Source organism: Convolutriloba macropyga, chromosome 6 (assembly GCF_964194025.1).
Source record: "Convolutriloba macropyga chromosome 6, txConMacr16.3, whole genome shotgun sequence".
Classification (NCBI taxonomy): domain Eukaryota; kingdom Metazoa; phylum Xenacoelomorpha; order Acoela; family Convolutidae; genus Convolutriloba; species Convolutriloba macropyga.
In genome coordinates this window covers 907781-979869 of record NC_134473.1, presented here as the reverse complement: position 1 = coordinate 979869, position 72089 = coordinate 907781, and the positions used below count along the sequence as shown (strand labels likewise).

Genomic DNA, 72089 nt, shown 5'->3' with positions numbered 1-72089 from the left:
GCTTCTTGTGACAATAACAGCTTTTATAGGGGATAGCTGCCCAACTCCACCCCGGTTGGGGTCTCAAGAAGTATTGACGAGGAGATACAACAACCTGCGACTGCTCCGCGCAGGAGCTTCTTGTGACAATAACAGCTTTTATAGGGGATAGCTGCCCAACTCCACCCCGGTTGGGGTCTCAAGAAGTATTGACGAGGAGATACAACAACCTGCGACTGCTCCGCGCAGGAACTTCTTGTGACAATAACAGCTCTAACAGGGGATTACAATGACTTCTTTTTCTAATCGTGCATTTCTATTTTTAATATCCAGATGTCCAGACAACACAAGTAGATGCTGAAGAAGGTGCTGACGGAGAAGCAGTTTTAAACGGGTACATATATATAACTTTAAACAATGACTTAAAACAGAATGTTGTGTCTTATATTTTTTATTAGATGTTTGTTAATAATAATTTACTGTTTGTTCTTAACCTTGCTTCATTAATTCAATATCCTTTTGTACTCCTCTCTTACAAGAAATAAGAAATTCAAAAGTTCTAATCCGTCCTTCATTAAATATGTTAGTTTCATATCCTCTGATTCTTAAAATAACCATCAAGAGACATGATAACTGTCAAGCCGCGGAGTTTGAGTAAATATCCCTTATAAACTTATAAACCTACCACGTTCAAAATCGATTTAAGGTAAGTCTTTTACAATTTCAGGCAACAATCCTAAACTAAAAGGGAATAATTGCCAAGAACTTTCCATCCGCGCGCATGATCGAACATGTTTGGGTAAAAAGAGCCAAAAAGTGAGTTCAGGTGTATAGGTTTGTTACTACTTATATATATATATATATATATATATATATATTTACATATATATATATATATATATATATATATATATATACATATATATATATATATATATATATATATATATATATATATATATTTAGGTAAAATGAGACGATTGATATTCTAAAACTCTTTCTACACCAATGTGGTTAAAAATCGAGAGTGTGGTTGCCAATTTTCTATGGGGTTAGTAAAAAAGAGTCTTCTTTTTGAACCTACATGACGCTGCTGATAGAGGGTATAGATTGGTTTTTTAATTTGAAAAAATTTTAGGTGATAAGTAGAAAAACTTCTGTATGAATAATTGACAACAGGAGACTCAGCTATGTTCTTTTATTTTGACTTTCCGTATTAACGGATTTCATTTGTCCATATATCTTTTTTTCTACTTTTAAAGATTCCGTATTAAAAATAATCAGGAAAATTTTTTTGCTAATGGGAATGAGCAAAATAGTTTTATTTCAATTTAAAAAATTTAACTGTCCTGCAAAAAATTTTTCAGTGTTTTCTGTCCCGTAACAAAATCCGGATTAGGGTTACGAATGGGAGCTAAAATTAGTGACCGCCCTCTGTTTTATTGCAATTTGGGCTAGGGAAGATTCCTCAAAAGTCATCTCATTCCTGCCTATTGCAGCCCCTTCTTACATCGCAATTTCGACGATGACGTAATTCCTCAGCTACGGGAGACTCAGCTATGTTCTTTTATTTTGACTTTCCGTATTAACGGATTTCATTTCTCCATTTATCTTTTTTTCTTTTTTTAAAGATTCCGTATTAAAAATAATCAGGAAAATTTTTCTGGTAATCGGAATGAGCAAAATATTAAGTTTCATTTCAATTTAAAGTTTTATCTGTCCTGCAAAAATCTTGTCAGTGTTTGCTGTCCCGTAAAAAAAAATCAGGATTAGGGTTACGAATGGGGGCGAAAATTAGCGACATCAAGCAAATTTAACTGAAATTTGTTTCAAGGGTTGATGTCCCAGGTAGACCTCATAAATCAACAATTTCTTTAAAAAAGGCAACCTCTTATTATTGTGTCTATGAAAAGCATTAATACTAAAACTTTTAAAAAAAAGGTTTTGCGAAAAACTAATGTTGAATCAAAACAAAAAAAATCTTTGAAAAAGAGAGAAAAAATTCAAAAATGTTTTTTTTGGTGATTCAGATTTTATAAAAAAATGTAGTTTATAAAAAAATGGAAAACAGCTATTCTGCAGTCAATTGGAACCTGAGCTTCAGGCGATAGTTTTCATCATTGTTTTATGAAAAACTTGTACTAACAAAACTTCATAAACAAAAATCATTTTAATTGCTTATTATCACTCAGCTTTTAATAGTGCGAAAATTGATGTTCCGGAGCTAGCCTGGTCCAGACCATTTCGAGTTTAAACCTGACCTCAAGTGCGCTCGAAATTACAGGGTCTGGAAAGTGGAATGAGCGCACTTGAGTCTGATCGTAGGCGGATTCAAGCGCACATCAGTCTTATAGGCGGATTCGAGCGCACTACGAGCGCATAAAGACTGTCGGGTGCGCTTGAGTCTGGATCAGGGCAATTTAGAACTGGGACGGTCTGGACCAGCACGGTTTTGGTCTGGGTCGGTCTGTACCAGGACGATTTCCAGCGCACACCTCAGCCTGGGGCTCCTTACCTAAAATATGAATTCTATATATGACAAAACATTGTCCGCCGACTCCTTCATTAGTTGACAACTAACAAAATTTTATGGAGTTGAACTGTCCATAAGTTTTTCCCAAATTATCATTACACCGAATGAGCCCAGGGAGGACCGTTTTGCGATAAAATAAACAACAATTGACAAATGTTGTTGAATGTTTTGATACAAGCTGCTGTCCTAAGTTTTTGTATAATAAACACATGCATCTCTCGTACAAATTGTTTATATTTTAGGTGGAATGAAAAGGAAAGGAAACCATTTCACGGAATTCAAAGGATACTTGTTGTCCTCAAAATCAGAAAGAAAAAAGCACCCCTGAAAATTTTGAACAACTCAAATCAATCATTGATTTTATTTATGTCTGGAATTTTTAATCTTTTTCGGTTCACTCATGCTAATAATAAAGAAGACACAATTTTTCAGCACGAGAACTTTATTAATACTTTACAATGAAAAGTACGTTCCTCACACTAAAATGAAAGTCAAAGTACAACTACATAGGAAAACCATTTAAAATTATTATCCATTCCTAGCTATCAGGTTGTAAATTTATCAGAACATCTGATCAAACTTAAATGGAAAAGGTTTAACCTATCAACAAAACGTACGAGAGATTTTGTCAACAATTGCCTCTTTATTACCTAGTAAATAATTGTGTTTCACCTTCTAGACTATAATCAGTGTTATACTAAACAATACTGTAAATATTTGCTCAGTAGCCAAAAGGTGAAATAAGTTCCGATTGGTTAACAATTGCTCGCTTAAAATCTATTGAAAAATTTTCTGCCCTTTTGAAATAAGGGATGCGATTGGTCAGAATACCTTGAACTGTCTGGACTATACGAACAAGCTGCGGAAATTAAGAATCAATTGGGCCAATTTCTCTCAAACTCGGTTGAAAACAAAGTCGAGTTATTTTTTAAGGTCAGATATATGAGTTTTAACTGAATCAACCAAAATAATGAGAAGTTGGGTTTTGAGGACGTGAAAAATAAACCAATAACGGCAAAAAATTCTTGTTGTCTGCAAAGTATCATAGAAAAAATTTTATTGAGTTCCCAGATCAAAATTTGCTATGTCCAGAGCAAAATAAATGTCATAACAGGGCCGAGGTATACCCAAATCTTCACGGGCAATCCTTCCCGATCTGTGTATCTCTAAAATCTTACAATAAATAGATACTTAAGCAAAATCGGCCAAAATTGTAGGGAATTGCGCAACCCGTGTTCGCAAGTGTCCAAATTTAAACCGCGGAATTGAGATACCCACTGTGTACCCTTTTTGCGCGCTAAAAATAAAAACTCTGCTCAATTTGGGTATCTCTTTTCCGCACTCAGCGTAACTCGATACCGTTTTGAATTTACTGAATTTTTGCAATGAATGTATCTATAATCCGAAATGATGCCTAACTTTTAAACTGGTTCACAGTTTTATCAATTGATAGCATTTAAGTTGTTTAAAGGTTAATGATATACCATATAAAACTCAAATTTAAAAGAATGTTTTAATTCGTTTTGAATTGTAGGTCGGGAATCCCCACATACTCCCAAAATCTTTTTTCTAAGAGATTTTTCTGAGAAACTCAATTATTTTGTCTAAAACTTGATAATATTTTGATACGAAAAAAGAGTAATGTTGTTTTAAAACTGTGTGTTTTGCAAGCTGTTCCGGTCATTTGCCGACATAGTTAAAAGAAGGAAACAGAGCCATAAATTGAGTTTTAATAATCTGTATTCTAAAAAGAAAACAAATTCTTTAAACTGGAAATAAGCAGCTTAAAATATACAGACCCGGTTTGTTACCAATGGTTCTGTTTTAGCTGAGAGATTAGCTATTTGAATGGTATCCACGCTGCGAATACGCTGACTAATGTATACAGTGGAATCGCGGGGCGAATCTGTTTTAAAGTGAACTTTGCTGAATTTACTGAATGGAATTGCTAAGCGAATCCAGGCTAAGTTTAGCTTTTGAATTTGAAGAGCGTTTACAAAGGCAACTTGAATTCAGCAGATTAAGAAAGATTATGATTAGTGAAATATTAGTAGTGTGAAAAATCTATGAAATAATTTAGTAGACTAGCGGGAATATCTATATATGTGAATTAAAAAAAGTCATCATAACCTTAGTTATAAAATGTATGATATAATTATTAAATTTAGAGGATTATTTGAATGTTGAAATAAACAAATTAAATTCTATAATTTTATGGATTTGAAACGCGAATGCATTTTGATAAGTTTAAACACAAAGAGGTTAGATTTCCATATGGATAATGTGAACTGGAACTGAGAAACGAATACAACAAATAAATTATGAAACACAAACTAATTTTGGATTCGCAGGGTGAATATATGAATGAATTCAAACTTAAACATTTACTGACAGTTTGCAAAGTTTTACTAGTTTTTTTCTAAATTTCATTTTCAGCATCCTATACTGACATTTCCCTTTCTTGTTCATGCTTATAATAACGAATTCGAGGGTCAGGTCCGATCTGTATATCTGGTTGTGGTGGAGATGGGATGCGATCTTGTTCTGCATTCTGGAATAATGCCAACACGGATTCTCCGGTTGTCGATTTTTGTTATTCTTGCTTTTTGGTTTTTCGTTTCTTTGTTCTTGAGGAACTTGTTGATGCCAATGAGCTTGTTTGGGAAATGTCCGCCTCCAAGAAACCATAAAATTCAGGCCGTTTACGTTTGCGACCTTCGCTTTGTATTTGTGAGGCGGGTACTGTTGAGGGGCCAGGCTGTTCTTGTGGTGCTTGTTCACTTTCATTGAAAGAGGTTGAAATGCGGCGGCGTTTAAGATGAGGCTTGGAGGGTTTTCGAACTGTCAGAGCTCCAGTTACATTTGAGTTTACGGAGGAAACTACTGACGTTGTATCGCGTTGTCGATGGCGAATTTTGATTTCCCCCCGCTTATGCTTCTTTAAGTCATTAATGTGTTTCGCTATTTTTGTCTCCGTGGTTTGCTCATAAGGGGCTGGCCGACGTTGTGCATATGTCAATAAATTCGTTGCCCGTTATGCTTTAGTTCCAAATTTTTCAAGATCACTATATCGAACTTTGACAGGCGATCGTCCAGGCTCAGTTATTTTGTTGTTTTCGGCGAGGAATGATTGACGTATGATCCGAGTTTGAGGACTTCATACAATCCGGCCAGTTGTTTCTTGGCCCTTTTCTTATGAGGAAGTTTTCGGGCAAGTTTGATTTTCAGAGATGCCTCAGTCCTAGGGATGGGATTAGTTATTTTCGGGTGGATAATGAAGCGCGATTCCATGTCAGTAGAATTGCGATAACGGCGACCTCATCTTGTTGTGCCTGGCACATGGTCTTTTCAATTTCCAGATCACCTCTATCTGGATTGATCCACCCTGCATCATCAAGGAAGTCTTCCCCAGGAACGGTATCAGCATCTAAATAGTATTTAGTAATTTTTACATAAGTTGAATTTAGACTTGAGGGATCAGTAATAATATTCTTTAAAGGAGTATTTGCAGGACGAACAAAGTGAGCTTCAAATGGGGTTATCTTTGTAGTTTTCTGTTTTGTTAAACGTAGGTCAGAAATAAATAATTTTATTGCAGCAGAAGTAGAATATGTTTCTTTGCGTTCAGCTTGCATACAATATAACGGCCTTTTTATTGTTTGGATCATTCGCTCCACAAATCCAATAGCTCTATGATCGCCTACAGGAGCATCAAGAATGTTAATATTGTTTTCATTGCAATAATTTGTGACTTGTTTTCCTACTGGACAGGTTGCTTGGTCTAAGCGTATCGTTCGTGGAATAAATTGATTATATGCATATTCACGGAGAAATTTAAGTACAATAGCACCATTAGCTTTTTCGAAGATTTCAGCTGTAGGATATTTTGAATAGCAGTCAATACATGTGAGAAATTAAATTTCTTTATCTTTTTCAATCAGTTTCGGACCCCCAAAGTCAATTTGAATCTCCTCATTAGGTTCTTGACATACTTTATTTGGATGCCATTTAGATTTAGGGATAACAGGTTTGAGATTCTTACCAATTTCTGTACAGGGAACACAATCAGGTTTTTTAGCTAGAATTTCTCTTTGCATGTATGGCCACCATGCATATTGGGATAAGAGATCATCCCCCAGCTACCGGGGTGTGTCATGTGAATCGATTTGATTACGGCGTTTTAATTGAGTTAGGGATTGCGACTCGTTCGTCAACACAAATACAACCTGACTTCACATGAAGATCCTTTCAGAAAGAATGGATGTACTGGCTGTTTTCCTTACATCTGGCCTCATCGTCTTGTGTCACACAGTCCCGGATTTCTTTGAGGACTGCGTCCTTGCCTTTAAGGACCGCGAGAAAGGACTCCGTGAAGAGCTGGTTGAGGTTATTTTCAAAAATTTCTTCCAGGGGAAGCTCAATGTCCCTAGTTTCCGGCGATGAGGAAGTCTGGGTGTTGTTGAAACTCGAACACGTATTCATATTTGGTGTTGAGTGGGTTTGAATTGTCACTCGGGGAGTTTGAGGAGATGTAGGAGGGTGGGTTCGAGGGGACTCATTTGCGGACATTATGATGTGATTGATTTTGTTATCGGAATTAATTAGTGAATTCAGTTTGAAGTTTGTGATCTGGATTCGCGGAGTGGATACAGTATTGATTTTGAGCATGATTTGCGTGACAATTGAAACTTGAAATGAATTTTGAGTTATAATTATTTACTTTTGCTTTAGTAGTGAATGAATTATTTGAGGAATGTGGAATATGTGCGTCGTGTTTGGGGAAATTGTGAGAGTGGACGCGCGTCATGTTTACAAGTAATTTGCGTTTGGAGTTATTGTGCTGTTTTTGGAATGGAGTTTGATTTGAGTTCCTGAATAAGGTGGTAATTGCGTCGTGAATGCGGGAAATTGTAGCAACCATAAATTCCTCATCATATTGAGTGATGATTTTTGCCTTCTGATTTGGTTGGCGCGAAATATAATCAACTAATTCCATAGTAGTGCCAGGGATATGTTCTATATTAAAATCAAAAGGTAACAAACGATCAATCCACCTTGTTAATCGACTATTATAAGATTTATTTGAACAATGAGATTTCAAAATTGAAAGGAGTGCTCTATGATCTGTCAAGACTGTAAACTCTTTTCCAAAAAGATAATATTTAAAATAATCGATGACCCAAACCACACTAAGTAATTCTAATTCATTAATGCTGTAGCGTTCTTCGTTGCTATTAAGAAAACGAGATGCAAAAACCACAGTTCTACCCTTCACAATCCAAACTTTCTAATGCGGCGCCTAGACCTTTTCTAGATGCATCGCATTTGACTGCCGTTTCCAGTGTTGGAATAAAATGAATATTTTTCGTAGCATTTGCAATTGTAGTTTTAATGTGTTCAAAGTGAGTTTGATGATTTTCAGTTCAAATAAATTTTTTATTTTTCGTTAACAAAGGTCGAAGAGGGTGACAAAATTTTGGCAGATTGGGAATAAATTTGCCTAAATGATGAACACTACCTAGAAATGACCTTAGTTGTTTCAGTGTTTTTGGAGCCTTGATTTCTGCTATAGTTGCTGTTTCTGATTCTATGGGCTTAACACCACTTCGGGAGAAGGTAAAACCAAGCCATTCTGATGTTTTCCAAAATGACATTCGCTCAGGTTTATTGTAAGGTCTGCATCAAGTTTTCGTAAGCAATTGTGAACGTAATTGATGTGCGATTCCTTGCTACCTTTACTGACTACAATTATATCATCAATAAAACAATATGTATTGGTTAAGCCAACTAATGTGTAATCCATAGCTTTTTGAAACTCCGCCGGCATATCTGTAAGACCGTAAAAACCAGTTTCAAAGCGATACGTACCAGTAGAGTCACCACAAATGATATTAAAATTAGAGTGACGAGAAGTATCCGGATGTAACTTTAGTTGGCTATATGCATATTTCAAGTCAATAGTCGAAAATTAAACATTGTCAACGTGATTGGAATGGTTGATGTGTTGTGAAATAGAATCGATAAGAATATCTATATTCGGCTTTTGATACTTATTTTTATGAATTGCTTTATGAAAACTTTTGAATCGAGAGCTAAATTAACAGATTTGTCTTTCTTAAGTGTGATGACGATCGGAGAACTAAAATTTTTATCTGAGCATTCGTTAAGCTTTTCAATCTGTCCTTGATCTGATAGTTTTTTCAATTCATCAGATACTTTGTCTAACCAGATTATAAGGACACAAAGACTTTTTTGATGTGTTGGAGTATAGTTTTCATGAAATTTTGAACGAACTGTTTGTAAATTAGACTTACCAATTCTGGAGATTAAGTCCGGAAAATCAGTTGCAATCTGTTTTTTGATTGGACAGTGTTCGTGTTCTACCTGATTAACTGTCTTTGGACTATGAGATTGTTGAATTGAATGTGCGAGGGCAGGGAACAAATCGCTACCCATCACTTAACGGTGACCATCCGTCACTACTTGAACTTCAATTGGATTCGCGTACCAATTGTTACTTCGGATTGGAATATTCCAAGGGTTTGAATGAGTTCGTTGGAGAAAATCTTCAATTGTTTGGGAGCCGCCTCGCGTATCCATTTTGAATTTGGGTCTTGGGAAATAATAGAGCTTTCCAGGGTTTCAATTATTATCGTGCAAAAGCTGCCCAAATCCATTAAAACATTTGTTGCTGTATTTCCAAATACCACAGGAAGGTTAATTGATCCTATAGAAGTTGTAGAATCCGCTGAAGATACTGATGCAACACAGTTGTCTTCATCCGATGAATAGTTAGATTATAGATCAGGATCAAGATTGGACTAAATTTTTTTAACATCATCAGTTTGATCATCTTCTTTTTCAACGTTATTGACACGCGGTTTGGGTTTTGGGCAGGAATTAGGATCCTTAGGTTATCGACAAACCTTCGCAAAGTGATTTTCGATACCACAATTATTGCATTTCTTTCCACGTGCAGGGCATTTGTTACGATGTTCCGAAGTTCAACTAAGTCCACAAATGTGGCATGTTGTAGGCTTCTTCCGGGCAGTGGAATTCATGTTTGAGTAGGGAGTAGCATTTGCGATGCGCATCCGTTGAACTTGATTGACTGTGGAATTGAGTTCGGATTTACTAGCGTTCATTTTAAGTTGTTTAGGAGTGCCCATTTCAATGTTTATTGCGATTGTCAAAGCTTTATCGGGTTCCACCGTCTCTTTAGGAGCTCTTTTTGAAGATCCTTATTTTGCATGTTTGAAATAAAGACATCTCTGATGATGGTATCTCCCTTTTCTCCCAGATCACAGTTTTTGGAAAGTTCTTTATGATGACCCTAGAATTTTTCAATTGGTTCACCTTTTTGTTGTTTTCGCGTTAAGAAGAGATATCGATCGAATGTTATATTGTGAATTCGTATGAAAGTTTCGTTTAAGATATCCCAGAGATTTTTAGTTGAAATTTCATCCTGATTAACAGCCGAATTTTTTGAATTGAAAACTCGTCGTCCTTCTGTTCCGAGGCTCAAATACATCAAAGATGATGCTTTTAGATCACATTTTTTCCAAGATTTGTCTCCGCATAACACGCCTACAGTTCCAAAACGTAAACAGTGATTCTTTCGTGCCGTCTTTGCTTGTTCATTTCGAATGAGCCTTTCTCGTTCCAATTTTGCTGTAGGGTTGTCAACAGCGTCTACATAGGCGGGTTCGGGAGGTAGAACAACATGCACCGGAGGGTCGGCAAAGAGGAGATCCACTACAATCCCTTCGCGAGCAAGAATCGCCAAATTGAGCTGTGTCCTCCAGTTTTCCATCGGAGAGGGGGCTCTAGAGTTGCTTTCTCCCAAATGGGTTGAATTCCGGGTGGAGATTTGCGGCTGTCTTTTAGTGCTGACTGCGCCATGTTATAGCTGAGAGATTAGCTATTTGAATGGTATCCGCGCTGCGAATACGTTGACTAATTTATACAGTGGAATCACGGGGCGAATCCGTTTTAAAATGAATTTTGCTAAATTTACTGAATGGAATCGCTAAGTTTAGCTTTTGAATTTGAAGAGCGTTTAAAACGGCAACTTGAATTCAGCATATTAAGAAAGATTATGATTAGTACAGTATAAGTAGTGTGAACAATCTATGAAATAGTTTAGTAGACTAGCGGGAATACCTATATGTGTGAATAATAAAAAGTCATCATATCCTTAGTTATAAAATGTATGATATAATTATTAAAATTAGAGTGTAATTTGTAATTTAGTACACATATGAGTTTCGATATATAATTATGTATCCATAGGTATCACAGGTTCAAACAACAATTAACGTTTGAATTTCTAGGTTGGCACGGAGTTAACACAAGTCTGCATATAGATAGCTTTGAAAGCACAAAATCTGAAAACGAAATCTTGAGCGAACGAAAAATTTAAGAATTTAAGACTCACGTCAAAAACTCATTGCTGATTCAGCACTTTTCCCTGCTCATTTCATTATGCAGCCTTGAGTGGAACTTATAAGTTTTTATCGATGAAAATAATTTTTATTTAAAGTCAAGTGAAAAACTTTAAGATCTTTTTTCATTTGCTATTTTTACTCAAAGTTTATACAATTTGGCCTGCAGCTAAGCTAGCATTTTGTCTTTTTGTGGGAATATTTTATCAGAATGCTTCCATTTTGTGTTCCAATTTTATATCAGAGAAGTAAATTCAGCTTTTATAATGCAATTTAAACGTATTTTTAAATCCCAAAATCATGCAGAGGGTACGAAACGGTGGAAGTTGCGAGAATTTTTGAAAACTGTCTATGATTTTAGTGAAAACCGAAACTTTGAAAACATCATTTAAGCAATGATTCAATTTTTCAGGAGCTTTTAAACGAAAACATTTTTGTATCAGGCCGCGAAAGAACTCAATCATCCAGAATAGACAGCAACGAATGTGGGAAACTGGGGCGCTAGAATTTTCCCTACCAAAAAAGGATATGGATTGTTTATACAAAAATTTGACTTGAATGCATTAATCAATTTGTTATTTTGAATTTACCTAAACATAAATCTAGGTTTGCAATTTTTATCTTCCTAATTTTTTAAGGTTTTATTTTCTGTTAGGCATCTTTGGTGCATTTTTATAAATATTTGAATCATAAATCAGCTTTTGTTGTCCATGAGAGCTTGATTCCGCTAATTTATATCTGCTATTTAATTCAATAATATTACGCAAAATCTGTACCGTTCGTAATTTTTAAATTAAACTGATAACAAATGACGTAACTGATAAAACTGATGAAAAATAAACAATTTCCTGCATTTATTTCGTTGTTTGAAGAAACAATTTCCTGATCGGATTAATTAGATCCAATTTTTGAAAAAGATTAAAGAACTTTTTGAATGTGCCTGAAGAAATGTGAGTAATGTTTGAACAATTGGTCTTTTAATCTAAGCAGCATTTACTGAGTTACATTTACAGCATTTATTTAAGTTACATTTTCACGCGTTAATATTTTTCGTTTCAGTTGATTATTTTCAGCTTTTTGGTCTTCTGCTACAGAATGTCGGCCTCAAAACCTCCAACTGAAGAGAACACGCAAATGTGGAGTGAGGCAGTTAAAGAGCCAAATGTTATTACGAAGTCTAAGCAGACTTATTTCATTTCGGGAACCGAGCCTCCGATCGGCAAATCACAATCAACACGTGTGTAGATGTTGACCCGGGTCAAAATAGAGTATTTTTTGTCCACGTTCTAGACCATGCCCTGTTATCAGATCATCTTTTCTGACTATTACCACCTGGACCATTTTTCACTAGGACCGACAAAAATTTTTTATCAGAGGAGTTTCATATCACGAACCATCGATCTCATCCATACACATTTAAAAAGAGAACCCATACGAAATTGTTAGAACTACCGCTTTGACATAAATGACCACAATTTACAAGAGACGCTGTAATGGGCAGTTCTAAGTTAAAACTTTATGATTTATAACAGCAACCCGGGAAAATTATGATCAGACTGTCAAACAAGGCTTTGCCCTATGATCAGTTAAGCGCCAGATTTTTCCTTACTACAGGACTCTTCTTTAGACCATTAATTATATTCTGTCTTTCCAGGCTACATATTTTGGGTCGCTCAACCCCACATGCGTGACCTAAATTGATTTCATATATGGGAAAAATCTGGGAAGCCTCAACCTGGCAGAGATTCCCATACTGAGAGGAACTGATACAAAATTAACCAATTACTGAATTTTTTTGAAAAAAATTGTCCATTTCGTGAGAGTTTTTTAGTTTCTTTTTGTTTCTTTTTTCTTCTTCTTTCCACGAAAGTGACTGTTTTTGTCGCTTTTGCTATTTATATTTTTTTTGAAAAAAAATAAAGTTCACGAAGAGTTTTACAGGAGCTCGACAACCAACTACAGTAAATTTCATTGCTCTTAAGAACCGTTTATCACCCCCCCAGTGATTCTAGAATTATCATCGGGTAAAATCTGCAAAATGTCAAGTTTTTAAAGTCGTCTCATCAGCCTTTATTAAAATGCGAATCATGTGATTAAGAGATTGTGAGATCCTTCTTACAGCCGCTTACGATGTGAACCATTTTTGATATGTCCAACATAATAATAATTCAGGCTTTACACTATAGAAATTAACGAAATCATTAGAGAAAAATAGAAAAGTAATTGGTTGCCTTGAGCAGAGGCAATTTATGCTGCCTGTAGCTTTTGATACAAACTATGTCTTCATTTTTTGTACAGAAATCACATAAGTCTAAGTTTTTGATCCGATTTGACTTGGACAGGGATCACAAAAAAGCTCAAAATCAGAATCATTTGTGGTGCAATTGGTGTTGCAGCAGTGTTGGTCCTTACTATTGCAGCCGCTGTTTCGTTTATCATCGCTCAATCATATTCGTCCTCCAATCAGAGAACAGGTAATCTCACTTTTTGATTTGTTTTTCAATGAACTGATTTTTTTCCGAAAATTTATCTGAAGAGTTTTTCCTGCTCAACTATCGATGATTCATATACTACCCTTTTTTCGTTTGTTCCTTTTTCATTAATGCCCGGGTCGAGGAAAAAAAGGAAAAATATGGGAGATGAAAATTTTTTTTTGCATTGAAATGCGGTGCAATTATGCATAATTTTGCAGTGAATTTTGCAGTGAAATGCGGTGCAATTATGTGGTTTCACCGCTGGAGAAAGAGATGAGCTTAAAGAAATACACCAAATTTGACCACCTACTACAAATTATCGGCCTTACACGGGTTCGAACCTTATAACTTTCGTATGTCAGCCACTTCTTCTTCCACTGCCCCAGCTCTCAATAACTTCTAGGATATTTGTTTTGAATTAAATCAAATTCACTCTACATTCTGTAAAACAGGAGCGTTAAAAACATGTAAGAGTTGCGGTTTTTATCGTTAAATTACATATTTTAGCGACAAAATGTTGTGATTTTTTTTTCAAGTTCACCGCATAATCTCGTGAAGAAATTAACCGCTTAAAAAATTGTCAAAAAGATGTAAGATTAGGGGATTATTTTAGTGGCATCAAATTCAACTTTCGTCTCAATTCCTCCCTTACAGCCCGATACTCCCTTATCTTGCATTATTTTACCCCTAAATATAACACCTAATCTTACATCTTTTGGACAATTTTCTCTAAACGTTGAATTTATGTAATTTCAACACCAATTTATGCGGCGATTTCATGTAATTTCCCCGCATTCACGGCTCATCTCACAAAAATTGGACACTTTTTTAATCGATAAGTTTATGTAAATTCACCGCTACCAGTAGATAAGTTTTTTCACGGCATTCACCGCCTAAATTTATGTAATTTCACTGCATTCTTTGCTTATCTTATGAAGTTTTCTGCATTCCCCGCTTAGCTTGCATGTTTTTTGCGTTAAAGCCAGGTGTTTTGCTTTATTTTCTGCGTGTTTAAGTTAGTTTTTGACATTTTTTGCCTATTACAGTATTCTGAACATCAAGGAGATTGTAATGAACAAATTAGAGACCAAAAGCTGTTTCACAAATTGCGTCTGATAATAGTCCGAGTTTTTGTTTCCCATTCAAAATAGCTGAGCAAATTACAGCAAACAGGAGATAAAAGAGATTAACATGTGGAACAGATTCAACGAAAGGCGGTGTTTGTGTTTTTCAAAAGCTTTGTTTGAAACAAAAGAGGAGACATTATTTGACCTTTGAGATCCAAAACAAGGATCTAAGCAAAAACTCAGAGTTGGCTTTAATTATTTTCAAACTTAGGATTGAATTCGATAACTATCACTAAAAATGTAAGAAATAACTTTTAGTGAAATAACTTGCAGTTTTTTTTGAATAACAAGAAAAAAACGAAAAAAAAATTTAAAAGAGAAAAAAATATTTGAACATTAATTTTAAAGTTTTCTGCATCACTGAGTTTTTGTCTTAAGTTCTTAACTTTGGGAAACAGCAAACTGAGAACTTTCAGAAGCTAAACTTATTAGATATATCGAGCTCAAAAAGCAGACACAATGTTTTTCGTTTCCTAACGAGTTCGTCGTCAATTCAGATGATATCTTTTTTTTTAAATTTTACGAAAGTTTCACAATCATTTTTGTCCAAGTTTACCAACTCTAGGGTTGACACCGTTTTTGAAAGCAAGGGGAAAAGTTCACGCAATCTTTGAGTTGAAAAACTGTTGTGAATTTATTAAATATCTGTTAAAGTCTTACATATTGTTAGGAGATACTGCGAAATCATTAAATTTAGAAGCCCAAATTAATATCCAGCCTCTTGTTTTGCTCAAGCAGAGAGAAGAAATGTAAACTGATATTCTATAATATTTTGAGTGAAAGACATCATTTCTGACTTTAGTTTAATTAATTAATTGTCATAAAAAAACAACGGCAAACTGTGAAGTCAAAATTTTTAAATTTTCGTTATTTATTTTCTCAAATCTGACAAGTGAACGCATATAAATTTGATAAACAAAACAGTTCATAAATTTTGAGCAATTGAGGAAACAGTAGTGCTCCTGCGTCGTTTGCAAAGTTCTCGACAAAAATTTTGTCTGCTGAAGAGTGTCTTATCTTCTAAGAACGAACCATCTCAGCGAAAAGTTGATGACAATCATTTTATTGCGGCTGCAAAATTGAAAAAGTCAAGGAAAGAAAAGACAAAGTTGTAACTACTTGATAAAAGCTGTAATATTCCATTGTTTCGATGTATTTTCCGGCAAATATATGTTAAATACCAATTGTACATATAAAAAATTTAACTTTATTTGCTGATTTTAGAAAATAGCATTAAATATAAAATTCATTAATAAAAAGCAGTTAATAGGTTTTCAATTATGCAAGAACACATCTTATTCAAAAGTAAAATTTTCAAATTAATTGAACCCAAAACTAATTTTGAAAAATAAAATTGTAAACACTGTGCAAAAATTTTGCATTTTCCAATTCATTTTTTTTAAAATAATGGTATGAAAACTTCTGCACAAGATAGATAACTAAAAATTGTGGTTTTTAAGCATTCAATTGTTACAAACTGTGTGAAAAAGTGCATTTTAAAAAAATTGTGATTACATAAAAATTATTTTACAAGGAAAAACCCTTGCTCTTGTGAATTCAGTTGTTCATCTTTCAGTTGTGAATTCGAAGTATGACTAATTAAAACTTTCACTTGACTCAATAGAATATTAACACCATTAACTATGGTTCATTTTAATGCATCAGTGTGAAATATTTGGGGGAAGCAGTGAGGTAGAGGAGGGGAGGTGGGGTGGGTGTAGAGTGGGGGGGTGTAGTTGGAGGTAGAGGTAAAGGGAGAGGGAGCGAGGGGAGGAGGGAGGTAGAGGTTGCGTCACTATTAGACTTCATGCTAAAATCATGTTTGTTAATTGCCCTTAGAGTAGAGTAGAAAAACCAGTAAGCCACGAAAAGAATAAGGTGGTTTTAATAAGGTGGTCAGACCAATGACAGACGGTATTTTTTGCTGCACAGATAGAGGTCATCCGGCAATTTGCCAAACACAGTTGCACAACAGTATGTCTAAAGTACATGAGCAGTATAAACAAAAGTAAATGACTCATAGGGCGCGAAAATGCAGACTATACATAGTAAAGTGGGACTTGATCAGAGTAGAGCTCCGCACAAAAAAACATGCTGTTTTTACTATTATTTAGGACTGTATTTCAATGTATGCTAGGTCCGGGTAGCGATTAGTTGATTTCTCTCCTTCGGCTAATGTTTCAGTTTTGTTCGAAATTATTGATAATTTTCAGTTTTTAGTGTGGGTTAGAAATTACAAGGGTTGAAATAACATGCATGTGCAGTTGCGCAATACCGTTCCTACGAACACGTAAGAAACTGCTCATATCGATCCGAATCCATTTATGTACAAATAATTACGGACCAAGTTTAAATTCAATTGCAATTCAGCAGTGAATCAGAGAGTTTTCTAAGTCATTTTCAGTTAGTTGGACTCCGATCAATTTGGAAGAATTTCCAGACTTGATATTACTCTTTTTCGGGGGCAAAAGTTAGGACGAAATCAAAAATTTAATTACGGGAGAAAACGCAACAAAACTGATGTTTTAATTAATTCATAAGTCAAAAGATTTTGAAAACTTGCACAGAGCCATGGCCGGTTTAGTCTGTATTATTGTAATCATCGCTAGCAAACCATTACAACTGAAGGTTGAGTTTACATTTATTGTTTCGGTTTCTGCGTAATGGCATTGAAACAACAATTGAACGCATCGCCTTATTTTCAGCTGCCTTTTAACTTATTTTATAAAACAAATTCAGACGGTTATTTTCATGAGAAGCATCGCTTTATTGGTTACATGGTTAGAATAGCGACTTTTCTGCCAACGAAGGTCTCACTTCTTATCATGATTGCGGCCGAAAGTGGCAAGGCTGTGGTCAAACCAAGTTATTGTTACGTGTCAGCCCGTTCTCACACAGAGCCCACAACCTAGTCCAGAAGATCAAACAAACACGATGGACAAAATGTTTGCTACGCTCAGTTTTCCACGGAAGAGATTTTTCCTTGCTCTGTATGTTTGCGTCAAACTTTAGGAATCGTTGGTTTGTTCGGTGTGAGTTGTAAGTAAGCTTCTGTACGCTTAGCTTCGGCATGTCCGGTTTGAAAGAAAAGAAAGCGTCGGTTTCAGCCATAGACAACTCTGAGCTTTTGTTTAAAATATAGTCTTATGTTATGATACCTTTCTCATAGCAGGAGTTTTGAACATACCTCTGGGTGGAAATTTCTTCTGCAAAAATGACAAAATGATTAAATTTTCTTCTATATCTCAATTATAGAACTAGATAAAAAATACGCGTTTTTTTGTTTCTTTTGCAAGTTGAAAAATTAAAATTTGTTAAACAATAATCAGGATTCTTTTCAATAATTCCAAACCGCCTATCTCATGATCATCAGAAATCAAATACAAAAGGGGGTGTCGTGCGTTCAAAATTTTCACAGGAAGGTTTCTGACATCGTAAACGGAACATATTGACATTATCTGGAACTAAATCAAGCATACTGGCGTTTTTTTGCTTCTCAAAGCGGAACAGCCCGACGATGCCAAAGAAAAGACGTTAGTGTTTTCGTTGTTTTTGTCTAACCAAGACCATACATACCAATGATTTTCTTAGGTTCAAAAACTACAGTTTCTGGTTTAAGGCAACAGAGGCAGGAGATTGAACTCTCGAATCAGAAGTTAACGGCTTGCTATCACGCCAGAAAACAAAGCAGCCAACAATCATAGAGAAAAGTTGAAGAAAAATTATTAAAGAAAAGATGAAGAAAAAGATAAGGAAAATAATAAAAATGAAAAAAGATGAAATAGATGAAAAAAGATGAAGAAGAAAAGATGAAGAAAAGAAAAGTTATGCTACAACCCAGGCTGAGATCTAGGACCGAAAATCGATATGTCCAGACAAAATGAACACACAATGGGGCTGTTGTGTGTTCAGAATTACAGGATCTGGAAACACGAATGAACGCACGATAGTCTGGACATAGGCAACTTAGAACGCACGATAATATGGACATAGGCATCCTTGAACGCAAGAAAGTCTGAAAATAGTGGCTCTGGAGCGCACGAAACTTTTTTTGAATGATTTGTTTTCAAAAATTTCACGCCTTAAATTATAAACCATTGCCGAAGATGCAAAACGAAAACGAGCTTTAATTCCTGGGTGGCTGGTACCCCCTTCAACCAATATTTTCATCAAGTGTCTATGAAGTTATTATTATTATTTTTTATTACCCTACACTACCATTGATAATGTTACCTCTTGACAATGTTTTTTGGATAAATAAAATGTTACTTTATTGTAGCACTTCATCACAACCATAACCCTAAGATATCTGTACTTGAAATTTATACATCAAGAACACGTTGTGTACAACTTACAATAATAAAACTGGGGATAGGTCTGGACATAAACGCACGAAAATCTGGACATACGCACTTTTGAACGCACGAAAAACGCACAAGTTTTTGACCACGCGAAAGTCTGGACATAGGTGTTTTGAACGCACGATAGTCTAGGCATGACAGCACAAATTTTCAAAATGTGAGCGCACAAATTTTTGCTTGGAGCGAACGAAAGTCTGAACATAGGATCTTTTGAACGCACAAAGAACGTAGGAAAATTTTTGAACGCACGAAAGTCTGGAGATAAGCACGTTCCGCCTGGAGCGGTTTGGACATATCCAAGTTTTGTCTGGGACGGTCTGGACATATGGATCTTCGGTCTGAGACCTCAACCTGGAAATTCTAGCCGCCATTTTTGGACCTGTTTCTTTCACATCAAGTAGTCGTTTTTCAATTTGAAACGAACTTATGTTGAGATAAAATTTTCAACTAACAGAACCACGGAACAGCAGTGTCAACTTTTCTGGAACATTCTAGCTGCAGCTGATACGGTCTACTGGCCCGACACTTTGCTGGCAACTGAGCAAAGAGGTTGCAGGAATTCTTCCGAAAATATGGATTTAAGCTTTCAATTGTTGGGAAGCACCCTTGGAGAGACGTCAGGTCAAGGTCAAGTCACGACTGGTGTGTGTGTTTACACTGCAGATAAAGATGACGATACTGGTCACTACTACATGGTAGAGTGGGGAGATGGAGTGACGTCATCAACTGACATATCACGCGACCATGGAAACAGAATTGTGGAAGTGTACACGAATGAAATGATATATAGAGTTTATGATATAAGGCGTAAGTGCGCTAGTGATTCCCTAATACAAGTTTTGCAAAAATTTGCAAAACATTTGCAAACTTTGTATAATTAATGTATTAATTTTTCAAAATTTTGCAAAACTTTTTGAAAGGTTTGCAAAAACTTAAAATTAACTTTCAAATTTTGCAAAAACCAATATTAATTGGAAATTCTAACACGCTCATGGGAGCATTATCATTTTCCTCCTCTCCAGCAGTTGGTTTAAGAATTGATAGCCCGTGAACCCCTGGAACCAACTCACAGAAAAAAAACCGATTGCATTTAAGTTATGCAATAAAAATTTGTTTGTCAAATTGCATGCGTCTTCTTTTAAATAATGTCTACAGAAAGCCCTTTCTTATATTATTCGTGGGTATTTTTCTGTTTGTTTTAGAAAACAACACTCAGTATTGCTTGATTGAAGAAGTTGATCAGGTCGTCAATGACAACATTTCAATAGTAGCTGAAGGGAGAATGCGTGAATTGAACGAGTTGATCACTCTGCTGAAATCATTTCAAAATCCGGAATTGTTACGCAATCGGATATCATACTTGGTAGATGAATACTTTGGCACAAATGATACACAGCAGCCATCTTTTACTGAGGACGAAATGAGTTCAGAAGGCGTCGCTGAGGAGAGTTCGGCAGGTATGTTGGGCAAATAAAAACCCTGCGCATCCCAGATGGTCTTTTCAAAATAACGTTCATTAACGGACATTTCTTAGGTTTAAAGAACGCCCAAAAATGTTATCTCCTCAAATGTAACAATTAAAAGGGTTATCTCCTAAAAGAACGGCCAGAGACGGTGATTTCTTAGTTTTAAAAACCGCTCAAAAACGATCGCTTCTTAGGTCAGAAAAACTATCGAAAAAGCTCAAGCAGTAAAAAAAAATAAGGTCTCTGACCGTTTTGCCTAAAATACCAATAAAATAAACGATCATTTCTAATGTTTTGTGGACAAAATTTCAACAGGGAATTGAGGCCTCTACGTTTGAAGGACCGTCAAAAAACTGTTCAACGTTGGTGATCCCAGCCTGAAGTTATTTATGATCAAACCATTGTAGACAGAAGTGATACCTGTTCACGCTTTCGTAGGTTCACGATTTTTTGTGCCCTCAACGTGCGCTCAAATTATCTGTGGCCAGACCATCCCAGACCAATGCGCCCGCTCATCAGACAAGCAAGAACTTGAACTAAAACGCAGCAGAAATTTTTAAAAACGATGCTTGAACAAATCGTTAAAAATAATTTTGTGCTCTTTTCCTAGACTCTGATCAGACGCCCGAAACCACCTCGGTAAAAAAAATAAGTGATCTCAATTTGATCTCTGTTCAGATTTTCGTGCACTCAAATTGATTTTCAGACCCTGTAATGTTGCTTTAAATATAGAACGTGTTCACTCGATTTAGGAACAATCAGAATTCCTTTTATTACTTTGGATGCTCATTCTGATAAGTTAACAGGGGGGGGGGGGGGTGAGTGCATTCAAAATTACATGGAAGAAGGGCTCTAGAGGGAGTTTAAGTCTATTCATGAGTCAAAAGAACGAGCTTTTTTTCAACAAAATGCTTTAAGAAACAATTGGCAATTCCTTTATTGTCAAACATGAGTTTCTCCTTTGAGCTGATTGTTGACAAATTTTTGAAACTACAACTAACTGCAAAAAGAGAACAGCACGTGGAAAACAACGAGTGTCACGGCCTGCACAATAAAACTTATACTCCATCTATAACAAGAAAGCTTGTTAATGCGCGTTTGCACATGATATTCCGACCCCCGCTCATCTACATTTTTGACTTAACTTTCTTTTGACAAACCCTAACCCTCACTCATATTTTTGACAAAGAGATAATCAAAAAAAGATGTTTGAGTTTTACCAAATCGTTAGACAACCAAGATGATAATTGAATTAAATAATGCCATGCCTCATTACAACAAAATCTGCCACTAAATAGTCAACGAGAAAAAAACAACAACAACAAAAGGCAACAAAAACAAAATTTCACGGCAAAAACTCAATATCTGAATTCAAAGGCAACTAGTAACAACGTCAAATTACAATCAGACGAAGTCCTAGCTACACAAATTTATTTTTCCTAACTACACAAAATATGGGAATAAGGAGACTAGGTAACAAGTCGACAAAAAGAACAAATAATGGGGCGAAACTCCAAAATCAATCAACATTTTTTAAACCGAATTTTTTCAAAAGTCTTAAAAAAATTTGGCCTAAATAAATATACTAAAAAGTGATTATGCAACCAACAGCACCTGTCTCTTATTGAGTTAAGCCATAGGAACGGACTAACTATGCAAAAAACTCAAAAAAACACGAACAAAAAACTACAATTATTTTAAAGACACAAATTAGTGGGGCCATTAAAATCATTAGCTTTTATTTGAATATTATGTATTTTCATATCAATTTCTATTACACTAATTCAGCTAACATTACATTGAATGAATTATTAAGTTCGATTGGGCCGCATCTGAAAATCTTTGGGATCTGTTATAACGCGATTGTGCTAAAGGAAGTGAAAATGAAACAAAAACACACCACTCAAAAAACAGCAAACACGAAAAAAATTGAGCGAGAATGTGTCAAAGCCATTTAAAAATGATGTTTTAGGCAGGATTTTTTCTTTTTTCGAATAATTTTTCAAAAGCAATGGGATTATTTTCTTTAACAATTTGGCTCCAAAAGATCAACAAACATTAACAAATACATTGAAACCACGAATTATTTGAGAAAACCCGTAGTATCAACGCCAATAAATTCAATAGCTTTCAACGGAAGCTAATAAATACGTTAAATTATGATGAGACAACCAGAACTTTTGTCATTAACTTGTCGTCACTATGACAGTACAATGAGTCATATATAATGAAAACAACAAGAAATACAGGTAAAAACCTAAAATTAAGTGGAAAAGTGCGAGAAGAAAGTGTCGAAAACATATAAACCATAATTTTTTCATATAAACTTTATATATGATCCGTTGAACGTTCTCTCTGAGACAAAGCGACTATCGATTTTAAGATAATGTGTTAAGATTCCAAAAGGAAACAAAATTACGAAAAAAATATCCAAATACTAAAAAAATTTGAAAAATCGAAGTCATAACACCAAGAGTTAGAAGTTCAAACCATTACATAGATTAATTTTGGTTGAATAAAGGAAGAAGGGCTGATCATTACTGAGACTGGCTGGCATATCATGGAAATAAATTTAAGATTAGTTGATTTTCAAAAAAATTTCCTAAATTTTTTTGAAGTCTTAACAGAGATTGAATTCAATAGCCTCCAACAGGAGTCACTAAACACGCTCAATTGGAGCGCATGCCTCAAATTGAGGACATGGACACTTGTCAAGCATATGTTATCAGAAAGACGTCACAATGAGTCTTAAGACTATGGAAACACGGACAAATATAGGCAAAAACCAGAAATCAGGTGAAAAGGAGAAGAAAGTGTCAAAGCCATTTAAACCCAAAGTTTTTCTCTGAAAATCTTATCCAACATCCAGTGAACGTCATCTCTAAGTCAATGGGAGATGTCAATTTTAGAGTAATGCGATGAGATTTCAAGAGGAACCAATAATAAGAAAACATCCAAAAAAATTTTTGAAATTTTTTGAAAAATTGTCGCATTGAAGTCATAAAACAAAGGTTTGGAAGATAAAACTGCTAACAAAATTATTTTTTGTTGCAGTAGAAAGGAAGGGGACCCTGTCTACTGAGATTGACTTACAATTCACGAAAAAAAATTTATGATCGGCTAATGTTAAAAAAAAGTTCTCGAAAAAATATTTTCGAAGGCTTAACAGCCATTAGCTGTCCACTGAAAGCTCAAGATAGACTCATTTAATGCTTATTGAGGAACTTATTACGCTTTTAATGAACGAGGCAGTGGCATTGGACTCCAATAATTTACTAAAACCTGAAAAAGAAAATCAAAATTTAATTTAAAATTACGAGAACTCAGAGCCGAAGCCATAAAAAAACACGAGCAAATACGTGAAAACGAATTTTTTGTTCATTGGGCTTCGTTTGACTGTAAATCAGGTTTGTCATTAACGGAAACTTGATATGAAAAGTGAATAGTTGCTAGGTGACCCAAGAAAAAAAAATTAAAAGTTTTCTAAAAAAAAGAGCTCTGAAATAGAATTCAACTTTCTTTACTGTAAACTTTTAGGAGACTAGAACTATTCTTTTTATCGCCTTTCGTCTATTAGGATCTCCAATTTGTTTCATTGAGTGGCCTGAAATGTAATTTTGAATTAACATTATAATAAAAATGGTCTTAATTTGATTAAAAATTACACTAAAAGTGAACAATCATGACAAATATCACGTGTTCATACAAAATTTCAATCCTCGATAACTCCTCGAAAAATCAAAGTTCAAAAAAATCTTTTTTGTTTCGAAATCTACGCTGGACTAGCTTTTTTTATGATACCACTCACTTTTCTCCACGAAGAATATATCGATCGGCCAAAATTGTCTGAACAAAGAAAAACCCATTTGAGTATATAGTTCCTCCCCCCACAAGTGGGGTCGGAATAACTAGTTAAAAAAAGAGGTTTGCAAAAAAGTAGAAATAAAGAAGAGATGAGAAGAAAAATTTGTGAGTTTTTCGAATCTCGCATTACGGTTGAAATGTGCACGAAAGCAAACTGAACCATAACTGTCAAAATTCAAATTATTTTACTTAAACTCATTTACCTAGATAGAGCATACCAAACAGTGAATAAGATAATCAATTATAGAAACGTAGGCACTAAAATTTGAAGAAGTTCAACCTTGAACTGAAAAAAAAATTCGCATGGAAAAATGTTACTCACTGCTATTATGTTTTTACCGTTTTTTGTTGCCCTTTTTCGCCCTCTTGAACTCAAAAATTCTCACTTTTGAATATTTCTCGAGTTTTGACAAAAAGTTTCATTTTTGGCTTTTTTCTCCAAATATTCCAACATTAATCTAGTTCCTTGTTCCTTGTGTCCGTCCACGGCCGCAAGAGCCTTCGTTTCTGGGCACTAATTCAGCTGGACGAAAAGGATTCTCGACATAAAATATTCCACCTGGAGTGCTCCTCCTAAAAATATCGAGTGAACGGTGCCCTAAATTATAACTTCTTGCTAGAAAAAACGATAATAGCTCTTACTAAAGAACGAAAAGTTGAAAAAACATTACTGTCTAGCGTCCAATCCTTACAAGCGTCCACCAGAAAAAAAACTTCTGCCAGATAATTTAAACCTTTTTTTGCAACAGCATTTCACTTTCCTTTCTTAATGCATTGTGAGTGTGAAGCGTACTTACAAATTTCGAGGATGAACAGACAGTGCTCTAAATTGAAATTTCAGTCAGTGAAAAATTGCAAAATGGAATCCAGTTTCTGCCGCAAAAAATTTACTAACGAAGCCAATTCCGCAGAATTGGCGTATTCATATTTCACTTAAGTTGAGAGCGAATATTACAGAATCCGATTTTGCTTTTCAATATACTGCCTCGAATTATTACTAGATTTCAACAAGGCGGCTCGGTAATGTGCGATTGCACATAAGGTTCCGACCCCAATCAACAACAATTTTGGCATAGTTGTCTACCAAATGAGGAACAGATAGAAAAACACAAAAAATTCAAGTTTTTTTTAAAAAGAAACTGGTGTATGAACAAAAAGATAGCTTCCAAAGCAAAAAAAACTCAGTGGAGTAAAAAATGATGCATTTGATTGATGAGACATGCCGGTGTTAAGAAAGCGAGCGAAGACGAACGGCAAAATCAAACAACAACAACAACAACAAACAATAATTGCATCAAAAAATTTATGTCCATTTAAAAAACAAAACTTTATAACAAAGTCAAAATAGCGTCAGATAAAACTGAAAATAAACAAAATAACTTGTAATCCACCAGACAAAAATGGTTATTCACCAGTTCATAATAAAGCTTGGTAACAATTAGACAAAAAAAAACAGAAACTTTAAAATTAGAAAAATCGCTGAAATTTTTTTTTAAAAGAACAAATAATTTTAAAGTAATGAAAACCATTAGGGATCATTTAAAATATCCCAGAGGTTTACAATTACCAATGCTTCTATAGAAGGGAATTAAGAACTCTTGCTATTTAATGAAAATAAGCAGCAATTAGACAAAAAAGAAAAAATGCAAAATTATGTAATACTTGTTTTCTTTCGAAAAAAATTTATTTCCAAAGACATGAAAGCCATTAATTACAAAATGAAAAAAATGAATAGGTTCGTACATTCTTCCAAAGGAAGCTCTTGAGACCTGCAATTATCCAGAATATGTCTTACGTCTACAAAAAGAACGTAAAATATGACAAATATCAAAATTTCATTTACTTTTTTTTGTGAAAAACCCGTGGAAGCCAGCAAAGTCATTACGAATTCTCTTGAAACATTAGACTTTGTGACACCAATCCCTTTTGACACCTTCCCTTGAAATGTATTATGTAACCTCTCATTAATGAAACTAGGTAACAATTAGACCAAAAAGAAAAAAGCAAGATTATGTAAAACTTGCTTTTATCGAAAAAAATTTATTTACAATGACATGAAAGCCATTATTTACAAAACGAAAAAATTGAATAGGTTCGTTTATTCTTTCAAAGGAAGCCATCGAGACCTGCAATTATCCAGAACATGTCTTACATTTACAAAAGAACGTCAAATATGACAAAAATCAAAATATAATTTACTTTTCTTTGTGAAAAACCCGTGTCGAAGCCAGTAAATTCATAACGAATTCTTTAAAACATTAGATTTTGAGATACCAATCCCTTTTGACACCTTCCATTAAAAAAATAATATCATCTTCAACCTTTAATTAACGAGACCAGGTAACAAACAGACAATAAAAGGAACAATCCCTTTTGACACCTTCCATTAACAAAAATAATTTCATCTTCAACCTTTAATTAACGAGACCAGGTTACAAACAGACAATAAAAGGAACAAAATTGCGAAGTTGAAATATTTTTTTTTCATTTTGGAAAACAATTGTTTTCAAAGTCATGAAAGCCATTATCTATCTTCTAATATCAGATTTTCGGCTCATCTACTCTTCCCGGAAAAGCCAATCAAACCGAGTCATTGTACATGAAATTAAATACGACTAAAAAGACAAAAGTAAAAACGACAGTTGAAGACAAAATTAAAAAATCCAATTAATCTCTTCGAGAAAGTTTTGTCGAAGCGGTAATGAACCACAATCTATATCTTTAAGGATTCAAATAAATTATCAATTTTGAGTTATTTTGAACGCGAAAAATGTGATATATGAGCTGACAATAACGTGATAATTAGACAAAATTAGAAAACATGAAAAATGAGCAAATACCTAAAAACTCAAATGAAATTGTGAAATATAGTAGTATCAAAGCCAGAACACCATAACATAAGGCGTAAAACCGCAATAAACACTAAATTTGATTCATCAGAAAGAGGGAGCACTCTTTAATTGCTGACACCAAGCTACAAGTTGATCAAATTATGAGAAAAATGGAAGCAAAGTTCAATAAGACATTTTTTTAAAAATCAAATATTTTAAAGTCAAAACGACCATAAGCTTTCAAGCATTCAACTAGATAAATTAATTTCGAGCTAAATAGGAGGCCAAAAGGACCTATCACTAGTGAGCTTTGATTTGAAATGTTCTGTTATTTAATTAAAACAAAAAAGATCGAATTTTTTAAAATAAAAAAACGACTGATGAAATTCTGAATTAATTTTGGATTGTAACGGTCCAAGATTTGGTACAGAACTAGTCCTGCTAATGTTGTTTGTCCGTTAGGAATATTTAATTTTTGGAACGTCATTGATATAGATATTTTGTTTAGTAAAAAATGAAAAGTAAATGCTGCGTTTTTGATAATCAACGAATAAAGTTAACAAAAAACAGCAAAGTTTTATTTACAGAGCACTCTCAACGGAATTTGAAGTGGAATTAGCACCCTTTTCAGTCTACAAAGATTGTCTTAGTGGTGTTTTAGCCGGAATTTGCGACAAAAAAAATCAATAAAAGTAGCCGACAATTTGCGACAAAAAAATGCCGGAATTCATAAATTTTTAGCCGGAATTTGCGACAAAAAAATCAATGAAAATAGCCGACAATGTATTTTGTCTTTGAACGTAAAATCAACAACATTTTCATGAAAATTTTTGTTAAATTTTATCAAAGTGAATGAAATCAACGGAATTCACTCTAATTTCTCGAAAGTTTTAACCTCGATATCTCCCTGTCAAAAACGAAAATAAAAAAAATCTTTTTAATTCCATATTCTACGCTGGACAAGCTTTCTAATGATACCAGTCTTAACTCTCTGCGATGAATATATCGATCGGCCAAAATTGACTGAACAAAAAAAACCCAGTTGAGTATATAGTTCATCCCCCCTCAAGAGGTGTTTGAACAAAAAGTAAGTTCTATTATAAATAACTAACAATTAGGGATAACATTGGAAGAATTATCCACAAAACATCAAAACGTTAAAGCTTAGGTTTAAAAAACGGAAATTTTTCTGTAATAAATGATAATTATTTAATTTGGATCAAAAATGAGGGATTTTGATACTGTTGGTGTGGAAGATTTATTATTGTTGTTTGTTTTGTTGCTTAGGAAACTGTACAACCAGCCCAAAAATTGTGTACTTGCTTTTGGGGTGCAATTACTTATGTTGATATTCAGATTGGAATTCGCGTCGCGTTTGACCAATTTAGCTTTGATTGAAAGTAGGGTTTTTTCTCAAGTGGCTATTGCGTCGTAACTGACGGTGCCTAAATCTAGTTAAGCAAATGCAGCGCAAGTTTAAACTATCAATTGAATTGTAGCCATCAAAATCACGGAATGAAACTAAATACATTAAATTAACAGGAAGCAGAATTTGATCATATTATGATCATGTATGATAGGAACTCAAAAGAAAAATAAATATTTGTTTGCGACATGAACAGACAATTCCTTCACAATATCCTTTTAGGAATAGGGATGTGCAAAAGGCGACGAAGTTTAAGAATAAATTGAACAAAATAAATTGCACTGGAAATCATGAGATTAAAGACTTGACATCTAGGAATGACTGTATGATAATGTTAATAAAGTTTATAAAGAAAAATAACGATGAAAGCGATCCAATTCGAGGCAAAATAATCCAAACAGTCCCGAATAGCAAATTTTTTACAGACAATATAACAGTTCCAAATAATAATAGAACCAATTGCAGATACATTTTTCGCTCAATAAAGAAACCATTAATTATATCACTGATTTTATTGCTCTAGTTCGTTATAAAGATTTTAATTTGACGAAAGAGTTTTGACTCAGACTATTTGACTGGGAATATTTTATTCGGGCACAATTTTTACAACAACAAACGGAAAAAATAAGTCTTTCCTAACGCTAATTGGATCAAACACAGCCCCCGTATGATTTTTTGGCCGAGCAAGGTCTTTCAAGAAGTCGAGACACAAACTAGGGTATATTTGTTGAAGAACTAACTACATACACGCCTTTTCAACTTGACAAAGTGTAAAATAAGCATCAAAAGGTATTTTACTCAATCGTTACAACATTAAACTTTATTTTACTTCTCATTGAAGATTAGTGTTTTTCAGGAAATGAAACAGAAATTGAACATTCTGGAAATCAACAAGGCATTGAGGCCATTTTATACCAACAATGGATCGATCAGGCTCAAGAGACGTTTGATAATTATGGCCACTACTTCTCCCAATACAACGAAGATCAGTTTTTGGCTAACTTTGTGAACAACAAAGTCCAGGAATACAATGACGCCCAACTTGCTAATCTTCCACCCAAAATTTGGCGGAATTATTCCTTTGAGGTGGAAGTGAGCGCCAAAGTGTATAACATCATTGAGGAAATTACGTTGGCAGAAGATTTTCATCAACTGAAAAACAATCACGTAAGTTAGATATTTGTTCCGACCCCTCTTGAGGGGGGGGGGGGGAGGAACTATGTACTCAACTGGGTTTTTTTTTGTTCAGTCAATTTTGGCCGATCGATATATTCATCGTAGAGAGTTGAGACTGGTATCATTAGAAAGCTTGTCCAGCGTAGAATATGGAATTAAAAAGATTTTTTTGATTTTCGTTTTTGACAGGGAGATATCGAGGTTTAAACTTTCGAGAAAATAGAGTGACTTCCGTTGATTTCATTCACCTTTTTCTCGGAATTTTTGACTAAAATTTCGCCAATTTTGATAAAATTTAACAAAATTTTTCATGAAAATGTTGTTGATTTTACTGTTCAAGGCAAAATACATTGTCGGCTACTTTCATTGAATTTTGTCCCAAATTCAGGCTAAAAAATTAACAAAATTCAAGACTTTTTCATCAAAAACAGCACCAAATAAGTTTCTTTAGTCCATTCTGATTAAATTTGCAGGAAGTGCACACCCAAACACCACTAACACAATCTTTGTAGACTTAAAAGGGGCTAATTCCACTTGTACTTCCGTTGAGAGTGCTCTGTAAATAAAACTTTGCCGTTTTTTGCTAACTTGATTGCCAAAAACGCAGCATTTACTTTTAATTTTTTAACAAACAAAATATCTAGATCAATGACCTTCCATAAATTAAACATTCCCAAGGGACAATCAACATTTACAGGACTAGTTCTGTACCAATCTTGGACCACTACACCAAAAAACAATTCGGATTGTCATCTGCCGGTTTTTCATTTAAAAAATTCAATCTACATTAACTAAGTAACAGAACATTTCAAATCAAAGCTCACTAGGGATAGATCCTATTGGCTTCCTAATTAGCTCAAAATTATTTTATCTAGTTGATTGCTCGAAATTTTATAGTCGTTTTGACTTTTAAAATATTTCATTTTTAAATAAAATTTGGCATATTGAACTTTGCCTCCATTTTTCTCTTACTTTGGTCAACTTATAGCTTAGTGTCAGCAATCAAGGAAAGCTCCTTCTTTAAGCTGAATTCGAACTTAGTGTTTATTGTGGTTTTACGCCTGAATCATGGTGTTCTGGCTTTGATACTACTAGATTTCACAATTTTTTTTAAAATTTCTAAGTATTTGCCCAATTTTCATGTTTTATAATTTTGTCAAATTATCACGTTATTGTCAGTTCATGTATCACGTTTTTCGCGTTCAAAATAACGCACAATTGATAATGTTTAAATCTTTAAAGATATAGATTGTGGTTCTTTACTGCTTCGACAATACTTTCTCGAAGAATTTAATTGAATTTTTTAACTTTGTCTTTAACTGTCGTTTATACTTTGTCTTTTTAGTCGTATGTAATTTCCTGTTTAATGACCCTATTTGATTGGCTTTTCCTGAAAAAGTAGATGAGCCGATATCCTTTTCAAAGAATAAACGAACCTATTCAATTTTTTCATTTTGTAATTAAGGGCTTTCATGTCTTTGGAAATAAATTTTTTTTCGATAAAAGCAAGTTTTACATAACCTTGCTTTTTTTCTTTTTGGTCTAATTGTTACCTAGTTTCTGTAATGGGAGTACATTTCAAGGGAAAGTGTCAAAAAGGATTGGTGTCACAAATCTAATGTTTTAAGAGAATTCGTTATGACTTTACTGGCTTCCACACGGGTTTTTCACAAAAAAAAGTAAATGAATTTTTGATTTTTGTCATATTTGACGTTCTTTAACGTAAGACATATTCTGGATAATTGCAGGTCTCATGGGTTTCTTTTGCACGAATGGACGAACCTATTTAACTTTTTCATATTGTAATTAATGGCTTTCATGTCTTTGGAAACGAACTTTTTAGGAAAAAAAAACAAGTATTACATAATTTTGCATTTTTTTTCTTTTTGTCTAATTGTTGCTTATTTTCATTAATGAGCGGCCACATAATACCTTATCGGTGTTTGACGAAGGCGCAATCGAACATATTTTGGCGCAATCGGCCAAAGTATGGCTTTACGGTTTCCAAAGCTTTTTCTGGCAAAATTTGATTGATTTTTAGTTTGTTGTCTATTTGTTGTTCTCGATACCAATTTTGTTGTAATTGAATACCAAGAGTTCTCAACTCCCTTCTATAAAAACATTGTCAATTGTAAACCTATGGGATTTTTTAGTTGATTCCTAATGGTTTTCATTACTTTGAAATAAATTTTTTTTTGAAAAAATTCAGCGAATTTTCTAACTTTAAAGTTTCTGTTCTCTTTTCTTGTCTAATTGTTGCCAAGCTTTATTATAAACTGGTGAATAATCATTTTTTTGGGGCGAATTACAAGTTATTTGTCTGTTCTCAGTTTTATCGGACGCTATTTTGACTTTGTTTTCAAGTTTTGTTTTTTAAAACGGACATAAATTTTTTGATGTAATTGATGTTTGTTGTTTTTGTTTGATTTTGCCGTTCGTCTTTGCTCGCTTTCTTAATATCGGCATATCTCATCAATCTATTGCATCATTTTTTACTCCACTGAGTTATTTGCTTTGGAGGCTATCTTTTCGTTCATACACCAGTTTTTTTTTTGAAAAATACTTAAATTTTTTGTGTTTTTCTATCTGTTCCTCATTTGGTAGACAATTATGCCAAAATTGTGGATGAGCGGGGTCGGAACCTTATGTGCGATCGCACATTACCGAGCCGCCTTGTTTAGATATCGATTGCAATTTTTTTCTTATTCTACTAGGCGTGGAATGTGTTAGCAACAAGGAGAATTGGTACATTAAATTCCGAATCATTGTATGTTATGTTTTATATATATTTCACAATAAAACTTTAAAGCTCTATATTCAAACACTAAACAAAATTCTAGAGATATAAAGCTGATCATAAGAACTTGTGAATTAGATTTGATCATGATCAGTGTCTCTTCAGACATCCGATTTTTATTCTGATTTTTTGTCTGCGCAAAGTAAAAAGTGACATGATCATAATATGGCCAGTGTTAAAATACAGAATTGAAATTCCATGATTCAGTACTGATTTACTCTGAAACCTTAGTCCGGGTTAGTCATCAACAGATTTTCTGTAATATCGAAAAATAAAATTTTGGTTATTCATTTGTTAAAAGACTTTAGATCTTCGCTAGATTTAATTGTTAAAACTATCTAAGAATTGCGCTGAAAGTCATCGCTGTTCATTCAGAAAAAACATTATTCACCTATTCCTCAGCTAAGTTCAGCAGTTTCAAAATTCATAATTCCAGCACCTCTGTCGCCTAACTTGCTTTTCATAAATTTAGGACTTCACAATTTCAGCACAGTTTTGGTTATTAAATTAGCACAAGTGAAAAAGTGGAAAGCTAAACGGTTTCAGCTTATTCAATAAAAAATTCAGCACATTAAAAAATCTTGCGTAACTTTGAAAAAAAAATCCTTTCATAAAATCATCACATTTAATTTTCGTTATAACTCTTACACAAATTCAGCAGTTCAAACAAACGGAGAAATTGGTTTAATTGGAATAGCGTAAATTGTCCTGACACCTAATTCAGGACATTCCATAAAAATTTTTAACAATCCCAAACTTCCTAATTTCAACGTTTACATAATTTCTCAATTTCTTAAGTTAAGCAATTTTTCAGCATATAACTTGCACAATTTCACCGCTACGAAAATTCAGCACAAATCATCATCTTCACAAAAATTAAGCACTTCAGATCAGAAATACAGTGAAATTGAGACGTTCAGTACATTCTTTACATTCCTCTACATTCCTCTCCAGCACAGACTTTAAAGAACTTCAACACTTCAAAGTTTCCTATTTCATTATTTTTAAAACATTCATTACATTTTTTTTCATATAACCATGTTTTTTGTACAAGCATTACATTCATTTAGCACTTTCTCGCGTCAGCTGAGTTCTTAGGTAATATCAACAACAAAATTTCAACACATCTTTCAGTGCTCAAAGATTTCAGGGCAAAATCAACAAAAATTTACCATATTCTTAATAAATTTGCAACGCTTTCAAATTCAACCTTGTCAAATAATTCAGAAAATAAGTTCAACAATTTTCCGCATCCATTCCTTTTGTGCATTACCCCCTCGGTTTAACGGGCTTGTCTTAAAGCCTAAATGTACCCCCAGACAAGCGAGCCATTTTTTGTAAAATGGTTACTATGTAATGTAATTTTTAAAAAAAATACGTTCCTTATTTGATAAAATTCGCTGATTAAAACTATTATCACATTTTTTTTCATAATTTCAGCTCTGCAGAAAGAAAATTTAATGCTTTTAGAAAATTTGAAAATTACTCATTTTTTTCTGAACAATTTCACGATATCAATTCCCCAATTCCAAAAATTAAATTTCGACACCTTCAAAACATAAACGCAGCAGTACAAAAATTCAACACCGATCTAAAATAATTTCAACACATGACAAAAACAGGGAATTCGACGCTTTCAGCATATTTCTTCACATAGTTTTTGCACAGTCCTTCAAAACTTAAACAGCTCCACAATTTCCAATTTTGACACTGTAAACAAATTTGCAAAAACTAGCAGATATTATGCTATAATTCACTATTTAAAAATTTTAACTTGTTCTCCCGACTTTAACACTTTTTCAATTTTTTGGTAAATTTATCGTGGAAATTATATAATGTTACCATATCTTAGAGTTTTATAGCATTTCATTTTTTAGAAGGAGAGGGAACACACTTGCTTTCAGCGTAATGATATGTAAAGAATACGCTGAAAGCAAGTACGTTCACTCTCCTTCTGAAATATTAAAAAAATCTAAGGTATAGTAACATTATATAATTTCTTGAAGTGTAAATTTACAGTAAATTTCATCACAGTGTGAAAGTTGAGGAAATTCATCAATTGCGGAAATTCAACAGATACTTTAATGTTTCTCGTATAAGTTCAACGCTTCCAGAACTTCAGTTTATCTCGTAGATGATTCCGTTATTGAACGCGTTTAGCAGAGCATATTCATGATTCTAGCTCACTGGGACGGTCTGGACATAGGTATTTTCCGTCTGGGACGGTCTCGACATACTTGCTTCCGTCTGGCACCACAGCTTGGGCATTTTTTTTTACAAAATAAAGGCACATTTTAGAAGGCATTGAATTTATATACCACTTCAAAATTTGAGCTTCCTAAGAAACATCAGCCCATTTTGAACACAATTTTTGCATTATATCAGCACATTTCTCAAAAAAACATACAGCTCACGCCTCAGTAAAATTCACCACTTCAAAATTTTAGCACAATTTATACCTAATATGAGCAGTACTATTTCAACACAATTTCTACAAAAACTCCACAACGTTTTAGCAATTTTTTTGCTTATAAACATCGCTTCAAATTTTTGGCAGAAAAGAAAAAAGGTAAATCAGCACATTTTTATTAACACAGTTATAACATAATTTTAAGAGTTTTAAAATCTAAACTTCAACACCTTGTCATGCCCTTTACATATTTTTACACATGTCTCAGAAATTCTAAATACATTTTCATCACATTGCTTGCATAAAATCAACACTTCATTGTTAAGCACAATCATAGTATAATTTTTCAGCTAACAAAAATAGGCAAATTGACCTTGTCAGCACAATCCTTGAACTATCTATAAATCTTCCTATAATTCTAAGAATAACTATAAATTTTCTTAAAGAATCAGTGTATTTCTGAGCTCAAAACTTACAAAAACGCAACACGATTAATTCAAAAGTTCAGCATTTGCGTTATAAAAATTCACCTCTAAACAATTCAGCTCAAATTCTGGTTAACATTAGTACTACAGTTTAAGCACTCTTCTTACAAAAATTCAGCACACTTTCCCTAAATTTTGTGCATGAAGTCACCAATTCAATTTAATGACTGAGCTCTAATATAATTTCAGCACTTCCCACGTTGTAGTCAAGTTCCAAAAATTCCTCTGATCAGACTTTCCAGACCAAAATTACCCCCTGATCAGACTTTCCAGACGGGAAACGCCTGTGATCAGACTTTCCAGACCAAAAAAGTTTTCATCAGACCGCTTAGCAGACCTTATTGAGACTTTGATCAGACTTTTCAGAAACAATTAACTCCAATCAGACTCAATCTAGACCATTGTGCGCATATGATCAGATGCTAAATTTATCGCTATAATATACTAATTTCATGAAAAATGATGTTTTCAGTAATATATTCAACGAAGGCAAAGCCAATTGCAAAAGTATCGTTTATGAAAGGAGAACCCAAGAGCCGGAAAAAATTTGATTGAATTTTTAGTTGATTCATGTTTTTATTCATGTTTTTGACTGAGGAGATGAACTAAGACCGCTGTGCATAATAGCGGCTTTATCTGGTTTAGAACCAAATCTTTTCGAAGATTGATCGGCAGTTGCTACAAGCTGGACTCCTTGGTTCTGATCAACCCCATCAGTCTCTCGCTTAGTCTGTTATCAGAGTGCTGCTTTATTATTGACTCTTGGCTGACTGATCCATCAGAAAAGGATACAGGAAAAAGCAAAGCAGTCATACATGTTTTGCTTCAAGTTTGACAAGTGATGAAAACATTTTCTTCGGAGCAAGTAACTTTGATCTAGTTATAGACTCAGGCAGTACAGATCACGTGATAACTCAGAAGGAATGGTTTAAAAACTACCGAAAAATAAAAACAGTTGTTAATAAACCACATGGAAGGAAAGCAATCGTTGAAGGTGTAGGAGAAGTTGAGATAAGTGCAAAAGATTCTAAAGGTGCAAACTTTGTATTAGAATTGAAGCAAGTATTGAATGAACCAGGTTACAAAACCAATCTAATGTCAACTTCGAAGTAGTCGAAAAAAAACATTTAGTAATGCATTTCAGTAAAAACAATGCCTTGGAGATTAAAACTGTAGAACTGTTCAAAATTTTCCAAATGGAAAAACCTTTTTTCTACCATTCAAGCAACTCAAGACGCCTCACTTTGTATACTTCAGGGGGTACAAAAACGCATAGATTCTATGGCACCGAAGATAAGAACATCTAAACAAAACAACGAAACTTGTGAAACTTGTGCACTTGGTAAAGTACTCAAAAAATTGAAAGAGTGTTCTCAGGTGTATTAGGACATTTAACTCCCTCTAGAATTAATGTTAATAGATATGTTGCTTCTTACATTGATGAATTTAGCGGCTACGCATGTGTCAAGTAAATGAAGTTCAAATCTGAAGTACTTGAATGTTTCAAAGATTATGTGGCTGAAAACGGAACCCCTCAAAATCTGCGGTCACACAACGGCAGATAGTATAAAAACAAAACTTAAACAAGTTTTGTGTCAATAACAAAATAAATCCTGAGTTCACCATACCATAAACTCCAGTGCAAAATGGTGTTGCTGCAAGATTTATCAGAACACTAATTAAATCAGCACAATGCCTGCGGCTTCATTTAAAGCTACCAAAAACTTATTGGGTACATGCATAAGACACCGCAAACTGTGTTAGAAATTTAATGAGCAGAAACAAAGACTAAAAATCTTCGTTCAAAAACTTCTTCAGGAGAAAACCCAAAACAGACCATTTAAAAGTATTTGAAAAACATGAATGTAATGGAAATGGAAAATTTGACCCCAAAGCCCAAAAATGAGTTTTCTTAGGCTATGCCTACAGTAGCACATCACACTTGGTTCAAAACATAGAAACCAGAAAGATTATTGAAGCAAGGACTGTCATGTACAATGGGAAAATTCTTCTAGTTTTCAAAAAACAACCTAAGGACGAAATTGACGACTTTTTTCTAGTGGACTTAGACCCATTAGAAAAGAAAGTAGAACAGATTCGGGAACAATGAAAAGTTGAGTTACCTGAGCAAGCTGAGGAAACAAGACAGACTCAGGAAGCATAACAAGTTGTAGAAATTTCAGAGTTTAGTTCAAGTGAGTCGTGTGGGTTAGCCGCAGACAATGAAGACTTGAGTCAAACGCAATGTCTCGAGCCAAAAACTGAAACTCCAAAAGAAAAACAAGTTGAGTTGCACGTTCAAATGTTGTTTTTTTTTGAAAAAAAAATTAAAACAAAAACAATAACTCCAGCTTCTATTGACGATATAGAGAAAGCTTCTGAACCAGAAAAAATTCCCACCAAAAAAAAAGATTGAACAGTATGCAAAATTATTGATACCTAGATCGTTCGATGCAGCAGCTCAACGTTGGATTGAGTACGAGAAAATGAAAGAAGAGAGAAAGGAAGATAAGCAAGAGAAAAAAGAACTTAAGCGAAATGAAAGAATAGAAAGTTACCAGAACGTTATCGTCAAAACTTTACGCATTCTGAAAATTGTTATGGGTCTTTGATTGAACCAGAAACTTCCAAAACTGCTATTGAACCAGAAGAAAAAGAACTGTGGTAGGAAGCAAAGCAATAGGAATATAATTTTTTGATTGATTCAGTCACTTGGAATAAGTTCAAAAACCAACTATGGTAACGTAGCTATTGAAAAATACAAAGCAAGTTGTTTTGCAAAAGTATTAAGCCAATTGAGGGAATTGAAAATTTCGATAAGTTTGCACCAACAATTAAACCCGAATCGTTTAGAATTTTACTATCTCTAGCTGCTAAGGAAAACTTAGTGCTTAGACAAGTGAACACAAAATACAATTATTGAAGAAGAGGTTTAGTTACTGCAACCACAAGATTTTGAAAAACGAGATCAGAATGGACAAAAAATAATCTGTAAGCTCACCAAAAAACATATACGGTCTAAAACAGGTAGCTAAAAATTGGTATCAAGAATGAGCAAACTCTCTTCACAGTGAAAAATTTTTACGCAGCAAAAAAGTTTATTGTCTCTTCTACAAAATTAAAAGCAAAGAAAGGCTATATATGCTAAGTGGGGTAGATGACTCAGTAAATAGAAAGTACAAGCGAAGAAGAAATTCAAAAATTTAAAATAGCTCCAGGAAAAATTTCAAGTAGACGATCGTGGAGAACTTAAGTGGTTTTTAGGCATAAAAAAAAAGAAAACAATGAGACACATATCAGTCTAGATCAGTGCGCAAATGTTGAGAACGTTTTGCAAAGATTTAAAGGAGTGGTAGCAAACCAACAAAAACACTAGCAGAGCTTAACCTAAAATTGGAAAATGCAAAGCAAGAACCAAGCAAAGCTAATGCAACAATCTATAGAAGCCTAGTAGGGGCATTGTTATTCTTAGCTGAGCCTACTAGACCTGATATTATGTGGATCGCCAATATTTTTTCAAGCTTCCTGAATGAATCTGCAACTGATCTTTGTTCTGCCGGAAAGTGATTGTTGATATACTTAAAGTACTCAGAAAGTTTCAGATTAATTTTTCCACGGACATCGATTTCAAACTAATCGGAGAATCAGATGCAGATTGGAGCGGAGATGTAAACGATCGACGATCAACTAATGGATACTTTTTCAAACTTGGAAAAAATAGTGCAGCTCTCAGTTGGCAAGTTCGAAAACAGCAAACAGTTGCTTAAAATCATGGAGGCAGAGCATCAGGGACTGGGCGCAGAAGTACAAGAAATCAAACTTCTTCGAAATGTTTTAAAATAGATGGATTAACCACAGAACGAGCCCACTACAATTGTCGAAGATAATCAGAGTCCTAACATTTTGGCGACAAACCCAGTATTCTATAAAAGATCAAAACACATACATGAAAAGAATCATTTTATGCGTGAAGATAAAAATGAAGATAAAATTATTCATTTAAGTATACGCCAACAAAAGAAAAGGGAGCGGATGTTCTAACTCAACCGAAAGTGGAGCGACACTACAAAACTCTAGTTGGACAAGTCCACATTACACCTTACAAATCCAGGCCTAATCTGAGTGGGGGTAATAGAAGTTAAAGTCGAAAACCTCAATTTTGAAGAACAAATTTGTTATTATCCCAAACTACAGTTCTAGACCTTTATGTAAGTTTCCAGAATACTCCTTTACGAGCCCCATTGAACCTTTAGATAAAATAGGAGAACGCAAGAACGAAATCATATTGAAAAACTTCAAAACTTGTTAATGTCTTATCTTACAGAAGTAACATAAAGTCAGCAAGGGAGCGGACGTTGATATTTACAGAACAAGTGTCAACCTTTCGATTTGTCAATTAACCTTTTTAAAAGGAAATGCGTGTGCTGAGCTATCTGAACTCAAACAGAAAACTGAATATAAATAAACAAAATTGAGTTGTTTTATTTCAATTATTACGAACAAACAATAGTGTGATAATATATACGCCCGTTGACATTAAACAAAGTCCTGTATATATATAGTGTACACTATTGAAACTTCCATCAAAATTTGCTGTACTGTAGCTTCAACATTAATTAACTTTCTAGCAATTAACTTTGTTCATAAATCCGCTTCGAGGATGTTCCGTAATCTTGTTTAGCAAAAGCGGTGAATTTTGAAAGAAATGCGGCGATTATCGCGGTGATTTTTTGCAAAAAATGCGTTGAAATGCGGTGAATTATTTTTTCTCACCGCATTGACCGCTTTCAACGCATTTTTTACATCAACTTGGCACAAAAGTCGATGCGGTGAATTTTTGTAAGAATTGCGGTGAATTTTTGCAAGAAATGCGTTGAATTGTGCTCAAATATTTTTTTCACCATAATCACCACATTTCTTACAAAAATTCACCCAAGAACTTCGACCCGGGTTTATTAAGCTACTATCAATAGTTTAAGAAATGGCTTCAAAAACATAGTTTGACAGATAAGAAAATGGCAAATAACCATATAATAAACAGCTTTTTATCATATCAACTGAACATAATTCTATGCATATTTTATGAATCGTGCCTCTGTCTTGCTGAACAAATAGGCGAATTTGTTTCTATGAAATTTTCTATTAGGTTTTTATAAAAACAGTTTTATCTCAACTGATCATAGTAATTAAAAAGCCATTTATGATTTATGTTTCGGGCAGAATATCTTTTCTACGATAAAATTGTCAGTTTTTAGTCTATTATTGATTACTGCTGCTCAATAGCTAAATACTTGGTCAATTAAAAGGTAATATTCAATAAGAGCTTTTGAAAATTTATCAACCAGCTAGTAATTTTTACAGGAAGCGAGGGCAATTCGATTTGTTTTAGTCAATTAGCTCAATCCTGCCTGATTTCTATTGTTTTCAGGTAGAGCTCCAAAATCTATTTTTTTGTTAAATTTTTGTCAAGTTCTGCGCGGGATTTTCCACTAATGTCTTTTTTCCTAATTACAAGGCCAAAATTTTTCGCCAAGCTTCCCTGGGTTATAAATAGTTTTGCTGAAAAAAAGTTACGACAAACACCCAGATTGCGATTCATTTTCCATAACCATATACTTCAATCTTTTTATTTTTCTGCATATCATAAATAAACAATAAATATGTTTTCAGATTGACGAAGTCTGTACAAATGCATCCACTTTTTACTTCATTGAGGTACAGAATGCGACATTATTCCCCGACAACTGTCAGATGAGCTACTCTTTCTATTATTTGGACAAAATTGACAACCAAAATATGACAAGTACAAGACAAAAACGGGAAATATTTACATCCCAACGAGTAAAAAGAACTGCATCTAGCGTGTCTGAAAATTCCGACTTCAAAACTCACAGAAACTTGGTTTTATTTGAAGAAACTTTGCACGAGTTGTTGAGTAACGACACGGCTATTTCGGAATTGGCACTCGAAGTTAAACAAATTATGGAAAAGCCTACAGTGATCCATTTGAATAAATTGGCTCTAAGCTTAGTATTCCAAGCCGAGCAAGACTTTGGAGCAGCTTTTTATGATGTCAAATTCTGCTAATTTGACGTTTTAACGATCCTTTCTCTGAAATAAATTTCATAGAAGGATCGTATATGATTTCATACTCTGCATACTCGATTTCTTAGTACCATCCTAGTATGAGGCTAAAAAATAAATACGATCCTTGTATATTTGAATACATTTACCAAGAAATCATTAATGATACCAGTATGGTCACCAAGAATAAAAAAACACTTACTTTCCTTCAACTTACCTTTCTTTATCGATAAGATATCAATTATGTGATTATCTTGCGATCACAATGTGATCCGCCAAAACACCCTTCTATGCAACACTTATTGCAAAATTGAGTGCTAAAGGGGCATGTATGAAATTCATGGTTACATGGCAGTTTACCCAATGCCATTATACCCAATGCCAAAATACCCAATGCCATTATACCCAATTCACATTTAAATTTTCGTTCCATAATCCGAGTGCTAATTAGCAGAAAAAAGCTCTTACACCTATGATTTAACAAGGGGATAACTTAATCCCATTTTCGGCCGCCGAGGCATGGCCATGGCCATTAAGCATAATATATTAATCACTTCTTCGGTTGTGATAGTTTCATATCAAGTCCCACGGGCCACTGAGGTATGGCCAAGGCAATTAAGTATGGTGAAACATACGGGTAATAACGACTGCTAATTTGTTCTCGCATTATTGAACGAAAATATCAAAGTACATTGGGTATAATGGCATTGGGTATATTGCTATTGGGTATATTGGCATTGGGTATAAGGGCATTGCGTATAATGACATTGGGTAAATTGTCCTGACAGCGAAATTCATGTACAACCTTTAACCATCAACTTTATTACAAAAGTTGCGTTGAAAATAAGAGAATTTACGTTTTATTGAGCAATTGCGTCAAAGCTCTGTACTGTTTCGGGAATAGCCGGCCACTTGAAACACCGTGGACGTTTTTTACTGGCTTTTTTTGATTGAGTTATCTGTCTTTGGGCATCTCTGGCTAGCCGTGATTGCAGTTTTGTCTGGTTGTTTGTTATTCCTGGGTGTCAATTAAAAAAAACTATTTTCAGGTGTAATTACGGAAACTATTCCTGAGTAGTAAGGAAAAAAAGTCTATCTATATCACTTTTTTAAGTTTTCATATTATCTGAAGCCAGTTGATACCTATAAAAGCCTACTTATTAGACACATGCATTACAAAATTTTGCATCTAACTTTTAAATCATTTTCCAAATGCGCATAAAATCCATATATGGTGTTTTAATGCACCCAATGGTTCAAATGTAGACTTCACACGATATATTAAATTAACATGCACTCGGACTATTTTTCACGGGAATATTCTATATATGATCCTTCTAAGACTACTAGGAACTCATACAAATCATATATAGAGTGGGCTGCAATTCGCTGAAATTGTTTGAAGAATTATCCCCAATTCCTGCCGCATCCCATTGAGCTCCAAATTTTTTTCTGAGTAAGGTGTTGAAGGGTTATTTTTTCTGTTTTGTAAAAATTTAAATTCATGAATGGAAGCGCAAACAATTGTTTAAAAAGGTTTTTTGTTCGCATTACCCGTAAAAATACGTTCTGACGGATCCTACTTGTTGATTCAAATTTATCTGTTCATTTTTATTTAACAAAAAATCGCCTAACATATGTTTAAATGTTAAACTGATTGCCACAATACTCAGCCCGCATTGTAATTTTTCTGTCTCTTAATGCTGTTTAAAAGGAGAGATTCGATACCCCAATTGCTTAGATTCCGTTTTTTGGCATCAATCGATTGGTCAATTTGATTTGCACATTTTGTTGCACAAGTTTCATTGAATTAAGTTTTGAAATTAGTAGGATAGCTAGACGGGTCTTTGAGCTGATATGTAGTCCTTGACAGTCGTCGCCTGTTTGGTTATATTGCAAACATTGCCCTGATACAATTTCCTTTTTGATTTAAATGATTTCCGAAAGTCAAACGTGCACCTACGTGTATTCCAAGATGTCTGGACTTTTCTGAAGGTTTTATGATGTTTCCTTCAAAATGAATGTTCGATCTATTTTCTTTTTAATTACAAAATTATGAGATATTATCCATTTTGTCTGCAATCAGTTTTTGTTAGTTTTCATTCAAGTTGAATTATGTTATTATTTTCTTTTATTTTCTGAATTGAAGTCTCTAGAATTAGGTTTGCATATAAAATTAGTTACATCAGCAAACTGTGCCACATCGAAATCACCATCTTCTTTTTTCCATAGAGAAAAAATAAGCGCCCTAGAAGTGTGCCCTTGTGAACACCATGGTCAATTGCAACATTAGCCGAGAGCTCCTGGGCATTTTTAAGATTTAAAATTGAGAAAATCTAGGAATATGTTTTCTGTACCCAAAACGTTTAGAAGTTCTTCCATTTTTTCAAAGAAATGCGCCTTCTCTAGGTTTACTCTCTAAACGCATTTGCCCCGCGACGAGCCATTCGAACAATTTAGCGTAATACGGTATGATTGATTAAACGCACTACTACTTTTTGGCCAAGCAATGTGGTTCATGGACGTTTCTTTTTGAATGATGATGCTCGGAACTGGTTGAGAGCACTCCCAACAGACCTTTCGAATGAATCTTGACTCAAAAATATTACATGTGCACTTTTAAGTGCACGTTCAGTCAGAAATAAAATTGAGCAATTTGAAGATGAAATTCTAATCAGTGAATACGATATTTTCTTTATTAATGAATCTTGGATCTCCTCGAACATTGATGAAAATTCGATAATAAAGCAACTTTACTCCAGTTCAAACTGTTATGATCATTTCAATCTTCCGAGAACGTATGCAAAAGGTGGTTGACTCATTGCCATTTATAAGAGACACTTACATTTCACGCTCACTTCACTTGGCTGCAATCTGTTTTTGGAAAACGCATGGTTTCAGTTGAAAACCAACGAAATTGTTAGAATTTGTTTGCTATACCGCCCACCAATTGCTAACTCTACTGATTTTTGGAAATTTCTCTATGACGAAGTGTTGCCATTTTCAATGGAAGGAAATGTAATTATTATGGGTGACATTAATCTTCCCCATAGCACCAGATTGACGAATTTCTTAGGAGAATCAAGTCTTTTCCAGATTGTTCTAGAGCCGACTCATGAGAGTGGAAATATTCTTGACCTGATCATTACAAATACCTGCGAAAACGTCTCAGTATTGTTGGCAAAAGAACTGAGTTTCTCTGATCATAAATTAATCAAAATCGTGATGGCATCAGAGATGACATCCCAAAAATCCTCTCAGTGTGTTCGGTAAATTTGGAGAAATGTGGAATGGAAAGATTTCAGCAATGCTTTTGAGTTACCGTTAGCTCTCAATCAGCACCTCACAAACCCACATGAACTTGCAGAATTGCTCATTGACACTTTTGTTGAAGCTGTGAAATATAATGTACCCACTGAAAAGCGCAGCACAAAAACAAACATTTGTCCTTTTTTGACACAGAGATTGAAACATTGAAACGGATGCGTCGCCGAACAGAGCGTTTCTACCAAAAGAACCCAACAAGTTAGAAAAAATTAGCGTACCAGCAAGCTATTTTAAAGTATAAAGAAGCTTTTAAACGGAAGAAATCGATGTACGTTGACAGAAACGTCAATAAAAACATCAACCTGTGTGTTAAATTTGAAAATTTTAATCGGCTACTTGGTGTTCCCACTGAGAACAAGGTTCCAAGGAACTGGGGATCAGTTAAAGTGAGCGTTGACAGATTTCAGAAGTTCTTCAGAGACAAGGTACTTGATATCAGAGAATTAATTCCTACTTCCACTGATAATGGCCTGAATAGCTTGTTTTTGGTTGATGAATTTAATCACGTCACAATGTCTCTTGATCAGTTCAATTCAGTGGAACTGAAAAATGTAAGAGAAGCTCTTATTGATACATCAAATAGTTTCTGCGTACTAGACCCAGTTCCAACAAGTGTGGCTAAGCAGACTTTTGTCTCCTGGTGTGATCATTTTCTGAATCTAGCCAATAGCAGCTTTGAACGAGGCACGTTTCCTGATTTTTTCAAAACTGCAGTCATAAAGCCACATCTGAAAAAACCGAACCTTGACACTGAATTACCTAGCAGCTATAGGCCTATTGCAAATACATTATTCTTCTCAAAATTCTTAGAACGATTAGCGGCTGATCAATTTAAAGAGTATCTTGAAAATTACAAACTTTTGGATGTGCAACAGTCAGCATATAGAGCTGGCCACTCTACGGAAATTTGCTTAATTAAAACATTCAATGATATCCTGCTCCAACTTAATTCAAACAAAAAACAACTGATTTTGGGCTTGGATCTCTCAGCAGCTTTCGATGCAATAGATCATGACATTTTTGGTTGGGTGTTAGAAAATCGGTTCAACATCAGAGGTAAATGCAAAAGTTGGATCATGTCTTACATCAGCAAACAAAAACAGAAAGTACAAATTGGAAACTGCCTCTCTGCTGAAGAAATTGTTGATTTTGGCGTACCACAAGGTTCGATCCTTGGACCTCTGCTTTTTACTATGTACGTAACTCCAATTGGTGATTTGATGAAGTGAATTCAGTTGAGATATCAGGTTTATGCAGATGATACACTAATTCTTTCGACTTTGAGGCAACAATCTTTGGAACATGATATAAAGGATCTAGACACGAAGTTGAGTCTTTTGTTCCAGGCTTTCAGTCAGATGAAGTTACGAGTAAATCCTGATAAGACTGAAGTAATGTTAATTTAATCTCATCAAGAAAGCAAAAACTGAACTTAGCTAAGCTTGATTTAGCAGGGGAAAATCTCACGTTGAAGCCCAGTTATAAATCACTGGGCATAACGATCGACCAACACCTTTCTTTGACAAGACACATAAACTCAGTGACTGCTTCGTGCTACAATGAGCTTCGCAAACTGTACAAGATCAGACATTATCTTACGATTGAAATGAGAAAACTAGTGGTCCAGAACCTTATAATATCTCGCCTTGATTACTGCAACTCAGTTTTATCTAGAGTACCCAAAACAGAGATTATGAAATTCCAACGGGTACAGAATGCAGCGTGTCGGCTTATCTTTTCACTGAAAATGTCTGAATCATGCAAAGATTTCATGTATCATCTACATTGACTTCCTATCAATAAACGGATTGATTTTAAAGTACTGATTTTTGTCCATAAAACTATTCATAAGTGTCATGTGCCGGATTATTTGAATCATCTTGTGGAAATTCAACCTGACCAGTACAGGAAAAGATCAGTAAATGCTTTCAAGGCTGTCACAATTCAGTCAAAAAATTCATATGGCGATAGAGCTTTTTGCATTCGCGGTCCGAAATTATGGAACAATTTACCCCAAACACTCAGAGAAACAAGTGACCATAAACTATTCAGGAAGGAACTCAAGACACTTTTCTTTTCAATGTGTTACGGACAGCCTGTTTTCAGAAATTACTATGGATTGCGATGCTAGAAGAAGGTCCAGAATAGATACCATCAAAAGAAACCTCAGTTTGAGGGGCTGTCTAGTTTATTACAAATCGAAACCGTATCGACGAATTATTGTTGATAATGAACAACAATTTCAAAAGCGTACTTGCATTTTGGGATCATCTCTTGTGTTTGGCGTTTTTATTCAAAATAGTGTTACAATTTCATGTCCAGGTGGTAGTATATCTACTATGTGCTCTGAAAGCGTCTTTACAGAAATTTTTGAAAGAAATGTACGCCAAGTTATTGTGATGGCAGGAACGAATGATCTATTTGACAAGAAAATAAACGATTGATGGGCCCCGTAGAGGCATCGGATGAAATGTTCTATCTGATTCAGAAATTGAAGTTCTACCGTTTGCTTGTTTCAATTCTTGAGCTAATTAGTCGACGAGGTAAAGCGGAAACATATGCTAGAGTGAACTATTGTTACAGAGATGTTGCTCGAGAACTGAATGTCCCCTTTGTAACATTGAAGAAATTTAAGGCTTTGAAGCATCTAAGCAAAGATGGAATCCATCCAAATCCGCGAGATATTCGAGAATTTGCCTCTGATTTCAGACGTGCTGTAAAGCATACTGAACTCTATTATACAGTGAAACGATATCAGTAAGAGCAGGGTTAGTGCTGAAGCTTTTAATTCTTTTAACAACGTTTTAAACCAATTATTCAAGATGTATGCGGTTCGGCCAATCTGACGATATTCCTGGTCTTGTTGTGTCAGAATTAGTATTTTGATTTGCCTGGCTAAGGCGGAAGATGAACATTCCTTGATGCTCAACATAACCCACCTTTGTGTACAGAAAGGGTGGATAAAGAAAGACCAGCACTACTACTACTACTACTACTAATGACTCTCGGATCACTTGATTTGCATCAATCTTTATCAGTTTCAAATTTATCCATTTTGAAAGCCTAATTTCCTAATTTTGAGAGCTTGGAGCTCCATTTCTGAAGAGTCGCACTTTATAAAAATTGAGCAAGTCCTCATCTTTAGTTTTTTTTCGGTTTCAAGTTTACCAGGTTTCGAAGGTTTTGGGACAGACTCCTTGGATTCTAAACATTTTCAATGAGCCTGAATTCGTTGATTAATTTGAGTTTTTGTACTATGAATTGAGTAATTTCTTTCGTCAACCATTTTTGTTTTGCATTTTTCTTCTTGCGCTTATCCCAATTTGCTCATGCTTTTCGTGTGAATTTAAACAGATCTTGTTATAATCGGGGGTAATAACCGAACAATGTTTTTTCTTGTAGATTGTCGGCCATTCGGCAAATGCTAAAACTCTTATAATTTTCTCTGATATTTTTTTTTATATATCCTGCTGTAAATTCTGACAGATTGATTGATGCGCGTGAGAGTGTCCATTTTTGTTTGAGGAAAAACAGCACAGATTAAGTTTTTTAGAATTTATAGATGATTCAATATTGTAATTACCAAAAAGAATAATGTCTGTTTTCTAACATGCTCCGGAAACCTCAGTAGTAAGTAAATACTGTCTCAAGAGAGGGGGGGGTTATCCTACGATACTTAAACATGGGATAATAGGGGGTTATCCTAGACGGAAAGGGATTAACTTTCATTCTTTACCAGATGTGACTATTTCCAAGGCGGCAAACTTGTTTTCGGTCAAACAGCTAACTTTGTTCTAAATTTCGTTCCGATAAGAGCTGCAAGTGAACAATTTATTGAAACGTATTTTAGCACTCATAAACACAAAATTTACACGGTTAGGAATTCAAAAGGCGCAATTTACGTAGTTAAGTACAATAAGTTTATTGTCTGCGTGCAACTTTAAATGCTGGTTCTTCTTCATAATCGCTACTACTACTTTCACTGCACTCATCAGCTTCATAATTAATGAATGGGTTAGGGGAGGAAGAGCTGGAGCTGGTGGTAGCATCGAAATCTACGATATCATCGCTATCAATATCGTCCTCGTTAATAATACTTGTCATTGCAAATCCCGGGTCAGGTGTTTCCCATTCTTCCGGGCTTTCACTTATTGTTGTATCCGGTACAACAAAACTATTATTATGGTCCCAGTTTGGACTCGAATCTAGGAGAAGGTGAGCATAATTTTCTACATTTTCGTAGTCCCACTCTACTTCATCGCTATCCCAAGAAAAATCTTCGACTCGGCAATGATCAATTTTATAGTGGCCGAATGGTAGTGTTTTAATTCCCTCGTTCAAAATTTGGCGTTTATTATCAAAAGCGGAGAGACATATTTTATTCGTTGAAACCGTTTGTAGAACATGCTTTTCCGAAACAATCCTTGTGTTTTCAGCGCGCAGTGTACTACCAGTCACAAGTGTATTATTGTAGTCTGCATGTCGAAGCAAATTTTGGGCTGCTCTTGTTATTCCTTTGGCGGACATTTTTCGGTTACCTATGAACAGAAAAAAGCAGTCAAATTATGACAATCATACAAGGTTAGTTGGTACTTTGTTAGTTTTTTCTTGAATCATTAAACGTAAAATACTCACTAGTGGAAGTAATGCTGTACAGCTTTGGCTTCAGGCATATAAACTCTTTTATATAATCCCCAGCAAATTCGTCTTTGAATTTTAAGACGACGCGCTTATTTTCTTCGCTGTAGAGTTCGTGATCTTCTGGGTAATTTGAGAAGTCGAATTGATCAAGAAAATTGCTCTCCTTCAGTTCACGGTAGAGATCTTCACAATTGATCCGGTATAGCAAGCTATCAGTATCACTATAAAGTAATCGACAGTCAAATGAAGATCGCATTGTTCCATAGTGAAACTGATACATGTAGTATTTCGCTAGATCAAGTATTGTGGCCCCTACTGTAGTTGGTGTATCCCAATAGATCTTTCTTGGGCGGGAGGAGAGAGCTGCCATGTTCTCGCCAAACACTTTGAATTTTTCAAACTCAAACTTGCTTACTATGGTTAGGGTTCGTCTTGCGTCTCTCGTAAGCTCGATTTTCATCCGTCGACGTTTCGATTCTCAGTTTTTCCCATAAACGGCGTTGTTCATTAGTTTATAGAAACTCTCCTCAAATTTATTCGAAGCCGCTTGTCTCTTCTCACTGTTCAGGGTTATATAGGGTGTTAAACAATTGTTTTGAGTAAACTGTAGCACACGATGCATTTTCCTCACGACTAATCCCAAGTTAACATACAGTTTCAACAGCTTGTAATGCAGCACATAATGGTCTTTGTCGAAGAAAGTCTGCAACAGTTTTGGAACTTTTGAGGGGGGTAAGTTATGACTCTCTCGCAAATTCACTTGGTAGTCACTGAGCCAGTCATCCTCAACAATATTTTTCGATGGTGCGAGGGGGAAGTCCTGATGGTAATCGTGTAGACTTGCTGGATAATGCAAGTCGACTTCCACGAAGTAACCGACAGGGTTATCATCAGGACAGTTTAGTATCTCAGCCAGTGTAATATCAGAGTTAAGCGTAAAATCTGACTGAGGGAGTTTTTCATTTTGCATGACGCCACCGTATAGGTTATTGGCGTCCACGCAGAAGCCAGATGTCGAGGGTTGTGAAGAGTCGTAATCTGGTAAATATTTATTATTTGCTGTAAACTTTCTCATCTCGTAGACTGAACATACTCCCCCACGTACTGCTCCTTCTATCATATCGAGGTGCTCGCGTTCTGTAAGCAATTCGACCTCCGCCTTGCATATTCTCAAGGATGCTTCCTTAGCCATATTTGGCAGTGTGTAAAAGTGCATGCAATCGAGTTTGTAGGTGGAGAAACTGAGCTCTCTGTGGATTTCACAAACGCATGCGAGAAGAGCGCAATCGGTTTTCAGGTATGCATCGTGGTAGTCTTGTAGAGTTTGGCATTTCAGAGTGTTCCACATGGTCTTGGCGTGGTTCAAGTTTTCTTGAGTTATTGTTACTGCGTTTCCTTCTAAAGTGTTACGCCATTCATTAAGAGGCGGTAAGGATTTTTCACTGAACTTTTCTCGACCGCTAACATATGAATAGGGGTAATATCCTTTTTGCTGCAGGAGCTTCAATTCTGTTGAGGATAGGTTAGGAAAGACAGAAGCAAGTATTCCAAAACGATCTCTTGGTAAAATGTCAACCCACTTTTCGAGAGACGAATTCATCATTTTGAATGAATCAATGAACCTCAGATTTTCATACTTTTTGATCACTTTTCCATCATCTAGGGTTATGGTCTCCACGAGTACTCCAAAATTCATGGAAATGTATTTTTCATCAGTAGATGGAATTACACTTACAGTGGTCGTTGGCTCACAAGATTGGAGGGCTAAACAAATGTGATGAAGGTCATAATTTTGTATATTATGACCCACCACAGGGGTAAAGTTGACGTTCCTTCGTGCTCGATTGCATTTTTCATGAGCCCAGCCAAGAAATTGTCCGCTGTAGTGGCAGTGATCCAGATCAATTGATGATTGTTCATCATTATCGTCAAAGGCTTCGTTACATATCCAACATTCGCTAGCTGCACTTTTCGGATACTGGCTACGGTCACCTCTGAAGAAAGGAAAAGCTCGTTTGCGCTTGTATATATCCTTGGCTAGTGTGTGTAACATGTTTACAAATTTAGTAATGCAATCTTCAGAGCTGTCCACGTGGAAGAAGATGGGTTTTAATGAGTAGTGATCAATTACCGCAAGTGAAAACCCACAGGGCTCGTGTTTTTCAATAACTCTGGTGTATGAGTTGTTCCCGTGGGGCGTGCATCCTGCTACTGGATACAAGAAGGATTCGAAGTCAAAGTAAATGACTAATGGAACAAACCAGGTAGCGGCCAAGTTTTTGAATTTATATAAATTTTTTCCCGGAGCTGGTAATCGAACAACAGCCGGCGCATTTTCACAGCAGGTTTCCATATGTGCGGTAAGCTTTGCAAGGCCTTCTTCACACAACCAGAAACAATTCCGGCAAATATGAAACGCAAAGCGAAATTTGGTATTTCGGAGTTGACAGACTACCTTAACCAAGTTGGTAATCAACACATAATGGTAACAGTCTGCTTCGTATAAAAGCAAAAGATCCATTGTGAAGTTTGAGACAAACTTTGACACTCTGAGTGCAAATAAGTCTCTACCATCATAACCAAAAACGTTGATTCGAACTTCATTTAGATTTTCGAACTGATTGATGTCTTCTAGCCCCCTGGGCATATCGAAGTGTCCAGTTGGTTGATGAAGGTTGGCTTGCTTGTACGTTTCGGGTGAAGTTTTGTCTGTGTTGTAGTTCCTTCCTGGTCGATCTAAGCTAATATTGTTGTGCATATGATATGCAGCAATATAGCAGTAAAGGAAGCAATTTGCGTCCTCATTGTTACGAATATTAAGTAAACCGCGGCAATTTTGTAACTTTGATGGTAACGCAATGTAAGACGAGCCAGTTATAGGTCGGTAACGGGCAAAGTTCACAATTATTTTGATAACTTTCTCAAGCACCCAACCACTACCATTAGACGCAAATGTCGTAAGCACTATCATCATCTTCTCGACCATAGTCCAGAAGGTCTCACTGCTAAGTCCCTGACTATACACCGTTGTCATGAGCGAATTTGCATAAATTTCAATAAGCTCATCTTCCTGATCTTCGTTTTGACTCGGCTTTCGGAGTTGAAGATGAGCACTAAATTGAACTTTTTGTGATCCTTGTGAGAGTTTTTGTTCTATAAGCGAATCGATTTGTGGTTTATGCTGGAGCATGAACTGAGCATGGTCTGTGTTGGCTTGGGTTGGTGATGGCGGCAGATGGTAGCTCTGAAGGGTACCATTAAAGGCAGTTTCGGCCGGCGCTTGAGTTGGTTGGAATTGATCGCCAAAGACAGGTAAAGAATGCAAAGAACTCATATGCTGAGCAAATAATCTGGTGTCGTTAAAGCCCATATAGCAGGACCGACAACAATTTGTAAATTTTTGATGACAAGTCCTCATGTGTTGTTCCAGTTCAGAAAGTTTTCTACAAGTGAATGTACAAATACAACAGGTAAAGACTGGTAAACATACTTCGTCGGGATGGTAGCGATGCTCATGGCGAGATTGATTTCCTCTGTTTGCAAAAGTTGCCGAACAATATTTGCAATTGAAAACCATAGTTGAAAAATTCAAGATTCAAAAGTTAACAGAGATAATGACAACTTTCGTAAACATGTAACTCAACTTCAAATGGCGAATTTATTTCTATTCCACACGAGGTTCATATAAGACGCGCGCAATTCAAACTTTCAAAATTTTCGAATTTGATTGGATAATAAGAGCGCGTCCCCGCTTTAGTCAACTACTATGAACATATCAAGTTGCGTTGAACGTAAAGTAGCGCTTGACTTTACGTTTCTCACTGAACAACACTGACATGATAAAACTTGTTTGTTATTTTCGAATTATTAGTACAATATATAAAAAGATTTGTTTAAAACCAGGGGTAGTTCTTTTTAGTTATTAGTTATATGTGATGTAAGAAAGCATATCAATTGCAATTTTTTGATTTGCTAACTTTTAGGTTTAGTCAAAGTAAACTTTTATGAATTTTCAATGATCTTTCAATCAAATATTTTAATCTTTTTTCTTCATTTTCATAGATAATATGCTCCAATGACATAAGGGTAGAGGAAACATTTGTGTTTGAATCCGTTAGATGTAATATTACACTCCAGTAGCCTACATAAAAAGAAAGTTTTGATTTTATTTCCATAGAATTTTTGAATAATATTGCAAAAACATCGCTTTTTTGTACACTTTGTTAAATTTTAAGTACAAGGGATGCTTTGGACGGTTATCATGCACAGTTTTATTACTGTCACGGTGTTTGAACAGCTAAAAAATCTACTAAAAGCAAATGAAATGTTCAATTTTTTTCGCTTAATGTTGCAAAAAAAGCGCTTTTTGTACTTTTTTTTACTGTAGATGCCGATGGGTGCGTCTGACGATTTTGGTCATCATAACCAAAAATGCTCCCCGGGCACTAAAACGCAGGAACCGACAAGAAAAAAGCCCTCATCTTTATCAGGAAAAAAGTTAGATTTTCTGTCAATCATGATCAATCAATGTCATCACATGACAGCCAATGACAAGCCCCCTGTTGCAAGCATTTTTCGATGACAGCTGTTATGAGATGATTTAATCTCCAGCCCCCAAAAAATCGGTTTTTTAGAAAAAACCTGGTGTATCATTATTATTTCGGTTACTTCAATTGCTAATTAATGCCAGATGTTAATGAGACGTTAATGTCCAGATGTTTTGAAAATCGGTGAAGGAGCCGTTTTTCGACCCTGACCCTTATGACCAAAAGTGACAAGCATGTACCACTGATTACAAATCCGTTTAAAAAAATGGGAATTTTTTTTCGTTAATTACTAATTAGACTAATTAGTTGCTAATTAGCTGTTAATTAATGGTTAATTATCTCATGAAGGATTGAGTTTAATTTGACGAGCGTTATGAGCTTTTTTGTAGTACAGTGTCTTATGGTGTCAACCCAATAGTCAGTTTCATCCCAACTATCTGTTGGAGCCGACTTTTTTGGGGTCAAAGGTCACAATGAAAAACAAAAAAAAATTATTTTTCGTTTTTTTTCAACTTTTTTAGAAGAAATGTGGTCAATTTTTTTATTCATATCGGTAGCCCACAAAAAACAGTTGGTAATGGCGTTCAGGTTTTGAGTTTTCGTTCCGTCGAAAAAAATTTATTAAGCAAAAAAACCGGAAAAATCTCAATTTAAAAAAAAATCCTTTCTTTTTTTCCTCCTTTTTGCTGAAAAAATGATGTTTTACTAGTTTAACTAACACCTGAAGGTATACCCAACAGGAGGGCTGATATTATATCAGCATATGAAGAACGATTTGTTGAATGAAGTTTTTGTTTGATAAGGACTTTATGCATTTTTTGAAGCTTTTGTTCAAACCTAATTTTACATTTCAATAGCTTTCTCAACAAATTTTCTCTCAACCAATCAGAAGCTTGTTTGCTTCCTGCTATATATTCGAACACGTTTGAACATGTCCATTTTGGAATTTGTCTCCCAACTTTGTCTCACTAAACAGTACTGTTTTTGTGAACATGTTTGAACATGTCATTTTTGTAAAATTCTGATTCTAAAGTCTGCTAGCTATGTAAAAACATTCAAAGAAGAGTGTCAATTAGCGAGCTATTCACAAAAGATAGTAACACAACACACCAAAGTGCAAAGGAAAAACAATTCAATATTAAATAAGTTGTTAGGGGTCAAAAAGTCCATTAGAGAGTCTTCTTGTTTTCGTTTTTTTGGTGCTGCGCACACTACTGGAGTTTCTGAGCAATTGGGTGTCTTGACATCGGCTGAATTTGTTTGGGGTTGTGGTGTCTGAAAGTTTGAACCAGATAAAATGTTGACATCAAACTGACTTGCAAAATTGTCAGAGATCTTGTTCTTCCTCTGGAAATCCTCAAAGAGTGACGGACTTGGGGTTGGAGTAAAAGTTGGGCTTGGATCCACAGCAGGAGTTGTTGGAACACTGACTGAAACACTCGGTGGCTGACTGTCCGGTGAGGATGGTGATGATTTGACACCCCACATATCACCCAAATTTTCATAGGCTTGATATGTACCGAGTTGATTCTCGAATAAGGGCACACAATCGCAGTCGTATCTGTACAAGATACGTCTCACTTCCTCCGGCAAAGTTTCTTCAGTCGAATGCATTTGTGGTATAGTTTTTGGTGGTAAGTGTCCTCCAGAAGTAATGATACTGGATTCAACCGGCTCCGTTTTTTCCGGTAGGGCAGCAATAGCGTTAATAAATAGCTTCGGTATCAAACAATGCTGGTATGTGTACCACAAATCGTTTTTTCTTTTCTGTTGTATCAGAACGACAAAATTTTCAAACACGGTTTGGTAAACAAGAGTTCTCTCAAAAGAGATAGCAGACTCCGAAAGAATTTTCACGGACATTGTTTTCAAGTTCAAGTTCGATTCAATAGTTAACTGTTAAGTAAGAGCAAAAGAAAGAAATGAACACAAGTACAAATTTCTTTCCCAACATGTGTTTCGCAAGGTTCGCCTTATCTAAGACCAAACAAATGATTGGAGCATAATCACACCTAGTTGCCTAATATATTGTATATAACATGTGGTTAGCCACACTGTTGTTCCTTTACAGAGGAATTTGGGGTCACATCTGTTTTGTATTGGTTTTATGTAAATTGTGTGTGGTCTCTGCTCTATACTATCTAGGGTCACATCTGTTCCAAATCAACTTGTATGTAAAATACATGGGTGCCTACACTATTAATGGTTAACTATCTCCCACACAGAAGTGGGGGTTGTGGTAGTAAATTTATTGCTTTCTATATAAAACACATGTACTTGTTATCTTTGTTCTCAAGTAGGTTCTGGTGGTTTATAGAGGTATGGTTTTAATTAACTATTATCTAAAAATGAACACAAGTACAAAATTCTTTCACAACATGTGTTTCGCAAGGTTCGTCTTTTCTAAGACCAAACAAATGATTGGAGCATGGACACACCTAGTTGCATAATATATTGTATATAGCATGTGGCTAGCCGCACTGTGGTTCCTTTACAGAGGAATTTGGGGTCACATCTGTTTTGTATTGGTTTTATGTAATTTGTGTGTGGTCTCTACACTATACTATCTAGGGTCAGATCTGTTCTAAATCAACTTGGAATATATATGGGTCCCTACACTATTAATGTTTAACTCTCTCCCACACAGAAGTGTGGAGTTGTGTTGATAAATTTATTGTTTTATATACAAAACACATGTACTTGTTGTCTTTGTTCGCAAGTAGGTTCTGGTAGTGTTTATAGAGGTATGGTTTTAATTAACTATTATCTAAGGTCCCATACGTATAAAAGTCTAAAATGAACAGTCTCAAGTACGCCGTGGGGCGTACTTGAGATTGTATTTACCAATCACTTGGATTTAATTAAAAATATGACGACACTGGTTTGATCCCAACTTGCCGCGCCTCTTAACTTCGTAGTTATTTACATTAAGAGCAAGTGATAAAACAAGTTGCCTATCATGCCTTTTACTTCCTCAAAAGACACACAGTTTGGAGATTGCTATTTCGACATTTCCCAAACAGAAAAGCGTTTGGTCAGGGCAACTTTAAAAACGTACGAGAGAACCGGAACATATGTGTTTCTAAAGTTGTTCAAGAAAGCGGCCGAGGATTAGGAGTTTGAACAGAGAATTTCTCTGACTCTAGAAGAGTTTGGAAATTTAGTCAAAAAAGCAGAAAAAATACGTGAAGCTGCTGCAACGCAAGATTCAAAACCACCCCCAGCAAAGAAGGAGAAATTTGATCAGTGTAGTAGAGATGGTGGAAGCAATGTTTGAGCGATCTCCCAACTATTTCAAACAATTTCAAAAGCAGTTCAAGTTTTTAATTGCTGATGAAAAGCCAAACTTAACAGCTTCGAATAACTATGCTGTGTGTCCTCATTTTGAGTCTGAATTTTTTCAGTTACCAACTAACCATTTTCACGTTCTGATTGAGAGTGCAATCGATGTTGAGACCATGAAGCCAATCAAAATTTTTGCAGTTCCCTGTCTCTTCACTACCTTCAGACACTTATTTTCAACCTCAACGAGTCTGGAATTTAAAGGAGATACATTTTCAAAATTACAGCTTGCCGTTGACTTTAATAACAAATCTGGAGAGAAAATGGATACAGCAAATGTACGCAGGCGACTTCCACCCTTGGCAACAGCAGCAACCAAACTATCAAAATCTACAGCGGTCACTAGCGGAATCTCAAAAACATTGGCGAGATCTACATCAATTGTACCACAGAAAACAATTCACAATTTTGTATGTTCTACAATTTCTTCGAAAACTCAAACTGATCAATTTAGTAGTGAAACTTTAAAAAGAGTGGAATCAATTTTGAGTGGTCCTCATTCTGGTGCTTTTTGTCAGATTATGGATATTTTTATGAGTGGTTTTGGAAAACTAAACATTGATTCTGATTTACTATTTGTTCGTCTTGTATATGAAGAAAAAATTCAGTTTTAAAAAAAAAATTTATTTCACAATATTAGTTTTGTTAGAGCATCATGTGAAGAGCAAAGCGAATCAATTGAAAATCACTACAATTTACAATTTGTCTATCATCAAATATTAAATGAGCAATAAAAATACAAAAGAGTCCACACAATTCTGAGTTTTGACCTTGAATTGGTTGGTTTTCAAGTAATTGGTGAAACTGTACATTATTTTTTGCAATTCGTTGATAAATATTCTTGTAAGAAGACAAGGATCGTCCAAGGGGATCAGCAAACAGAAGATGGTCGTTCTTTTTACAAATGAGGAGCCAGTGCGTGCCAGGACTTTGAGATTTTGACGCATTTACTATTAAAAAAGTATTTGATTTCAATTTTGAAGGAAAATTGTCTGCTGCAAATACACCTCGAAATTTGTGTTTAGTTTTTGACATCTCTGAATTAAACCATTAATATCATCTTCGTCCATCATCAGTTTGTTAGAATATGATTTTTTGACACTCGTCGCGCAGTATCAACAAAAATTGTACTAGCTTTTTCTCCAATAATAAAAATTTCAATGTTGGTCGGTAACGCTGCTGAAAACTTCAACTCGATAGATATGGAGCAGTTTGTTAGCTCCGGGTGTATAAAATCATGAGAAGCTTGTTGGGTGCTAGTCAGATCAAATACCATTATAAAATGGTTGGGATAGTCTGACAGACTTATTCCGTGTCCATTGTCAATATAGGCTAAATCCGATATTGTATTAAAATAAAGGCGTTTGTTATCAGTTGTAGATATTGGGCTATCAGCCACTGGTAACCCGTTGCGATAAATATATATCTGTTCCAAGTCAAATTTTTGAAAATGAAAAGGATTTTGCATATTGTTGCCCAAAAAATCTTCGTTCGTATTGAGACAAATTGCTAGTCTTCGGATTGGCTCTCGTGCAAAAATGTCCTCTTGCTTCCAACTATGCAGACCAGTTGAAGCCAAAAACGTCTTTGTCAAAGTTTCAAAGTAGGGATAGGCAGCAGGGCTAGTAAGCAAGGTTTTTTCAATGGCAGACACGACCTCGTCATTCAATGTCATCTTGCGAACGTACAAATTAGCTTCAACAATTTTCACCTTGTAATGTTTTGCAGCATCATCCGAAATGATAACAAAATCATCAATAGATCTTCTGAATGCAATACGAAGAGTTACACCACTGAGCAGATGTTTATCACATGTGAAAAAGTCTACTGCTACTTTACCGTAAAAAGTGCATTCTGCTGACTCTCTGACCGAGTTTTTTCTTCGAGCAATTTCACCTGCTTTTATTGCAGATGGATCTTCTTCGTAAGAATAGCCTTGACATGCCAACCAAGTGTTATTTGCGTCTTTGTTATGTGAGAACTCAGTTTCTATAAAACTCTTGTGTGCGTAATTTCCATTTGCGTTAGAGATTTTTAACCCGTTGGCTGACACTGTGCAGTCAGAGAAAAGTGAATGTAGCACATTATTGCAAAAGTATGGAGCATCGGTTTTAGCAGTGTCAGCAGTAGCTGCCCGTCATATTTGAGATCAGCTCCCGAAGACTGAACAATTTTGCATTTGACTTCCAAAAAAAAATTTTGTAAATCAATAAAGTTGTTACGGTCACCAGTTACCTCGAACTCTAACATGGGTCCATCAGGACTATAAACAGGTCCCAATTTTTGACAAAAACTTCCATCGAAAGTCACCAAGAGCGCCGGCTTCTCAGACAGATCCAAAGAGCTATGGGTTGCTTCGTTTGGTAACAGGTTAGCGATCATATTTAACTTGAGAAAAGAAATCAGACCGACTTCTTTTTGGAACTTTTTGTTTTGAAATGACCAACTTTTGTTTGGTTAATCTTTTTCTTGGTGATTTTTTTGAGCGACTCCTAATCGTTTTTCTTTGTTGCCGAAATCTTGCTCCCCCTGTTTGTTTTTTAACAGTGTTGCTTATTGTATTTTTGAGTGCTTGTTTGGGTGATTTTTTACTGCTGACAACGTCTAGCAGCTCTTGAACACTTTGCTTTAAAAGTTCTTTTCCAATACGTTTTGCAGTAGGAAGAATGAAACGTCGAGCTAGGGGCAAAGCGACCCGCCCAATTCCCGCAGCTAATGCACCAAAACCACTGCCTCTTTGCCGGTAGTGGCCAGAGAAATGTGGTAAGGATGTTGCTTGGTTAGCGTAATAAGAGTCCATGCTAATTGGAAAATTTTTTGAACTGAAGGGTTAAAATGACTTTACCGGTTCCCGAAAAGGAAACCGATTCTCCCGTTTCTGTGCGAAGCTCAATCGATATTGACTGTATGGTGTTTGATAAGAGTTTTTTGTAATCTAAATTGGAAAAAACAATTCGATGAGTTGGTTCAAGCTCGCAGACACTACCGTTTTTCAGACGTTGTTTTGAATCAATGACTCGAAGCAAGGGGGCTTTTGTATCACCGACGTACTGGTACTCAATAATGTTCGTATATATAAAAATTAAGTGCTTTCCCGAGAAAAGATCAACGGGAAATTCTCCATAGTATGCTGCCGTTTCATCACTCTTCATTAGTCTGTTTGATGTTGCGCTTTTCATTTTGTACCCTATGTGTACTCCACTACCATCTGGAATGCCCGAAAAACCAATAATGCTGGGAATTTCTTTACTGGGAAAAGTAATTCCTTCATTTTTCCCCATCAAAATTTCAAACTTTCCAGTTTTCTTGATCTCTCTGAATGAAAAGTTTGGTAGTCCAACAGTTCGTTTGATAGTAGTTAGTATGTCAACAACTGAATTATAAGTTCCTGTCATGATAGACAATTTTTCACCGTTATACGGACGAGAGATCACATTGGCTTCGGTAGCCCTTTTCTGGCTGTCTTCGTACCCTTTTAAGCTATATACTACCATGTCTTCATTTACAATATGCTCAATTTTTGTGGGGAAAACGATCTCGCTGAGAGCTACTCTCCAGTTACCAGCGAGTTGAATTTCATCATTGAAAAAGTTTCGAAATGAACTGAGGGTGTTAGAGTCAAAAATTTCCATTGAAGCAGATGAAATAACATGCACAGTAAATTCATCGGTGAAACGGTTTTCACTCATTTTTCTCTACAAGAACAAGCTGTAACTCTGGTTGATAAAATTTACCATCAATTTTTTCACCGTTTGCATCAATAAGTGAATACGTTGGCGGATTGAAGGTTGCTAAGCTTTCTACTTCAAAAACTTCGTCGGTGAAAGATTGTTTATACCCTTTCCTGAAGGCTTCGTCTTTTTTGACAATTCTAACAAAATCTCCAACGTAAAATTTGGGTCTCTGAAACTTGATTGTTTGAGCGCTCAACGAGACAAGTCGTGGAACATCCTTTTTAGTGACTTTATTTGGAGCAAGTTTGGTTACTCGGTTGACTCGTGAATTAATTTTTTTCACAAATTGATCCAGTTTATCTATGTAGGAGTATGTCCACTTTTCTTCAAGGTACTTGTAGATAATGTTTTTTAGTGACCGAATGTTCCGCTCTGCGAATGCAGACTTTTTTTCACTAAAAGTGCTGTATAAATGAATTCCTCGTTTGTTGCATAAGGTTTTGAAGGCTCCAAGAAACTCTGTACCATCATCAACCCACACTTTTTGTGGTTGCTTGTTTTTTATCATTTTTTTAAAGGCCGAGGCAGTTTCCGTTGCATACTTTGTTTTTAAGGGCTCCACACGAAGGTATCTGGAAAGACAGTCGACCGCAACCAATAAATATTTAACATTTCTGTTGTATTTTGCTAGTCTATCCACAAAAGCCAAGTCCACGGACCAAATTTCATTTATGTCTTTTACTATTACTTTAAGTCTTGGAAATCGTAAACGAATTGGGCGATATTTTGTAAAAGATGACTTGGCTTCCAAGTATGTCTTAACTTTACCAAATGATATTTTGCTTTGGGTTTTTAATCGCTTTGGGCTTCCAAACGATGCAGGTCCCTTCAAATACAGTTGGTCCAACGTTTTTTTCTCAGAAGAAGTAAGACCATTTTTGCTGTTTGGTCTCTCCTTCTGCCGTCTTTTCTCTTGTGCTCGTTTTTCTTTGGTTGGTAACTTGATAACCGCTTCCTGATTGTCCTCGTGGGCTTGCAAAAATTTCTTCTTCGCTTTCGGATGCTTCCAAGATCTGTTTGGCATAGGTATTCGAAACTAAATGAGGTGGAAGATCGAGAGCTAATAATGCTCGAGAATATTTTTGAATGTCAATTTTCTTTGTTGACTGCTGTGTGTTATACAAAAAAGTTGACGCTTTTAAGCCAAGTGGTTGGTTATCAATATGAATGATACCACCTGGATCTTCAATGGATATTGTCGGGGATTCTAATATCTTGTTGAGAATGATTTCTGCTCTTCCGATTTTATTTTTCTCCATCACTCCCAAATCTCTCATTATTGACTGAAACGTTGTAGTTGTACTTTTTTTGACAATAGGTTCAATTTCACTGTCATCACTCATCGGCTCCTCTTTTTCCTCATGATCTGTTTCAACATTTATGCTGGGTTCTGTCTGAACTGCTCCATCCTCTTTTTCACTTTTTTCCGGATTTTGTAACATGTTTTTTTGAATGAGAGACAATTGCGTGGCTTTCTGTTTGTAGACAGGATTGTCAAAAATTTCACTTTTTGCCGGTTGTGTTGACATGAACATTCTTTTGGGAATTAAGATAAATTCTTCAGTATACATTATCACTTCCTCAGATGAAGGTAACACGAGAGAGCAATACCTTTCAAAAGAACCGTGTTTTTAGCAAAAATCTGCCTTTTATTTTTTAAACTTGTTTGTTTAGATAAAAGTTTTTTAAATGATTTTTCATGACCTTGTATTAATGTCTTCTTGACGGGAACGTTACCGTTGACAACATTAAGCAAACACTCGCAAAGAAAGTTAAAAAAACTAATTGGTGCCGACTTGATTAGTTCTTTTGACTTTATGTCCGATGTCTCTAACATTCGCCGCAGCATACAAAGCTCTTTCTCTCTCATTACTCAAATTGGTTACAACAGCTTTAGCTGGGGGAAGGTAAAAAACGGATGGTCTTGGTGGAACAATATTGGAGCAGTAACGTAAAACGTCCGATGTTTTTGGATCCAGATCGATCAGTAAATGACCAAAGGGTTGTTTGGTTGCTAGCTCGTAGCTATCTTTCAAAAATTGCGTGTTATTAAGCTGTCGACCAATTAAACCAATCTGTTGAATGTCACGGGGTGATTTAAATAAAATGATGTGTGTTGTATTAAGATCAATAGTTCGTGATCATTTACTTTGTTGAAATAAATTGTGTTTTACGTAAATTACACTAATGTTTTTGTGACGTCCTGCTGTAGCCAATTTCGAAAACTCTTTGTAATTAAAAATCTCTTCACATGAATCGTCAAACACCAGCAGACAATTTTCGAGCTCCGATATTAGATCGAAGCTTGAAAATTTGGTAAACTGTATGTTTAATTTTGCCTCTAGTGACTTAAATTTGGGTTGTTCATGTTGGTAGAAATAAAAAATCGAGAGGAACTTTGGAGAAAAAGTGTTTTCGAGTAACATTCTGAAAATAAGCTCTGTTTTTCCACAACATGACGGACCGCAAACAGCCATAAACAACCGGTCAGTTGTTGAAATGATTTTATTCATAATTTTGGGTTGGGAAGAGCGTATCCAACTGTACAAGAAAGAAGAGAAAACCAAAATGTAGACTCTTCACATTCAAGCTGGAAAAACACAAGTTTTACCAGAGAAACTATTATGAGAAAAATTATAATAAAAACTTGTGTAAAATAAACAACTTCTGATCGTGGTATCCTTGAATTACAAAACCTCCATGATCGTCTTTCATGGTGATTATCATCAAACACTAAGTCAGTTATTGCCCCGCCTGTATCTAACTGATCCTCTGCTTTACTCATTTCAAAATAAGTTTTTTTAAAAAAAGAGGTAAATTTGGTTATTTCATTATATAAATTTCATAAGATACAAATTGTGAGTTTTGATTATCATTGATAAAAGTAATGGTGTAGTTCGCATTTACTCTGTCAGTTTTTTCTCTGAAAACAATTGACTGTACGTTGTTCTTTTCAATTCTTCGTCTTATTTCAGCTGGAAGGCTCTTATCCTTCAGTGACATCAGAACTGGTTCTGCACGCTTGGGCATAGGTAAAGGGGTTAGTTTCAGCTTTCGCATTTTCTCTTCCAAAGACATGGTACAATTGAAAGTACTCCAAAAGTGAAAGGTATTTCTTGAAGGCTTCTATTTCAGCTCCAGTACAGACAATTTGCTGTTTCCTCAGTACAGTTTGACCACGACTGTCAACTTTTTCCTCTTTGACAAATGTAGCTGTTAATTGATTTTCATCCGCTATACAACTGTAAACCACTAAATTTGGGGACAAGTTCACTTGAAGTAGAGACGATGCTGCTTTCTCGGACCGTCGATTCATTCGTTAGCCAAAGGTAAAAAAGTGTAGCTTTTTTTCGTGCACAGTGTTGATTTCTTTGCCGCTTAGGACAGCTTAAAACATGTAAAGTACAAATTGGTGTCTCGTGAAAAAATTTCAAATTTTCAATTTTTGGACATAATAAAATCTCTAAATTGATAACGTCCTTTTTGAGAAGTTTCTGAATAGTTTCTGTTTGTTCTGTTCCCTTCGCATAAAAAGTTGCCAAGGGAAATCGAAGTGCTATACTATCAAAAATCTGTTGCAAATAACAATATGGATAATCTCCACTCTCCCAATTCAAACCATGGAGATATTTTGACACCCAACTGTATGATCGTCTCTCACTCGAAGACAGTATGTTGAATGAAGTTGGGGGTAAAAATGACACAGTATCGCAATAATTTTCTGTCGAAACAGCTAGTTCTTTGATAATAAAACCAGACTTTTTATGTCGAAAGCCTTCAAAATCAAGAACAACTGGTCTTGATTTCAACATTCCAGCAAACTGAATAAATTGCTTTTAAAAGTCTTTACATATAGACAGAAGGCAAGTCCTGTCACGTGACCAAGTTACTCGTTTGTCACTGGACACGGTAGGACATACGAATAGCCCGGCCCTTTTTCACTATATTCAAAGACAAAACCTGAAGCGTCGTGAAGTATAGCATGCAACCTCAAAATTTTGTAAGACTTGAAATACTTGTCCAGAGACGAATTATCAATACCAATCAGTCCACCATAGGGTCTCATTTTCATCGCAATATCCAAATCAAGATCAGGATCCAAGTACTGACATGTTGCCAAGAAATAAAGAAACCTTTCACCTTATTGAAAATAATCCATTTTCAATTCCTTGTAAATTTCGTGAATAGCTTTCAAATCAACCGTCGCTAGAGTTGTCATGGCGGAAAAATGAGTTTCAAGGCCGCCTAATCCCCTTAATCCCTTTCCGTCTAGGATAACCCCCTATTATCCCATGTTTAAGTATCGTAGGATAACCCCCCCTCTCTTGAGACAGTATTTACTTACTACTAACCTCTGTGCTCAGTTCATTTTGAAGTTAGACGGATAATTGCTTTATGAGACACTTTTCCTTCAATGGGCGATTAAGTTTAACCTACAAGCAAAAAACTTTGAAGTGATTTCAAACCCAAATGCCGACACAGCATTCCGGAATGCTTTGACAATGCTTTTCGAATAAAATTTTAATTAAATTTAACTGCAAAGATCTCATTTTTCTGCATTTCAATTGTCAGTTACAAGACAAATTGTTTGCTAATCTAATTTTTGGAGAAAAAAGGAGAAACATTGATTTTGATCTGTAAGCTACACGCGTTTATATTCTGTAAGAGGGTATATTGTAAGTGCAGGTCGGTTCAGGACTGTCACCCTTCGAGAATAAGGGTAAAACGATGTAAGATTATGTCTTCCGAGGGAAGTATAAAACTGAAAGAAAGGGGCTGCAATTAGAGGACATTTAGGAACTCATACGAATACAACCCTCCTCTTGCGTATCTTTTCACATCATTCGGCGGCCCCTTTCTTACATCATTTTACCCCTTTTGCAACCCATTGAGTCCCTTAACTGTAAAAAGACGTAAAAATGTGGCCTAACATTAAAATGATGTATCATTTTGTTCGAAAAATATTTCAATACGATACATTGGAATCACAAGATTATTACAAAGTTCAGGTACATTGAGCAATTAATAGAAAATGGTCTGATCCAAGAAGCGTAGTTTACACTTAATTTGCACAAAAGTTTGGGTTACACAAAAAACTGATCGGCGGATGCTTTCCGATCAGACACGGTTCCTGACGTTGACAAACCTTGGAAAACTTGGTAAGGCCGCATTACGGTACCGTATAAGTCTCAGAAGAAAGCCGGACTAATTTCTTGTCAAGTTTACTAAGGCGGCGTAAACGGCCGTATTAAGATTTTTTAGGTACCGTATAAGGCCGCATCAAGAATTAAAAGGTGGCGTACTAAGTCTTTACTACGATTAATATTGTGTAATAAATGATGAAATAGACTGAAAACTGTCGAAAACTCACTAGTCAGGTTTAATAAAGTAACTTTTGAAATTTTTCTAGTATAATTTTTGTGTTATCTCCTTCTGTTTATCCATTACGTGCTTGGGACTGTCAGTGGAGGAGCTGCAGAAATAGTTATAGGAAAATTGAGATCTTAGGCTCTCTCTCTCCAAACAAAACAAATTAAAACAACAACGGCAAAACAAAACAAACCAAATCATAAGATGGCTAAAAATGAGTCGGAAAATTTTCTCATGTGATGTTGAAACTGACTATATGCTGAAAACATTCAATGGGCATACGCTTTAACTTTCAACCTGTCCCACAGGTTAGAAACGTCCAATCGGCTAAGCATGCGATCAGCTAGGCATTCAGTTATAAACATCCATTCATTTAATAATTGTTTGAAGAACAATTTTTAAGACCTCACATGATTTTTTTTAATATAAAAAACTATTTTATAGTCAGATATTAGAATCTGAAAATTATTGATTCATAATGATCAGCAAAAATTGAATTAGTTGAGATATTTGGTATCAACCATATTGCACTTTTTGTAGTTCCAAAATTTAATACATCTGTGATAACCCTGACTATAGGGTACAATCGTGCTGTGAATCCACGTAGATTTAGATGTATGGATTCGAGGTGCGAATCCAAGTTTCCAACGTCAAATGGATTGTTACTTTTAGAATTGACTACAATCGCGGTGCGAATGTAGACAGATTAAATGAGGATGGATTTCTCCTTCAAATCCGCTAAGATTTTATCTAGTGGAAAAGAGATTAGATTGCGAACGACTGAATTCAATAAGAAGATTCAAAAGAATGAATAGTTGAGTAAAAGTGGGAGGTGTGAACAGTATGAAATAATGACTTTTTAGTCGGCGGTAATTTATAATTATGTGAACATTGACTTTTAGTTTTACAAGGACAAGTATAAAATAATTAAGTACATTTTACTAAGTGAGAACTAAATTATGGTACAACCGGACCACATTTCCTGCGCTGAGCGAAAAATTTTAAACTGCATCAGTATAAAATTTAGAATAATATTAAAATATGTACTGGTTATTATAGATAGTATACATAGTGAGTAGCAATAAATGAGTGCCGTAGAATTAATGTAATTGAGTCTCGAATGTAAGAGAAAACTAACATAACGGAAACTGACAGCATATGCAGTAAATTTTATGCACGCGATATAAATTAATGCACAAACGTGATGCGAATCCATCCAAATTATAATACGCGAATTAGCGTTACAAATGCAACATCAAATTAAAGGAATGTAGAACTAACACACACGGAGAATTAAAATTGAACAAAAACACGAAATTAATGGAAAAGCAGAGCAATTCCGAAATGATTTTAACAATTACAGAGTGGAAATAATTCAATAAGTTAACAATGAAAGTTTGAAACAGTTTTAGTTTAAATTTGGTTTTCCGCATCGAATACACTCATGCTAACTTCCCGAGCGTAATCTTCGTAATTGTACTCTTCAGGAGCCCAAGTTCCCAATGGTGGTGGTGCAGAGGGGCTTGCAATTGTCAGTTCAATAATGCGTATCTTGCAATAATGTGTATCAGGAACTGGCGGCCGTGTAGCTTCTTCTTGAAGAATTGTCTCAATCACTGGATTTTTTCGTTTCGGTTTCTTGGAAACCGGAGCTGTTGAGTCATCACTGACCGAATTGACCGAACTTTCGAATCCGTAATATTCTGGGGCTCGTCGGTTTCGTTTGGTACTAGTATTTGATGGAGATGTGGTTGAAGACGTTACTGAAGGGGCAGCAACAGACGATGCATTTGTTGTGTTCAGACTCACCGATGTGTGACGTGACCGTTTTCCTCCGGCTTGGGGCTTTCGTGGTTTTCGTGCCAACATTGCTTTTGAGATGTTACTATTTGCAGATGACACGCCCGATGCTGCATCTGACTGTGTTGGGCGGTGTCGAATTTTGATCTCCCCGCGAAACGTTTTCTTTAAATCCTTCGTGTGCTGTGCGATTTTTTCTTCCGTGGTTTTGTCGTATGGGAGGGGTCGACGTTGCGCATATTGCCATAATTCAGTATTCCTTTCGGCGCGAGTACCGAATTTAGCAATATCGCTATTGCGAACACTTACTTCGGGTACTCCTGGCTCTGTGATGACGGTTGTCGTATCCGATGTACGAACAACTGTACTTCCTGGTGCCAGTGTTTCCCAAAGACCGCGAAGGTCTCTTTTTGATCGTTTAGTCACCTTGCGAGCGAGCTTCAAATCCAGTGAATTTTCCGATCTGGGGATGGGGTTATTTAGTTTTGGGTGTAATATGAAGCGCGAGACAGATTTGTTGTGTTCGCCGTTGTAGCGGCGTCAACTTTTGCTCTTTGCATTGCTTCTTCAATTAGAATGTCGCTTCTGTCTCCCGTCACCCATCCATTGTCATCCAGGTAGTCCTCAACAGGGACAGTATCGGCGTCTAAATAGTGGTGAAGAATGTTTTCATATGACAGATTAGATGATTTAGGTGTTGTACTTATATTACTTAGTGGGGTGTTTGACTTTCGTCCGAAATGTGCTTGGAAAGGTGTTACATTTGTAGTCTTTTGTTTACATATACGTAATTGATATACAATTGACTTTATTGCTTCTTTAATTGTGAATGTTTTATTTCTATTGTCTAATTTCATGCAGCCTAAGCGTCTTTTAATTGTTTGTATCAAACGCTCCACAAATCCTATGGCTCTATGATCGTTTACAGGGGCAGGTAGTATGTTAATATTATGTTGTTTGCAAAAGTTTTTAACTTTATAACCTATTAAACATCGTGCTTGATCGAGTCTAATATTTCGGGGAACACCGTGGATTTGAATGTAATCAACTAAAAATTTTAGTACATTTGGTCCATTTGCTTTATCAAATACTTCTACAGAAGGATATTTGGAAAAACGATCAATACATGCAAGAAAATATGTATCTTGATCTTTTTCATTCGTGATAGGACCTCCAAAGTCAATCTGTATTTCTTCATTGGGCTCTTTACATGGCAATAAAGGTTTCCAATTAGACGCCGGAATAACAGGTTTAAGGTTCTTACAAATATCAGTGCAAGGCTTGCACGTGGCCGCTTTATTTAGGATTTCGCGGTGCGTGTACGGCCAAAACGCGTATTGGCCAAGCGTTATCATCCCACAACTTCCTGGATGCGTTAAGTGGAGGCTTTCCAAGACCGCGTCTTGAATTGAGTGTGGAATCGCAACGCGTTCGTCCACACAAACACATCCCGAGCGGACGTGCAAGTCTCGCCAGTACGAGAATAGGTACGGGTTGACTTCCTTGCATCTCTGGGGGTCATCTTGAAGTATGCAATCCCGTACCTCCTTCAGAACTGCGTCCTTGCTGGTCAGTACTGCCAGAAAGCTTTTTGTGAACAACTGTGTCAAGTTGTTCTCAAACACCTCTTCTTTGGACAATTCTACACTAGGGGAAGGGTGTCCGTCATTTGAAGATCGAGTCGTTCCTGAATTTGGAGTGGATTGAAATGTCACTCGGCTGTGAGTAGGGGGAGTTTGCGGGTTTCGGCTGTGTGAAGGAGAAGTACTCATTTTGTGGTTTTCAATTACGTGGATATGAGTTTGGTTGGATTTAGTATTTAATTGTGACTGGATTTGAGTTGGATTTGTACTGGTATTAGAATGAGTTTGCAATTGTGCTGCGTGTGCAGAGTATTTAAGAAGCAACTGATTTGTGTTTCGATTAATGGCAGAAAGCAAATTGGAATAGTTTGTTGAGCGAGGATGTGAGAAACCTGTAGAATGTGTGTTAATGACGCTGTTAAAGTGTTGTGATTGGCAGGTTTGTGGTGTGGTATTTACATAAATTGCTGCAATTGCGTCACGAATGCGGGTAATTGTTGCTACCGCAAATTCCTCGTCATATTTGTTTGTAACTTTTGGTTTTTGATTTGGTTGGCGAGAAATAATCTACCAGCCCCATTTTTGCATCAGAGATATGTTCAATGTTAAAGTCAAAAGGTAAAAGACGATCAATCCATCGCGTTAATCTACTATTATAAGATTTATTTGATCTATGTTCTTTCATGATTGAGAGTAATGCTCGATGATCTGTGATGATTGTAAATGATTTGCCAAATAAATAATATTTGAAATATTCGACGGACCACACAACACCTAGTAATTCAAGTTCAATAATGCTATAACGTTCCTCACTGGAGTTAAGGAATCGAGATGCAAATGCAACTGTATGCCAACCTGTAGGTGAACGTTGTTCTAATGCTGCTCCTAACCCTGCTCTAGAGGCATCGCATTTGATCCGCGTTTCCAAGTGAGGATTGCAGTGTGTGTTTTCTGTGGCGTTTGCTACTCTATTTTTAATGGCTTGGAAATGTGTGTTATGATCCGTGTTCCAAATGAATTTTGTGTTCTTTTTTAATAATGGACGAAGAGGATGACATAATTGGGATAAGTTAGGAATGAATTTACCAAGGTAGTGTACAGAACCTAAAAATGATCGGAGTTGTTTTAAATTTTTAGGTGCTGTTAGTGATGCGATTGCCGCTGTTTTTGATTCAAGTGGAGCTATTCCAGATTGACTGAATTTATGTCCCAACCATTCTATTTCAGTTTTTGCAAAATGACATTTAGGTAAGTTGATTCGTAGATTATCCTCATCTAATTTTTGTAAGCACTGATAGACAAGTTTTAAGTGGTCTTCTTTGGACCCACGGCTAACCACTATAATGTCATCTAGTCATCTAGAAAGCAGTAAGTATTTTTTAGTCCGACTAAAGTATAGTCCATTACTTTTTGGAAAGCTGCTGGCATATCAGTGAAACCGTAGAAACCTGTAATGAACCGATATGTTCCCGTTCTCTCACCGCTAATAATATTAAAGTTACAATGTCTGACCGTTTCCGGGTCTAATTTAAGTTGGCTGTATGCGTACTTCAAATCCAGTGTGGAATAATATGCTGTTTCTTGTGATGCGGATGTGTTTAAGTTTTGCTGAATTGTGTCAATCAAATTATCAATATTTGGCATTTGATATTTGTTTTTGTGAATAGACTTATTTAAAATTTTTGAATCTAGCGCTAATTTAACTGTTTTATCTCTTTTAACTGTAATAACTATAGGTGAGATGAAATTTTTGTCAGAACAACTGTTTAATTTTATGATGTGTTTTTCATCAAGTAATTTTTTAAGTTCTATATTAACTAATGGTTGTAAATTAATAGGTACTCGTCTTCCTTTTTGATGAGTAGGTGTAAATTCACTATGAAATGTAGACTTTACTGAATGTTTCAAAGATTTACCGACACGGGTGATGAGTTCAGGAAAGTCAAAAGAAATCTGCCTCTTAATTGGGCATTGATTTTGATCAATGTTTGCCACTTGTTTTGATTGGATTACTGAGAAACCTAGTTTTGGGAAAAGGTCTCGTCCAATGATCGGTCGGTGACCATCTTCAACGACAGTTACATCAACATCTGTGGCTATCCAGTCGTTACACTTTATCGATGTCTTGATTATACCTATTATTTTGATTATGTCATTGGAGAAAGTTTTTAAATCGTGTATTTCAGGAGACTGTATCCAATAGCTATCTTTACATTCCGATACCACTTTGTCTGCCATACTTTTGTTAACGATCGTACAAACACTTCCTGAATCCACCAATGCTTTCG

At 35.4% G+C, this 72089-nt stretch overlaps 1 protein-coding gene across 1 annotated transcript; it reads left to right on the top strand.

Annotated features, from left to right (window-relative positions):
* The first annotated feature begins 11986 nt into the window (after positions 1-11986).
* On the top strand, positions 11987-41669 carry LOC142340680 (uncharacterized). Its single transcript, XM_075391373.1, has 6 exons — positions 11987-12193; positions 13299-13430; positions 19414-19725; positions 20121-20375; positions 29362-29672; positions 41044-41669. Exons 1-6 carry the CDS (start codon positions 12052-12054, stop codon positions 41458-41460), a joined length of 1569 nt encoding a protein of 522 aa, XP_075247488.1. The 5' UTR covers positions 11987-12051; the 3' UTR covers positions 41461-41669.
* The last annotated feature ends 30420 nt before the right edge of the window (positions 41670-72089 follow it).

Coding starts and splice junctions, on each gene's coding strand:
- LOC142340680 (XM_075391373.1), top strand. CDS start 12,052: ATGTCGGCCTCAAAACCTCCAACTGAAGAGAACACGCAAATGTGGAGT. Junction 13,431..19,413: donor GTCCTCCAATCAGAGAACAG/GTAATCTCACTT, acceptor GGAACATTCTAG/CTGCAGCTGATACGGTCTAC. Junction 19,726..20,120: donor TAGAGTTTATGATATAAGGC/GTAAGTGCGCTA, acceptor TGTTTGTTTTAG/AAAACAACACTCAGTATTGC.